The sequence below is a fragment of the Oncorhynchus nerka genome, linkage group LG27, assembly GCF_034236695.1.
Source record: "Oncorhynchus nerka isolate Pitt River linkage group LG27, Oner_Uvic_2.0, whole genome shotgun sequence".
Taxonomy (NCBI): domain Eukaryota; kingdom Metazoa; phylum Chordata; class Actinopteri; order Salmoniformes; family Salmonidae; genus Oncorhynchus; species Oncorhynchus nerka.
The window spans coordinates 53,994,055-54,066,143 of record NC_088422.1 but is presented as its reverse complement, the minus strand read 5'-3'; the positions used below and the strand labels follow the sequence as shown (position 1 = coordinate 54,066,143).

The following is a 72,089-nucleotide window of genomic DNA, read 5'->3' as shown; positions in this document are numbered from 1 at the left end:
CGAGTCAATGTGCGGTTTAGTCGAGGTAATTTGCTAAGAGACATTGCATAGATCATAAACAGTGAGTAGCAGCAGTGTAAAAGCAAAGGGGGGTCAATGTAAATAGTCAGTCTGGACTTTTGATTAATTTTTCAGCATTCTTATGGCTTGCAGGTAGAAGCTGTTAATACTTTAGGTGATTAGATGTAATTTCATGCAACCTGGAATCAGGGGTACACGTAACATATTACATGTAAATCCAACACAATCCAATTAGTATGATATGTTATGTTTCGTATGGTATGTATTCATGTGTGGATGTCCATCATCCATTTTCTATATGTTACAAATTCCAATTTGCTGTGGCTAATCCTTGGTGTCCACCTCACCAACAAACTACCATGGTCTAAACACACCAAGACAGCCGTGAAGAAGGCACGACAATGCCTATTCCCCCTCAGGAGACCGAAAAGATTTGGCATGGGTCCTCGGATCCTCAAAAATGTCTACAGCTGCACAATCGAGAGCATCCTGATTGGTTGCATCACCGCCTGGTATGGTAACTGTGCTGCCTCCGACCAGAAAGGCATTACAAAGGGTATTGTGTACGGCCTAGTACATCACTGGGGCAAAGCTTCCTGCCATCCAGGACCACTATACCAGGCGGTGTCAGAAGAAGGCCCAAAAAATTCACAAAGACTCCGGCCACCCTAGCCATAGACTGTTCTCTCTGCTACCTCATGGCAAGCAGTACCGGAGCGCCAAGTCTAGGTCCAAAAGGCTCGTTAACAGCTTCTACCCAGGGATATAAAACTCCTGAACAGCTAATCAAATGGCTACCCGGACTATTTGCATTGTACCCTCCACCTCCATTTTTACGCTGATGCTACCCTTTGTTTATTATCCATGCATAAACACTCTACCTACATGTACAGTGAGGGAAAAAAGTATTTGATCCCCTGCTGATTTTGTACGTTTGCCCACTGACAAAGAAATGATCAGTCTATAATTTTAATGGTAGGTTTATTTGAACAGTGAGACAGAATAACAACAAAATAATCCAGAAAAACGCATGTCAAAAATGTTATAAATTGATTTGCATTTTAGGATATGAATAGAAAAGCTGTGTACTGTACAGCAGCAGCTACATAGGCTAGAATAGAGTATATAAATATGAAGTAGGTAAAACAGTGTGCAAACATTATTAAAGTGACCCAGTGTTCAATGACTATGTACATAGGGCAGCAGTTTCTATGGTGCAGAGTAAAGCATCGGATGGTAGCCGGCTAGTAAAAGTGACTAAAGTTTATCACAGGTTAGTTGTTGGTGGAGGCTGGCTCGTAGTGACTATTTAACATTCTGATGGCCTGGAGATAGAAGCTGGTTTTCAGTCTGTTGGTCCCAGCTGTGATGCACCTCTACTGTCTCAACCTTCTAGTTGGTAACGGGGTGGACAGTCTGTGTATCGGGTGGCTGACTTCCTTGATGATTTTCTTGGCCTTCCTGTGACAGTGGGACAGTAGATGTCCTGGAAGGTAGGCAGTGTGCCCTCGGTGATGCGTTGGGCTGACCGCACCATCCTCTGGAGAACCCTGCGGTTGCAGACAGTGCAATTGCAAAATACAGCCGTACCGGATGCTCTCAATGGTGCATCTGTACAGGTTCGTGAGAGTCTTAGGGGCCAAATCAAAATCCTTCAGCCTCCTGGGGTTGAAGAGGCGCTGTTGCACCTTCTTTGCCACACTGTTTGTGTGAATGGACCATTTCAGTGATGTGCATGCTGAGGAACTTGAACCTTTTCACACTCTCGATATGAATGGGGGACTGCTCACTCTGCTGTCTGCTGAAGTCCATGATCAGCTCCTTCGTTTTGTTGACATTGAGGGAGAAGTTATTTTTCTGGCACCACTTCGCCAGGGCTCTGAACTTCTCTCTCTCTGTAGGCTTTCTCATCATTGTTGGTAATCAGGCCTACCACTGTTGTGTAGTCAGCTAATGTGATCATTGAGTTGGAGAAGTTCATGACAGAAGTAAATGCTACGGGGCAATAGTCATTTAGTTTAGTAACTTTCACTTTTTTGGGTACAGGAACAATGGTGGACATCTTGAAGCAAGGGCACACACTTAGTGTGTTGTGAAATCTGTTGAATGTAATTGTAATGTTTTTTAAATTGTATAACTGCCTTAATTTTGCCGGACCCCAGGAATAGTAGCTGCTCCCTTGACAGCAGCAAATGGGGTTCAATAATACATCCAAATACAAGTGGAGACAAAAGGCTGGGATAAGGGTTGATTGATTATGTCCACAAATACTCCAGCCAGCTGGTCTGCACATGAGCTGAGGATGCGGCGTTAGATGCCATCTGGAGCGGCAGCCTTGCTTGGGTTAATGCTTAAATGTGTTACTCACATCAGCCACAGCGAATGAGAACTCACAGTCCTCATGAGTGGTGGTGATCTGCATCGGCGGCTCTGTTTTCCTCGAAGGGGCAAAGAAAGTGTTTAGCTTGTCTGGGAGCGAGGCATTTGTCTGGAGTCCCGGCCACATTTGTCTTTACAATAAGGGCATAGCCGGTCTGTTTTCACACGTCCATGTTCCCAGTCACCTTGCCGTGGTTAAATACAGTGATTGGCACTTTCTGTTTCGTGCAAATGCTGCTATCGATCCACAGTTTTTGGTTTGGATAAGTTCTAATCATCACAGTGGGAACAACATCCTCTATGCACTTCCTGATGAACTCAGTCACCGAGTCAGTGTATATTTCGATACTATTCTCAGAGGCAACCCAGAACAGTTCCCAGTCCGCGTGATCAAAACAAGCTTGAAGAATAGATTCCGATTGGTCAGACCAATGTTGAACAATCCTTACCACGGGTACTTCCTGTATAAGTTTCTGCCTATAGGAGGGGAGGTGCACAATGGAGGCATGATCTGATTTGCTGAAGGGAGGACAGGGGAGGTCCTTGTATCCATCCCGGAAAGCGCAGTAGCAATGGTCAAGAGTGCTCGATGCGCGAGTAGCACAGATGTGTTTATAGAACTTCAGTAGCGTTTTCCTCAGATTTCCTTTATTTTTGTCCCCAGTTACAATAAGTGCAGCCTTAGCAGTGGAGGCTAGTAACTTGACAAATTGAAGAGGATGGGAAAACCACTGTATAGGTGCGGAATGCATGGAGACCAAAGTGTGTTTCAAAAATCATCAAAGACTAATTATTTTAATCACAGCAGTGATCGAATGAGGGTATGTGGCATGAGTTGAGGTGTTCGTTCAGAGGCTTGACCAGCGCAGGACAGGGTTTTACTGGGAAGACAAAAAACAATAACACAAGACACTACACAGTTAGACAAAAGAGCTAAGAATGAGTTAGTCCAAGCAACGAGTAAAATCTTTGATGTGTAATACTGTGATTGTGTATGTGATTGACTCTACATACAGTAAATACAAATAGCAGACACATTCCATTACAGTTGCGCCATCGTAGGTTTGGACAACTAGTTCCTCTGAAGTTAAACTCAGACATGTAAAAATTCATAAAGTAAAACACAGACTGCGCATCTCGCCCACTTGACATATGAAAGTAGCCCAAGAAACGTTCCTGACTGACAACTACAAGCAGAGTGGTGGCACCATAGGTCCCAGATCGGTGGGGCAATTTTTACCCGTAGGGGCCTGGAGTTTTTCCTTATATGTTAATTTAGCTAGGAAAACTCTGGACCCTATAAGGTATGACAGGGATTAATCAGTTGTAAAAAGGTTTTATATGGGCTAAGATGGGACCAGTTTTTCCTAATCAAGTAACATGGTTTTAAAAAACTTCAGAAAAAATCTCCTGGCCCTGGGGGGATGAAAACCCTGTCAAACTGCAGCTACATTATATTTGTTCATGTAAATTATCTTTAGACTAGATTAGGGGGGGGGGGGATTTCCTCTGATAGAGACAATATAACTCACAGGGCTGAGCTTGCTTTATGAATGTTTGCATCATGCAGGCCTATGCAACTTATACAAAAATATTATGTCAATTGATTAAATTGAGGTCATAATTTTGGATTAGAAATGTATAAGCAGCCTAGCCAGCCCAATTTGAATATAATCTAAATGTAATCACATTCACATTTTCTCCTGACACACAAATGGACTATAAATACATAACGTTACCAATTAGTTTACCCTGACCAGATGGCGAGGTGGAATAGCCCGCACTGGGTTATGCAGGCGAATCGGGGACACCATGCGCAAGGCTGGTGCCATGTAAGCCGGCCCAAGGAGATGCACTGGAGACCAGCTGCGTAGAGCCGGCTTCATGGCACTTGGCTCAATGCTCACTCTAGCCCGGCCGATACGCGGAGCTGGAATGTACCACACCAGGCTATGCACCCGCACTGGGGACACCGTGCGCTTCACAGCATAACACGGTGCCTGTCCGGTCTCTCTAGCCCCCCGGTAAGCACAGGAAGTTGGCGCAGGTCTCCTACCTGGCTTAGCCACACTTCCTGTGTGCCTCCCCCCAAGAAATATTTGGGGCTGACTCTCGGGCTTCCTACCGCGCCGCCGTGCTTGCTTCTCCAACTCCATTCTTCTATACCCCTCTTCGCACTGCTCCAGCGAATCCCAGGCGGGCTCCGGTACTCCTCCTGGGTCGACCGCCCACCTGTCTATTTCCTCCCAAGTAGTATAGTCCAGACATTGCTGCCTCTCCTGCTGTTGCCCGTTGCCATGCCGCTTGGTCCTGTTGTGGTGGGTGATTCTGTAACGGTTTTCTTTAGGTGAAGTAGAGGCAGACCAAAACGCAGCGTTGTGGTTATTCATGTTTTTTAATAAAGACACTAGACATGAATAAACTAACAAAAACAATAAACGTGGAAAACCAAAAACAGCCCTATCTGGTGCAAAACACATAGACAGGAACAATTACCCACAAACACACAGTGAAACCCAGGCTACCTAAATATGGTTCCCAATCAGAGACAATGACTAACACCTGCCTCTAAAGTCACTAACACCTGATTGAGAACCATATCAGGCCAGACATAGAAATAGACAAACAAGACATCCAACATAGAATGCCCACTCAGATCACACCCTGACCAACCAAAACATAGAAACATACAAAGCAAACTATGGTCAGGGTGTGACAGCTATTAACAAGGCAGGTCCTACAGGTCATAGTTTTTTCGCACCTGGACTACTGTTCAGTCGTGTGGTCAGGATTTAGGAAAAGAGAAATTGGATCAGAACAGGGCAGCATGGCTGGCCATTGGATGTACACAGAGAGCTAACATTAATAATACACATGTCAATCTCTCCTGGCTCAAAGTGGAGGAGATATTGACTTCATTCCTACTTGTATTTGTGAGAGGTATTGACATGTTGAACGCACCGAGCCGACACCCAGGCATACCCCACAAGACATGCCACCAGAGGTCTCTTCACAGTCCCCAAGTCCAGAACAAACTATGGGAAGTGCACAGTACTACATAGAGCCATGACTACAAGGAACTCTGTTCCACATCAGGTAAGATGCAAGCAGTAAAATTTGATTTAAAAAACAGATAAAAATACACCTTACGGAACAGCGGGGACTGTGAAGCAACACAAACATAAGCACAGACACATACATAAAGACACACAAGTACACATTCATTTTGTGTTGTAGATATTTGGTGGCAGAGTACGGCCCTGAGGGTACACACTTAATGTGTAGTGAAATCTGTTGTGAATGTATTGTAATGTCTGGATATTTTTTAAAAATGCCTTCCTAACAATCTTAAATAAACATGCCCCATTCAAGAAAATTAGAACCAGGAACAGATATAGCCCTTGGTTCTCCCCAGACCTGACTGCCCTTAACCAACACAAAAACATCCTATGGCGTTCTGCATTAGCATCGAACAGCCCCCCGTGATATGCAGCTGTTCAGGGAAGCTAGAAACCGTTATACACAGGCAGTTAGAAAAGCCAAGGCTAGCTTTTTCAAGCAGAAATTTGCTTCCTGCAACACTAACTCTAAAAAAGTTCTGGGACACTGTAAAGTCCATGGAGAATAAGAACACCTCCTCCCAGCTGCCCACTGCACTGAAGATAGGAAACACTGTCACCACTGATAAATCCACCATAATTGAGAATTTCAATAAGCATTTTCTACGGCTGGCCATGCTTTCCACCTGGCAACTCCTACCCGGTCAACAGCACTGCACCCCCAACAGCAACTCGCCCAAGCCTTCCCCATTTCTCCTTCTCCCAAATCCATTCAGCTGAAGTTCTGAAAGAGCTGAAAAATCTGGACCCTACAAATCAGCCGGGCTAGACAATCTGGACCCTTTCTTTCTAAAATTATCTGCCGAAATTTTGCCACCCCTATTACTAGCCTGTTCAACCTCTCTTTCTTGTCATCTGAGATTCCCAAAGACTGGAAAGCAGCTGCGGTCATCCCCTCTTCAAAGGGGGACACTCTTGACCCAAACTGCTACAGACCTATCTATCCTACCATGCCTTTCTAAGGTCTTGAAAGCCAAGTCAACAAACAGATTACCGACCATTTGAAATCTCACCATACCTTCTCTGCTATGCAATCTGGTTTCAGAGCTGGTCATGGGTGCACCTCAGCCACGCTCAAGGTCCTAAACGATATCTTAACCGCCATCGATAAGAAACATTACTGTGCAGCCGTATTCATTGATCTGGCCAAGGCTTTCGACTCTGTCAACCACCACATCCTTATCGGCAGACTCGACAGCCTTGGTTTCTCAAATGATTGCCTCGCCTGGTTCACCAACTACTTCTCTGATAGAGTTCAGTGTGTCAAATCGGAGGGTCTGCTGTCGGACCTCTGGCAGTCTCTATGGGGGTGCCACAGGGTTCAATTCTTGGACCGACTCTCTTCTCTGTATACATCAATGATGTTGCTCTTGCTGCTGGTGAGTCTCTGATCCACCTCTCGCATGACGACACCATTCTGTATACTTCCGGCCCTTCTTTGGACACTGTGTTAACAACCCTCCAGGCAAGCTTCAATGCCATACAACTCTCCTTCCGTGGCCTCCAATTGCTCTTAAATACAAGTAAAACTAAATGCATGCTCTTCAACCGATCGCTACCTGCACCTACCCGCCTGTCCAACATCACTACTCTGGACGGCTCTGACTTAGAATACGTGGACAACTACAAATACTTAGGTGTCTGGTTAGACTGTAAACTCTCCTTGTTATCAAACATCTCCAATCCAAAGTCAAATCTAGAATTGGCTTCTATTTATAACAAAGCATCCTTCACTCATGCTGCCAAACATACCCTTGTAAAATTGACCATCCTACCAATCCTCGACTTTGGCGATGTCATTTACAAAATAGCCTCCAATACCCTACTCAACAAATTGGATGCAGTCTATCACAGTGCTATCCGTTTTGTCACCCAAAGCCCCATATACTACCCACCATTGCGACCTGCACGCTCTCGTTGGCTGGCCCTGTCGTCGCCAAACCCACTGGCTCCATGTCATCTACAAGACCCTGCTAGGTAAAGTCCCCCTTATCTCAGCTCGCTGGTCACCATAGCATCTCCCAAGCACACGCTCCAGCAGGTATATCTCTCTAGTCACCCCCAAAACCAATTCTTTCTTTGGCGCCTCTCCTTCCAGTTCTCTGCTGCCAATGACTGGAGCGAACTACAAAAATCTCTTAAATTGGAAACACTTATCTCCCTCACTAGCTTTAAACACCAACTGTCAGAGCATCTTACAGATTACTGCACCTGTACATAGCCCACCTATAATTTAGCCCAAACAACTACCTCTTTCTAACTGTATTTAATTTATTTATTTATTTTGCTCCTTTGCACCCCATTATTTTTATTTCTACTTTGCACATTCTTCCATTGCAATACTACCATTCCAGTGTTTTACTTGCTATATTGTATTTACTTTGCCACCATGGCCTTTTTTGCCTTTACCTCCCTTCTCACCTAATTCGCTCACATTGTATATAGACTTGTTTTTTTTTACTGTATTATTGACTGTATGTTTGTTTTACTCCATGTGTAACTCTGTGTCGTTGTATGTGTCGAACTGCTTTGCTTTATCTTGGCCAGGTCGCAATTGTAAATGAGAACTTGTTCTCAACTTGCTTACCTGGTTAAATAAAGGTGAAATAAAAAAAATAAATAAAAAATGTTTTAAAAAATGTATAACTGCCTTAATTTTGCTGGACCCCAGGATGGGGATCCGTCATAAATATAAATATGCACAAGGCACGCCTTAAAATATGTTACTGAGCCAGCGATTCTTTCTCCTATCTTGCATTTCAAAGATGGATCATAAAAAGTAAATAGAAAACGCATGTTTCTTTTGTATTCTATTTTTCCAGATCTGTGTTAAATTCTACTACATGAAATTCACATTTCCACAACCTTCAAAGTGTTTCCTTTCAAATGGTATCAACAATATGCATATCCTTTCTTCATGTCTTGAGCTACAGGCAGTTGGATTTGGGTATGCCATTTTAGGCGGAAATTGAACAAAAGGGTCCATTCCTTAAGTGTGTTGCAGGAAAGTAGAGGTCCAAGTCAAAAGTTGAGGAGAGTCATAGGATCTTGATCAAATCTGTAAGGAAGACAAAAAAAGTGAAGAAAAAAAGTGTAGAGTGGTCCACTGTTGGCCATTGCTCCTGTCTGTTAACCATATAGTACATTTGTGGATTTGGATGTGTGCTTGGGGTCATTATCCTGCTGGAAGAGTACGACCCTGCCTCAAACAGGAAGCAGCGCAGGTCCTAATCCAGGCACTTGTCATCTCCCGTCTGGATTACTGCAACTCGCTGTTGGCTGGGCTCCCTGCCTGTGCCATTAAACCCCTACAACTCATCCAGAACGCCGCAGCCCGTCTGGTGTTCAACCTTCCCAAGTTCTCTCACGTCACCCCGCTCCTCCGCTCTCTCCACTGGCTTCCAGTTGAAGCTCGCATCCGCTACAAGACCATGGTGCTTGCCTACGGAGCTGTGAGGGGAACGGCACCTCAGTACCTCCAGGCTCTGATCAGGCCCTACACCCAAACAAGGGCACTGCGTTCATCCACCTCTGGCCTGCTCGCCTCCCTACCACTGAGGAAGTACAGTTCCCGCGCAGCCCAGTCAAAACTGTTCGCTGCTCTGGCCCCCCAATGGTGGAACAAACTCCCTCACGACGCCAGGACAGCGGAGTCAATCACCACCTTCCGGAGACACCTGAAACCCCACCTCTTTCAGGAATACCTAGGATAGGATAAAGTAATCCTTCTCACCCCCCTTAAAGATTTAGATGCACTATTGTAAGGTGGCTGTTCCACTGGATGTCTTAAGGTGAACGCACCAATTTGTAAGTCGCTCTGGATAAGAGCGTCTGCTAAATGACTCAAGTGTCAGGCTCCTGACAGAGGCAACCAGGTTTTTGGCTAAAATGTCCTGGTACTTGGTAGAGTTCATGAAGCATTTGACCTTAACCTCTAGTGACTCCCCATCCCGCATGAGGGAGCGTAGTCATCGACTGACACTAATTAGCATAACGCAACGGACATAAATATTCCTAGAAAATATTCCTATTCATGAAAATCACAAATGAAATATACTGAGACACAGTTTAGCCTTTTGTTAATCCCCCTGTCATCTCAGATTTTCAAAATATGCTTTACAGCCAAAGCTAGACAAGCATTTGTGTAAGTTTATCGATAGCCTAGCATAGCATTTTGTCCAGCTAGCAGCAGGTAACTTGGTCACGGAAATCAGAAAAGCAATCAAATTAAATCGTTTACCTTTGATGAGCTTCTGATGTTTTCACTCACGAGACTCCCAGTTAAATAGCCAATGTTCCTTTTTTCCCAAAATATTATTTTTGTAGGCGAAATAGCTCCGTTTGTTCTTCACGTTTGGCTGAGAAATCGCCCGGAAATTGCAGTCACGAAAACACCCCGAAAAATATTCCAAATTAGCTCCATAATATCGACAGAAACATGGCAAACGTTGTTTATAATCTATCCTCAAGGTGTTTTTCAAATATCTATACGATAATATATCCACCTAATATATCCACCGGGACAATTAGTTTTTCAGTAGGACCGATTGGAATAATGGCTACCCTGTGATTCTCGTGTAAAATACTCTGGGAGCATCAGGTGACCACTTGCGCAATGTAGCCTCTTACGGGTCTTCTTCAACATAAATGCGTAAAACTACGTCACAATGCTGTAGACACCTTGGGGAATACGGAGAAAAAGTAATCTGGTTGATAGCCCATTCACTGTTCAATAGGGACGCATTGGAACGCAGCGCTTTCAAAACATGAGGCACTTCCGGATTGGATTTTTCTCAGGCTTTCGCCTGCAACTTCAGTTCTGTTATACTCACAGACAATATTTTTCCATTTTGGAAACTTTAGAGTGTTTTCTATCCTAAAGCTGTCAATTATATGCATAGTCTATCATCTTGTCCTGACAAAATATCCCGTTTAGTACGGGAACGTTATTTTTCCAAAAATGAAAATACTGCCCCCTAGTCACAATTAACAAGGGCCCTAGGACCAGTGGAAGCAAAACAACCCCATAACATAGATCCACCACCATATTTTACAGTATGTGTGTGGTTCTTTTCTGCATATGCATCTTTCTTTTGGAGTCCAAACCCACCACTTGTGTGAATGGCCTACAATATACTGTAGCTCAGTATTTGAACATAGATAACTGAACTATATTGTAACTGTTTATACAGTCATTTTTGCTCATCTTTATCAAGACTGTCAATAATTTCGAACACAGTGTATATTGTAGTGATTGGCAGGGCAGGGAAGCGAATCCTGGGTCGCTGGCATGAAAGGAAAACATCCTACAAATCGCACCAACAGGGTTAACACACTTGAAGGAAATTGTATTGTGGCTAATATAGTGAGGATCACTACACTGCCGCCTCTGAACAGGAAGGCAAACAGTGGGGCAGGGAAGCAAACCTGTGTTGGTGGAGTGAAAGGCAAACACCCTATGCAATAGGGTTAACCACTTGGTGGGAATTGTAACGTGGCTCAAATAGCAAGGATCGCTACAAAATAATACAGAGTCAGACTGAGACCATTGTGCCTTAAAGCAAATATTTTTTGTTGATGCTCTAAGGATAGTGAACACAAAAGAGAACCAATCAGACACAAGGTCATAGGTTAATCTAATCATCATTCTGTTCTTTCTTGTATCTGTAGGTATAATAGAGGATTCCTCTTTTCAAGTGACAGATCTCTATGTCTGTTCCTGGCCGGATAGTGGTGGTGCATGTTCCCAGGCGGTCGTCAGGTCCACTGTCATCATCCTACACCTAATAATTATCATCAACCACATCATCCTTGTCATCCTCATCAAAAAAAGACTCTAAACCTTGCGTGCACCAGTTTTCCAGCAGAGGTTGGTATTTAGCCATTTTTAATAACTTGACGGGAAAGTGTGCATATTTCAACACACTTCTCAAACCATGCGTACGCACAACTTCGAGAGGTTGATCAATTGTAATGCAAGTAAATGTTGTTATTTTGGGGGAAATTGAGGTGTTTGATGCATGGGAATTAGCATATAATAGTGGTAGGCTAAAACATTCAAACGTAGTCTTAATGATAAAACAGATACATTTTCCGTTGGTAAGAAGATCGCATTGTAGCACGTTGCCTAATATATAATTATTTTCCTTTCATTATATAAGCCTAAATCATAATAATTTTGCAGGACATATCTCACCTTTTCTGACATGACTGCGTTATTCCTGCCAAACAACAAATATTAGGCTACCATTTATCCATCGCTCATTCAATAGTCAACCATGTTCAAAAGTAAATAGACCGGTACCCTATGACTGTATAGGCTACTTTTTAATCTCAGAGCCTATACCAATGCAGGAGATAGTAACACAATCATGAATAGATAAACAAAATATTAAACCACAATTCATGTTGCATAGAAGTGTGGGCTGTAGGCATTTACTCTTAAATTGTTCAATAGACAATACATCTTGCAGAATGTGCGGCCAGTGATTGGCAATCACTATATTTTTTTGTTTAATAAAGTCACATCAAAATATTAAAACATTCTGCCCATTACCTCTACAGAAAAGTGATAAAATGTGCCTTTGGGATTTAGAAACTGTCATGGCTCTGTTCCAACATCTACAAATCATACATCAAATGAGGATGTTGTTGTTTTTTACCAGAAAAGCTCTTCACGAGCGACATAAATATAGTATGGCTCTGATTTCTCAATGAAAACATGTCTATATATTACGTTTGATGGTTTGATCAATACCAACAATTCTTTGCACAAGCAAATTCTAGAATCTCCAACTAAGCCAGAATTGTGTGGATGATAAATGAGGCCCGTGGTACTTCGGCATGTTGGTTTATTCATGCTTCCACTTCTATGGAAAATAATTGATTTATTGTTTTTAATCCTTAAAGATTTTTTTATGTTCATTCATTCCCCTTGAGGTAAGGCTATGGTTGGGTCAGGGCGTCACTGTTCAGGTTGGAGGCACTGATGCCACACATCCTGATGTGGTCGTCATTAAGGGCACAGTGAGCGAGAGCCAGAGAAAGAGCAGACCAAGGGACAGAGAGAGAGAGACCATGGAACACTGCCTGGGAGAAAGGGGGAGAAGAGAAGGGGGATATATACACTGAACTAAAACATAAATGCAACATGCAACAATTTCAACAATTTTACTGAGTTATAGTTCATATAAGGAAATCAGTCAATTGAAATAAATGAATTAGGCCTTATCCTATGCATTTTACATGACTGTGCAGGGATGCAGCAATGGGTGGGCCTGGGAAGGCATAGGCCCACCCACATGGCAGCCAGGCCCACCCAATGGGAAACCAGGCCCAGCCAAACCGATTTATCCCCCCCCCAAAAAAATATTTTTGCTTTATTACAGACAGAAATCGTACTCTCAGACAATCACGCAGGTGAAGAAGACAGATGTGGATGCCCTAGGCTGGTGTGGTGGCACGTTGTCTGCGGTTGTGAGGCCGGTTGGATGTACGACATTGGAGACAACTTGTGGTAGAGAAATTAACATTCAATTCTCTGGCAACAGCTCTGGTGAACATTCCTGCAGTCTGCATGCCAATTGCACGCTCCCTCAACTTGAGACATCTGTGACATTGTGTTGTGTGACAAAACAGCACATTTTAGAGTTGCCTTTAATTGTCCCCAGGTGCACATTTGTATTGATCATGCTGTTTTAAAATCAGTTTCTTGATATGCCACACTTGTCAGGTGGATGGATTATCTTGGCTAAGGTGAAATACTCACTAACATGAATGTAAAAAAGAAATTAACAAAATTTGAGAGAAATAAGCCTATTTTATGAAAGGAACATTTCTGGGCTTATTTTTTATTTCGGCTGTCATCAAGGCAAAGGGTGGCTACATTGAAGAATCTAAAATCTAAAATATATTTTTATTTGTTGAACACTTTTTTGGTTACTACATGATTCCATATGGGTTTCATAGTTTTGATGTCTTCACTATTATTCTACAATCCAAAAAATAAGAAAAACCCTTGAATAAGTAGGTGTCAACTTTTGACTGGTACTGTGTGTGTGTATATGTGTATGTACAGTTGAAGTTGGACGTTTACATACACCTTAGCAAAGTAGATATAAACTCAGTTTATCACAATTCCTGACATTTAATCCTAGAAAAATTCCATGACTTAGGTCAGTTAGGATCAACTTTATTTTAAGAATGTGAAATGTCAGAATAGTAGGAGAGTGATTTATTTCAGCTTTTATTTCTTTCATCACATTCCCAGTGGGTCAGAAGGTTACATACACTCAATTAGTGTTTGGTAGAATTGCCTTTAAATTGTTTAACTTGGGTCAAACGTTATGGGTAACCTTCCACAAGCTTCCCACAATAAGTTGGGTGAATTTTGGCCCATTCCTCCTGACAGAGCTGGTGTAACTGAGTCAGGTTTGTAGGCCTCCTTGCTCCTTTCTCGCTCACACTTTTTCAGTTCTGCCCACACATTTTCTATAAGATTGAGGTCAGGGCTTTGTGATGGCCACTCCAATACATTGACTTTGTTGTCCTTAAGCCATTTTGCCACAACTTTGGAAGTATGCTTGGGGTCATTGTCCAATTGGAAGACCCATTTGCAACCAAGCTTTAACTTCCTGAGTGATGTAATGAGATGTTGCTTCAATATATCCACATCATTTTCCTACCTCATAATGCCATCTATTTTGTGAAGTGCACCAGTCTCTCCTGCAGCAAAGCACCCCCACAACATGATGCTGCCACCTCTGTGCTTTACTGTTGGGATGGTGTTCTTGGGCTTGCAAGCCTCCCCCTTTTTCCTCCAAACATAACGATGGTCATTATGGCCAAACAGTTCTATTTTTGTTTTTGTGTGTGGTGATCAATACAATAGGTGGCAGATTTGTACAATTTTCTTCCTCTGTGTATCTATTTGTGTCACACGTTACAATGAAATAATTAAAGTAATTTAATTTTTTGAACCAAAACACATTAACATTACTACTATGTTGCCCTAATGTTACTACTGCGTTATAATACAGAAGGCCATTAAATAACATTAACGCAAATAACACATTAACGTTACTTCTATGCTGTCCTACCTTTGTCAGAGAGCCTACTGTGGGTGCTCACCACCTGGCATCAGACTTCAATTCAACACTCTACCTGCTGGACACAGTTGAGATGGCAGAATGGGCCAACCAGGTCTGGATGATTGGAGGCAGCTCTCTGTACAAGGTGAGAAATATTACAACTAGCCTTTAACATTGATCTAGAAAATGGTTTACTCTTCACAAGGAGACCGACACTCCTTAGACACAGGTATAGGGTCAGCTTACTGTGCAAGATCAGAAATATAACAGGTAGCCCTCACACACTGATCTAGGATTAACTATGGACAAAGTGAGCAACACTAAATGGGGACATTGTCCTTTGGCACAGCTTACTTTCCCCCAATCCTAACCCTCCATGTCCTTGTATATTTGTAATGGATAGGTGTTAGCAATAAGATATAAATTCCATTTAGCTTATCAGGGAGCTTCAAGGAGGTATTGTCATATTGCCTTTCTTTTCAAACTACAAAAAGTGCAGAGAGTAGAAGTTGAAAATGAATTGGGTTACAGTCTCTCGCTGAGATTTTTTTTATATTGTTCACGCAGTGAGACACAGACAGTCAGTCAATCAATCATATAGAAAGATGCGAACTTGTGTAAATGAGTATGGTCATAAAGAAAGACACCGGTAAAGAAATGGGTTTTGACTGGGTGAAGCTGTTTACTAGAGCAGGAACTTTTTTGACAGGGTTCAGATTGGACCTCAGTAACTTGTGACGCAAGACATCATTAATGGCCTTGGTGCATTCTCCAATGTCTCGACTGCATTCTCTGCTGTCCAAAACACTTAATCGCTTTTCAATTGAGCTATTTATTTAGCAGAAAAGTTTCAACTTCAAAACACACACGCATACCCTCATACTTTTTATTTCTCCCTTGGATGTTCAGTTGGTTGTCATGGAGACGTCATCGCTCAAGGATGTTTTAACAATAGAGCACACACACTCAAACTCTTCACTTCTCCACACATTGTTTAAAAGGTTAAGTTTTGAAACTAAAGACATCAATTACTTTCCCTTTATTAACCTCATAACCTTGTTATGAACACACACACACAAAACTGTCTGTGTCGATCTACAATAGAGCATTTTAGTGGAAAATAAAGAGTTTGTATTTATCAAGTGTCTCAGAGCAGGAGTGCTCCCCCTGTCAATAATCTACACTTGTACTCTTAGACAATTGACAAATACTGGTCCAGGTTTTCTAATCCCAAATGTATACTTTCAGTATATATTAGGTGTGCTGAGAGCGAAGCTATTGTTTTTGATAGAATTTGAATTTTTTCTATTATTCTTTCGCACTTGTCGTAATATCTAAAATGTTTGAGTGGTAAAAAAATATACATACTTTGGCAATATTTTGTATTTATTTTGTATTTTATTAAACCTTTATTTAACTAGGCAAGACAGTTAAGAACAAATTCTTATTTACAACGACGACCTACCCCGGACAAACCCTAACCCAGACGATGCTGGGCCAGTTGTGCGCCACCCTTTGTGACTCCCAATCACAGCTGGTTGTGATACAGCCTGGAGTCGAACCAGGGTCTGTAGTGACGCCTCTAGCACTAAGATGAATATTGAAGTATAGCAACACTGCTACTCAGAAACCCCAAAACATTATATTGGCCCATAGGTGACGCTGTAATAAGAATTCAAAGTCTAAGGCTCAGCCCCTCTGTTCTGTTTGGATACAACTACAAAACTTGGTATATAACTCTTTATGATCATAAAGAAACAATTTGCCTCAAGGACCCATAAAGTCCGCCATCTTGGATTTGTCATAAAATCATCATGAACTGGCTTGAATTGGCTTGAAACTCGGAATGTGTCTGTCTTTACTACGTTTAAAAAAAGCTAAGCGATAAATCAAAAGATAAGAGAAAATGGCAACTAGGTGGCGCTGTAGACGATCGTGGACAAATGAAACGATGCGAGTCTGTCAAGGCTCACGTAGAATTATGTGATTATGAGTACCAGTCGTTCCTGGTTTTGGATCTTCATCATTGATTATTTGGACGAATCTGGATTTGGCGAAGGCAATTTCCAAACCCGTGTGAGGATAGACAAATGGTTTTTAGTAGATTCCACAGCCACAATGTCAAAATTGGCTATATCATAAAAATGCATGAAAACAAAAATGGCCTTTTTGGCCATGATAAACATTGGTGAAATTAGCGGACGGGAGGAGTTGGGCCTAGAGTTTCCGTTCGCTGGCTTCCTTTGCACAGCGGTTATCACAATTGTTAATGGCATCGCCCCCAGAAGTAAAACAGGAAATTACAAACTTTCGTGAGAAAATGTTATGTCTGGGCAACTGAGATTAATAACCATTCAAAGTCAAAGGCTGTACACGAGGGAGGATGTATAATGCTTCCAGTTGTGTAAATGTAACGGATGTGAAACGGCTAGCTTAGTTAGCGGTGCGCGCTAAATAGCGTTTCAATCAGTGACGTCACTTGCTCTGAGTAGCAGTTCCCCTTGCTCAGCAAGGGCGGCGGCTTTTGTGGAGCGATGGGTAACGATGCTTCGTGGGTGACTGTTGTTGATGTGTGCAGAGGGTCCCTGGTTCGCGCCTGGGTATGGGCGAGGGGACGGTCTAAAGTTGTACTGTTACATAAAGTCACGAAGTATAAATACTTCGTTACCCAAAAAAACGACTTATGTACAGTATCTGCACTTTACTTTACTATTTATATTTCTGTCAACTTTTACCTCACTATATTTAAAAGTCCACTTTTACTCCAATATGTTTCCCTTGACCTTGGTTACTCGCTACAAAATCAAACCAATCTGAAGCTGGAAAAAAAATGTATCATGTTGAAAAAAAGATGCAAGCAACATCGAGTCGGCACACTCATGGGTGAAACTTGTTTTGCTAGGCAGCAGGTGACGGCATGCAGAGTTGATCCAATCCTCATCAGTTTGGGCAAATCCAAGGGTCTTAGAGTGTAAACCCCATCCACCAGGAGCCTGTCACTTGCTAAACTGTAATCCACTCAGCAGCACTTTGCCCAAGCGTGTCCAAAATCACACAATCATGTCCGGCATCGCTCTACCACCATCTCCTGATGAGGATGATCATGTTTTATTTTCTTGGAATGATGGATTCATCCTACCGGATGAAATGTCTTATGTTTACCAAAAGTTCAGGAAATACTAGCGTTCAAGACCTCGCCATCGAACCTAAAGAAACACATTGAGGTAAGTCTACTGTTAGCTTGCTAGCTGATGCTTGCTAATCCTATACCTAAATAGTTCACTGGCTAAAATGTGTCCAGATTCAGAAGGTTTGTCAACTAATGCAATCTAACTAAACTGGCACAAGCTAACTAGGTAGCTTGTTAACAAGCTAGCTAACTGGTAGTTTTCGAATCTGGGTACATTTTAGTCAGCTAACATTAGTCTAGCCAAATACCTTTTCTCCAAACACCTGGTCAAGCTAGCTAGCTAACTAATGTTAGCATTCAAGTTTTAGCTAACACCCAGTTAGCTAGCCATTTTATTCCTTGTGTTAGTTGATAAAGTTGTTCTTCCCTGGCTAATTACTGTAGACTTAAGTTATTGACGTATCCTACTAGCTAGATCAATAAACAGTTTTCTTTCCCTCATTGTAATATTAAATGGTCACAAACTCTCACTTAACTAAAATGTATAGCTTTAAAATTAGGATCCTAAACCTTAAGTATTTGGTGATGGTAGTTATCTAGTTCAGAGAGAGCATCATTTAGAGAGAGCATGTACACCATCTTAAGAAGTATGTAGAACTGACAGCAAACCTACTGAAGAGAGAACATGCCCTTAAGACTCCCTCCACCATCAAGCAGAGCACATTGCTGAAGAAAGTGTTTCAAAAATCGATAAAGCTGTGATGAAGTATGTGGTCCAAGGGCTCCAACCATTCGTTGTTGTAGAACATGAACCGTTCAGAGAGTTTGTTCAGAATCTGCAGCCTAACTCAAAGATCTTATCAAGGCCCACACTGCGCTCCAGGATTTTTATTTAATTGTTTTTATTTCACCTTTATTTAACCAGGTAGGCTAGTTGAGAACAAGTTCTCATTTACAACTGCGAGCTGGCCAAGATAAAGCATAGCAGTGTGAACAGACAACAACACAGAGTTACACATGGAGTAAACAATAAACAAGTCAATAACACTGTAGAAAAAAAGAGTCTATATACATTGTGTGCAAAAGGCATGAGGAGGTAGGCGAATAATTACAATTTTGCAGATTAACACTGGAGTGATAAATTATCAGATGGTCATGTGCAGGTAGAGATACTGGTGTGCAAAAGAGCAGAAAAGTAAATAAATATAAACAGTATGGGGATGAGGTAGGTAAATTGGGTGGGCTATTTACCGATGGACCATGTACAGCTGCAGCGATCGGTTAGCTGCTCAGATAGCAGGTGTTTAAAGTTGGTGAGGGAGATAAAAGTCTCCAACTTCAGCGGTTTTTGCAATTCGTTTCAGTCACAGGCAGCAGAGAACTGGAAGGAAAGGCGGCCAAATGAGGTGTTGGCTTTAGGGATGATCAGTGAGATACACCTGCTGGAGCGCGTGCTACGGGTGGGTGTTGCCATCGTGACCAGTGAACTGAGATAAGGCGGAGCTTTACCTAGCATGGACTTGTAGATGACCTGGAGCCAGTGGGTCTGGCGACGAATATGTAGCGAGGGCCAGCCGACTAGAGCATACAGGTCGCAGTGGTGGGTGGCAGAGGGTGCTTTAGTAACAAAACGGATGGCACTGTGATAAACTGCGTCCAGTTTGCTGAGTAGAGTATTGGAAGCTATTTTGTAGATGACATCGCTGAAGTCGAGGATCGGTAGGATAGTCAGTTTTACTAGGGTAAGTTTGGCGACGTGAGTGAAGGAGGCTTTGTTGTGGAATAGAAAGCTGACTCTAGATTTTACATTGGAGATGTTTGACATGAATCTGGAAGGAGAGTTTATAGTCTAGCCAGACACCTAGGTACTTATAGATGTCCACATATTCTAGGTCGGAACCATCCAGGGTGGTGATGCTAGTCGGGCGTGCGGGTGCAGGCAGCGAACGGTTGAAAAGAATGCATTTGGTTTTACTAGCGTTTAAGAGCAGTTGGAGGCCATGGAAGGAGTGTTGTATGGCATTGAAGCTTGTTTGGAGGTAAGATAGCACAGTGTCCAAGGAAGGGACAGAATTATAAAGAATGGTGTCGTCTGCGTAGAGGTGTATCAAGGAATCACCCGCAGCAAGAGCAACATCATTGATATATACAGAGAAAAGAGTCGGCCCAAGAATTGAACCCTGTGGCACCCCCATAGAGACTGCCAGAGGACCGGACAACATGCCCTCCGATTTGACACACTGAACTCTGTCTGCAAAGTAGTTGGTGAACCATGCAAGGCAGTCATTAGAAAAACCGAGGCTACTGAGTCTGCCGATAAGAATATGGTGATTGAGTCGAAAGCCTTGGCCAGGTTGTTGAAGACGACCAATGGTGGTTATGATATCGTTTAGTACCTTGAGCGCGGCTGAGGTGCACCCGTGACCGGCTCGGAAACCAGATTGCACAGCGGAGAAGGTATGGTGGGATTCGAGATGGTCAGTGATCTGTTTGTTGACTTGGCTTTCGAAGACCTTTGAAAGGCAGGGCAGGATGGATATAGGTCTGTAACAGTTTGGGTCCAGGGTGTCTCCCCCTTTTGAAGAGGGGGATGACTGCGGCAGTTTTCAATACTTGGGGATCTCAGACGATATGAAAGAGAGGTTGAACAGGCTGGTAATAGGGGTTGCGACAATGGCGGTGGATAGTTTCAGAAATAGAGGGTCCAGATTGTCAAGCCCAGCTGATTTGTACGGGTCCAGGTTTTGCAGCTCTTTCAGAACATCTGCTATCTGTATTTGGATAAAAGAGAAGCTGGGGAGGCTTGGGTGAGCAGCTGCGGGGGGGGGGGGGGGGGGAGCTGTTGGCCGAGGTTGGAGTAGCCATGAGGAAGGCATGGCCAGCCGTTGAGAAATGCTTGTTGAAGTTTTCGATTATCATGGATTTATCGGTGGTGACCGTGTTACCTATCCTCAGTGCAGTTGGCAGCTGGGAGCAGGTGCTCTTGTTCTCCATGGACTTTACAGTGTCCCAGAACTTTTTGGAGTTAGAGCTACAGGATGCAAATTTGTGCTTGAAAAAGCTGGCTTTTGCTTTCCTGACTGACTGCGTGTATTGGTTCCTGACTTCCCTGAACAGTGGCATATCGCAGGGATTATTCGATACTATTGCAGTCTGCCACAGGATGTTTTTGTGCTGGTCGAGGGCAGTCAGGTCTGGAGTGAACCAAGGGCTATATCTGTTCTTAGTTCTGCATTTTTTGAACGGAGCATGCTTATCTAAGATGGGGAGGAAGTTACTTTTAAAGAATGACCAGGCATCCTCAACTGACGGGATGAGGTCAATATCCTTCCAGGATAACCGGGCCAGGTCGATTAGAAAGGCCTGCTCACAGAAGTGTTTTAGGGAGCGTTTGACAGTGATGAGGGGTGGTCGTTTGACTGCGGCCCCGGAGCGGATACAGGCAATGAGGCAGTGATCGCTGAGATCCTGGTTGAAGACAGCGGAGGTGTATTTGGAGGGCCAGTTGGTCAGGATAACGTCTATTTTGTTGCCCTTGTTTACAGATTTAGGGTTATAACTGGTGGGTTCTTTGACGATTTGTGTGAGATTGTGTGCATCTAGCTTAGATTGTAGGACTGCCAGGGTGTTAAGCATATCCCAGTTTAGGTCACCTAACAGAACAAACTCTGAAGCTAGATGGGGGGCGATCAATTCACAAATGGTGTCCAGGGCACAGCTGGGAGCTGAGGGGGGGTCGGTAGCAGGCGGCAACAGTGAGAGACTTATTTCTGGAGAGTAATTTTTAAAATTAGTAGTTCGAACTGTTTGGGTATGGACCTGGAAAGTATGACATTACTTTGCAGGCTATCTCTGCAGTAGACTGCAACTCCTCCCCCTTTGGCAGTTCTATCTTGACGGAAAATGTTAAAGTTCTTAACTGACTTGCCTAGTTAAATGAAGGTAAACTAAAAAAATTAAAAATAAAAGGAACAGAGGAGGAGTAGAATAAGGGTACGGCTAAAGGCTAATAACTGGCCGTCTAATGTGTTCGGAACAGAGTTAAAGGAGCATGTTTCTGGGCACGGAAGAATAGATTCCTAGGCATTGAGCGACGATGAGAGCGGTATTGTCTCTAAAGACACCATTTAAACCATGTGTGGGAGGTGGAACAAAAGGGTTAGCTGTGGCATATTGAGCAGGGCTGGAGGCTCTACAGTGAAATAAGACAATCACTAACCAAAACAGAAATGGACAAGGCATATTCACATTAGGGAGAGGCATGCATAGCCACGTGATCATGGAGTCTAGTGAGTAGCTAGGTGGGCTGGAGACATGGCGATTCAGACAGCTAGCGGGCCGGGGCTAGCAGGCGAGCAGAAGGGCCTTAGGGGGATGTCGCGACCGACAAGTCAGTTGTAGCCCCCTCGGGCGGTTATGTCGATAGACCAGTCGTGATGGATCGCCAGGGCTCAGTGTAGTATAAGGGTCCAGGTCAATTGCCAAAATAAGTACTGTAGCCCAAGAATATTGGCTGATAAACCTCTTCAGCTAACAGTCCGATATGCTATAGACAGCTAGCAGGCCGTGGCTAGCAGGCTAGCAGATGGGCATTCAGGGGACGTCGCGACGGAGGAGCCTGTTGAAAACCCCCTACGTCGATAGACCAGTCGTGATGGATCGGCGGGGCTCCGTATCAGCAGTAAAAGGGGGACAGGCCAATTGGCAAAATGGTTATTGTAGCCCAAGGAGGGGCCGATAGCATAGGCTAGCACCAGGCTAATTGGTGCTTGCTTCGGGACAGAGACGTTAGCCAGGAGTAGCCACTCGGATAGCAGCTAGCTAGCTGCGATGATCCAGGTGAAAAGGTTCAGAGCTCTGAGTTGAATCGTGCTGGAATGCTCTGGGTTGAATCGCGCTGTGCAGAGTCCGGTATGCTCTGGGTTGAATCGTGCAGTGCAGACTGGAAGGAGTTGTCTGAGATAAAGGTTAGCGGATGACCGCTAGCAGTGGCCAGCTGACTACTAGCTAGTTAGCTTCTGTTCGGGGTTCCGGTTCTAAAGTAAAGAAAATAGCAGATCCATACCACATTGGGTGAGGCGGGTTGCAGGAGAGTATGTTGGAGTTCAGGTTAAAACATATTTTAAAAATATATATTAAATATATGCGAGAAAAAAATATATATGTATATGTATGTATGTATATATATATATGTATGTATGTATACATATATATATATATATATACATATATGTATGTATACATATATATACATATATATATATATATACACACATATATATATACACACATATATGTACAGTGCCTTGCGAAAGTATTCGGCCCCCTTGAACTTTGCGACCTTTTGCCACATTTCAGGCTTCAAACATAAAGATATAAAACTGTATTTTTTTGTGAAGAATCAACAACAAGTGGGACACAATCATGAAGTGATTATATATAAATGTATATATATATATATAAATGTATATGTATATATATATATATAAATGTATATATATATATATAAATGTATATATATATATACATTTATATATATATACATTTATTTATATATATATATATATATATATTTATATATATATATACACATTTATATACATATATATAAATGTATATATATACATTTATATATATACATTTATATACATATATATTTATATACATTTATATATATATACATTTATATATATATATATACATATACATTTATATATATATATATATATTTATATATTATATATATATATATACATTATATATACATTTATATATATATACATTTATATATATATATATATACACATTTATAAATATATATACACATTTATATATAAATATAAATGTATATATATATACATTTATATATATATACATTTATATATATACATTTATATATATATATATATACATTTATATATATATACACATGCATATATATATATATATATATATGTATGTGTGTGTGTGTGTGTGTGTGTGTGTATATATATAAATATATATGTATGTGGGGCAAAAAAGTACTTAGTCAGCCACCAATTGTGCAAGTTCTCCCACTTAAAAAGATGAGAGTCCTGTAATTTTCATCATAGTTACACTTCAACTATGACAGACAAAATGAGAAAAAAAATCTTGCTTGTTTGTAGGTGACCAAATACTTATTTTCCACCATAATTTGCAAATTCATTCATTAAAAATCCTACAATGTGACTTTTTTTTCTCATTTTGTCTGTCATAGTTGAAGTGTACCAAAAAACAACATTTGAGAGTCCGCGGACCCTGGTGCTAGAGGGGGTACGCAGCTGCAGGTTGAATGTTTGAAGGGGTACGGGACTATAAAAAGTTTGGTTATTTTGATTCTTTGACATAGGGCTAGCTATAAAGGGTCCTATTGTTGTCTTCCTGTCTACGCAGGCTGAATGCTGTGCTGACGCTTAAACAGTGTTTGCTGTTTTAGAGTTGTTCAAAAGGCTGGCTTCATTACCTTAGCCTTGAGTGTCAGGATCTGACGCTGTCTGTCTGCCGAGTCATCACACAGATCTATGAAGACTTAAACAGACAGTTCAATACCTGGGATACTCAAACAAGGGATATGACATACTGCCACACACGTGTGCACCCACGCACACAAACAGACGCGCACACTCTCTCACACTCACAAACACTATTGTTTAATACAACAAAGACAGAAAATGGGCATGTGCCTTTCTACCTGCGCATAACATCTACCTCAGACACATGGTCTGCACCGTCAGAATGGGAATAATAGAATGAGTTATCATTGGCTGTCTGTCTCCTGTGTTATTTAATTTGCAGAGACCGTCATGCCCTATTAACTCGTCTCTGGCTCTCTACCAACATTCTCCTCTTCTCCAGTCACCACACTCTTTGCTCTACATCCCTGTGTCACACTCTCTCTTCCCCTTCCCTCCCTGTCTCTCTTACTTTAAAATGTAAATCTTTCTCTCTCTAGCTAGCCATTACAACTGTCACATCTGGTTTTATGTTCTCTCTCTCTGCTATAGTTGTCCTGTTCTCTCTCTCTCTTACTCAAAGGGCCTTTCAATCACAGGCCACAACATTTCAGCAGATAGCCTAGTGGTTAGAGCATTGGGCCAGTAACCAAAAGGTTGCTGGATCAAATCACCGAGCTGACAAGGTAAACATCTGCCCTGAGCAAGGTGGTTAACCCACTGTTCCCTGTGCACTGAAGATGTGGATGTCAATTATGTCAGCCCCCTGCTCTGATTCAGAGCGGTTGGGTTAAATGCAGAAGGCATTTCAGTTGTACAATTGACTAGGTATCGCTCTTATTGGTCCTAACATTATATCGCTATCCTTTCCTCCCTCCTTCCCTCTTTCATTCCTCAGTGGGCATCTTTTAGTGAATTATCAACTGTTTGACCAGGATATAAAAAACAGAAGAGAATCACAGGTGATTTGAGGAGTTCATGACCACATAACTCAAGGTAAGTCATTCAGTTGAAATAACTTATGTATATGCTGTGAATACATGTGTTTAAAGATCAAACAAAAAAATGTAGACGAGTGAATAACTGAAAAGTGTTATGAGGGTGAGTTCTGTGACAGAAAAAATAAGTTTCACACATTTAATTAAAACTAGTAATGAGCATGTAAGTCTTATGTGTGATAGTGAAAATAATAGATTGTTGTTTACATAAGAATAACATTTTCTCTATGTCATAAAGCTTTTTAAAACTCACTCATACAGCATCATTGTATAATTTGTTGCTTATAAATTCTGCCAATGTCTGTTGTTGGCGAGCTGAATTGTGTAAAGCATTTCCTGGAAAATCTGTGTGAGATATATGGGCATCCCTCTTAAGTATTACTTTAATCAAAATTACTAATGCACAAATCAAATGTAATCATAGGAAAGTATAGTGGAGAGTAGTAGACTCTTCAACATCTCCCAACCACGTTCTATGATTGCTTTCTAATAAGGTTTCTGGTCATTATGGGAAATATTGTTTACAATAACCACCTTTCTATATAATAAAAAAATAAATTCAGTGCAAACACATACACACCCAGCTTAGCAAATACACACACAAATCCCCCCTTGAAGTTGCTATCAGTCTTTTGGAGGGGAGATTGAACTGTAGAGTAGAAAAACAATTAACTTCACATGGTCTAGTAGATATCTGTTTATGAGGCATATTAAAGAACCAATGTATTCCATATTTAAATGCTCAACTAAGAAACATACACAGTAACCCTAACTTGTACCTTATTGTAAAAACAACAACACATAAATAACATTACTCAGATTATTGTACAGGATAATCTCAGCCGTGCAGCATCTAGGGATGAAATGTACCTTCCCTAGTGTTCAGTTGAGTCTCATTCAGAGAGTGCTTTTCTACCATCACCATCAAATTTCAATATTTCTATTATTTCTATACATACAGTAAGAACCAGCCACCTGGTTATTTATTTGACTGTGACTGTTACCCTACTGTATTGGTGTGTGTGTGTGTGTGTGTGTGTGTGTGTGTGTGTGTGTGTGTGTGTGTGTGTGTGTGTGTGTGTGTGTGTGTGTGTGTGTAGAGAGCAAAGCAGGTGTGAGGTGTTTGTTTTATCCCACTGAGCCAGCTAAGCTTCCTCAAAGACCTTCTTTTGATAAACAATCTCAAATGACTGTAAGCTACGTTGTGTTCTGTTGTCCATCTGTAGTTCTGGTGTTTTGTGTGTGTGTACATGCTGAATAAGATGAGGTCAGCCTGCCCTACACTCTGAAAATTGCATATCACATAAATTAAACATTATGCTAGTTGTGATGGGTGTGACCTGACCACTCACTCACTCACTCACTCAGCCACACACTTTCTATCTCCAAGACTGAATCTTAAGGTATCCTGGTATCAAACGAACTAGCATGGAAAACATTCTACAATTTCATTTAAATGAATTAGAATGTACTTTTAAGACAGTACATTTCTCAGAAACGTAATGACGGCATTTTGATTGAGCTAATAATTTTCACATCTTGACATATTTCCCATCTGATTTCATTTTAATTTTGTGACAAGAACCTTCTTTCAACAACATGGATCAGGGTTGGGGTTAAATGGGTTTTCATTTTGGAAATTAATTCAAATGTTCAGTTCATGAATAGGCCTAATCCCTAATGGATGACTTCTAATTCATGAATTGAATGTTTGAATTCATTTTGAAAATGTAAGCGCATTTAACCCCAACCTTGGTTCTGTGACTTATGACTTAGCAATGTGCATATTGCCAAAGTGTACTTTGGAAATGGAATTCATTAATAATATAACTAATATATAATAATAACTCACTCTCAAACCAAAACAGTTGGAAATTGTTATTTTTTTCCCCGTGCCACAGAGAACTGTTTGGGTCCCAAATGGCCCTATAGGACCTGGTCAAACGTTGTGCACTATATAGGGAATAGGATGCTATTTGTGACTCAAACTGTCTCATCAGGTATTCTCTCTGTACTCAGGCAGTTTGAAGGGCAGGGCCGGGCTCTCAAAGCAAAGTGCTGACTGAGGTTTAAATGCCACCCCACAGAGACGGCCCTCATCACAAGTCCTGCTGCCTCGGAGGTTGTATCCAAAATGGCACCCAATTCCCTATATAGTCCACTACTTTTGACCCTGGGCTATAGGGAATAGGGTGCATTTGGGACAGGCCCTGACTGTGGAGAGCACACACCTCCTGTCTGCAAACACATGCAGCCACACTCTCTGGCCCTGAACACACTCATGTTGTACTGATGTAGAATGTATTTGGCACAACAGTTGTGATACAACAGAGTATTTTTCCACAACAATAATTACACAAGTGTTGAGAAGAAACTGCACAATGGTTGTCTTAAAGTTGTTATGTTGCAAACATATACAACAGATGTTGTATCACAAAATATCATTGCATCAAATGTTGTTGTGTTGTGCGTCGTTGTACAACCTGAGTGTGTAAGGGTTGGGTAGGTTACTTTGTAAATGTAATCTGTTAGTTACTAGTTACCTGTTCAAAATGGGAATCAGTACATTTTGGATTACCCATACTCAGTAACGAGTCGGATTACTTTGTTACTTTCTGATTACTTTCCCCTTAAGAGGCATTAGAAGAAGACTAAAAGCATCCATTAAATGCATTTAGTGTATCATCAGTGGTCTCTGACTTGTGGTCAGACTCGCTCAGATGGAACAAACTTAAACTTGCACATTTTTTAATGCTGAATTGAATGTCATTGAGGAAACAAAGGTGTCATAGTGTATTTTGGGCAAAAATCCTTTCTGAATTTAAAAGTAATCCTAGAACGAATCTTCTAGAATTTTAAAAGGATCTGTAATCTCACATGCAATATTTTGTGCCACGCTCTCTCTCTCTCTGTGCACTCCAAAGTCAACCTCAACTTTTCTGATTTTACTTGTCACAAGCACCGAATACATCAAGTAGTAAAGTGACTATCTGTAGATAATAAACAGCGAGTAGCAACAGCGTAAAAAAAAAGCAGGTGGGGGGGTCAATGCAAATAGTCCAGGTAGCAATTCTTATGGCTTGTGGGTAGAAGCTGTTAAGGAGCCTTTTGGACATAGACTTGGCGCTCCTGTACCGCCTTCCGTGCGGTAGCAAAGAGAACAGTCTATCACTAGGGTGGCTGGAATCTTTAACAATCTTTAGGGCCTTCCTCTGACACCGCCTGGTATATAGGTCCTGGATGGCAGGAAGCTTGGCCTTGCAGTTGGATGCCGAGCAGTTGCCATTCCAGGCGGTGATGCAACCAGTCAAGATGCTCTCGATGGTGCAGCTGTAGAACCTTTTGAGGATCTGAGGACCCAAGCCAAATCTTTTCAGTCTCCTGAGGGGGAATAGGCGTTGTAGTGTCATCTTCACGACTGTCTTGATGTGTTTGGACCATGATAGTTTGTTGGTGATGTAGACACCAAGGAACTTGAAGCTCTCGACCTGCTTCACTACAGCCCCGTCGATGTGAATGGGGGCATGCTCAGCCCTCCTTTTCCTGTAGTCCACGTTCATCTCCTTTGTCTTGATCACGTTTAGGGAGAGGTCATTGTCCTGGCACCACACTGCCAGGTCTCTGACCTCCTCCCTATAGGCCTTTTTATTTTGTTGTTTGATAGTCATTGACATTAAATTTTGTTTTAACATTGCTTTATCCATAGATTAACATCAGCCTGCAAACATTGCTAACATTGCAAACATTGCTAAAGTCTATTGCATAGACTTTAGAGAGGTTATCATATAATCAATCTGGTCAGCGGCTTGAGGGGAACAATTTAATACCACACATTTTTGGGGTTGACTATAAATCACCTGACATTGCATGAAATAAAAGGACAATCCTTTTGGTCATTAAACACAAGTCCTTGGTCCTTAGAGTTGACATTTTTCTATCACAAACTTAATTCACTGTACTCTCTCCATAGCCGTGGGAAGTAGGGGTGCTGCAACATCCCCTTAAAAATCAGAGTGAAAAAAATATATGTATATATTTTTTTAATGTTTACAATAGTACTGTGGCTCTGCCTCTCAGTCTGATACTGGGTTACACTTTATTTGGATAGTCTGAAATGCTGGTCTACAGATCAAACTGTCTGTTGCTAAAGTATGTGGTCAGGATTAGCTTTAGAATCAGGTTAATGTTACGGTTAGGATTAGTGTTAAGTTTAGGGCTAGTGGATGGTTAGTTAAACTGCTGTTGACATTTTTGAACAACTATTGATTATCTACAAACCATCTACTTGGAACTATCCAAGTACAGTGATACTGGTTACTGCAGCAGACTATTGAAGCAGACCCTTACCCCTCCAATACAAAAGGCAGCTGAATGGATTGGACTCTGGTTATTTGAAAGCGGCATAGCTTTCAGAATGCCTCATGTTATCCACCTTCCTACGCATATCTTACCTTTTGAAATGACCAAACGCACACAGCGATGATGAATACGCACACAAACAATATTTTTTCTCTGTCTTTCTCTCTCTCTATATAAAAGTCCAATGGATGGCAGCAGCAAAAACACAAGGCCAAGCAGGCAATGGAATTTAGTGCTGCATACCGTCATACAGTCACTCTAGGAGCGGAGGGTCAGAGAGGACTAAGTTTTCTTCCTTTACAGTACATGTCTTGAAGAAAGAGATGTCCCTTTGTATGTACTGAAGCTGTCTTGGGCGAGAGAGGTGTGTGTGTGTGTGTGAGTGAGAGAGTTGTGTAACATACTGCGTCTGTATATTGAGTGTATGCTTGACGTCCTCGTACCAAGGACAAGGTTAGGCACAAAACACATAAACAGAGCTCCTCAACAAGGACAAGGATTAGTACAGAACCACAGAAGTAAATGCATCACTTGATTACTAAGTGGGTGTTTTATTACATAACCTCTGATTTTAAGAACTATTAAAATATCATCACACCTTGAAATTAAGCATGGCTGTGTCCCAAATGACACCCTATTCCTATCACGACTCAGGATATGGCTCAGATGCAGACACAGGAGGCGGATAGTTCTGTACTCAGAATATGTATTATAAACAAAGGGGCAGGCAAAGGGCAGGTTGAGGGCAGGCAGAGGTTTGTAATCCAAGGCAGTCAACCAGGGACAGAGTGGCAGGCTCAGGGTCAGGACAGGCAGAGAAGTTGGAACAGGGAAGACTAGAAAACAACTAGGGGAAAAAAACTAGGGAACTGGAGAAATGGGAAACATGCTGGTAAGAGTTGACAAAACAAGACGAACTGGCAACAGACAAAAATGCAGGTATAAATACACAGGGGATAATGGGTAAAAATAATAGGGGACACCTGATGGGGGGTGGAGACAAGCACAAGACAGCTGAAACAGATCAGGGTGTCACAGCTCCCTATACAGGGTAGCATTTGGGATATAGCCCATCTCTCTGGTCCTCCTTAGTCCTCACTTTCTCTGAGAATAAAGTGAAGATATCCTAGGTGTTAGGAGCAGGAAATACTGTGTGGTCCAAGATGGTTCCATAATCTATGACTTCATAATATTACCATAATCTATCCTCAAACCTTTAGAAAATCTAAAAAAGCCATCACATCAAAATATTCAAGCAGCGGAAACAAAAACTCAGACCCCCTCAGTTATAGGTACACTCAATATGGCCACCGGTCTACCCAACACAGCACACTGACTTGAATGGGGAATCCTTATATAATCTACTCTAGTAATACTCTAGTAATTATATTTCTATGAACACATCTGTCTATATATGTTCCCACAGGGCCATGACAAAGTTGGATCTAGAATCTCACAGATGACCCTATAAACCACAGTAACACTACCTGCATTAGCATGACCTTTCACCTTTTATTCTGCTGTAATGCTGTAGTAACACTAAGACACATTTTCTGTCCATCTGACATTCCACAGGGCATTGACAGACTTGCCTCTACACTAACGATGACTCTATAAGACACAGTACCAGTACCTGCATTAGAGAGCATGGAGGACGCGACGGAGGTGCGTACGGATGGGAACTCTCTACTCAAGGCCGTGTTCCTGAGTCGACTGCGTCTGACACGCCTGCTGCTGGAGGGAGGGGCTTACATCAACGAGAGCAACGAGCGTGGTGAGACGCCCCTCATGGTGTCGTGCCGGACACGCCACACGGACGCACAGAGCGTGCCCAAACACAAGATGGTTCGGTAAGTAAGTCACTAGTCCATGACACCTCGTATGGGTTGGGTTAGTGTTAGGAGTAGGAGGTAAACACCACAGAGCAGGGGTGGCCCAATTGTATCCCCAATGGGCCAGTGTGTGTGCAGACTTTCACTCCAGCCGAAACAATTACACACCTGGCTTAAATAATACATTGAAGACCAAATCCTGCACCAACACCTGCTCTTCATGAATAATATTGCGCACCCCTGCCCTACCATAGAGTTGCCAAGTAAAAATACACTTTACCACCTCTTCAGGAGTTCACTGATCCACAGAGTATTGATCAACATGACATCCATGTCCCCCCACAGGTACTTGCTGGAGAGTGGTGCTGACCCAAACATCCAGGATAAGGCCGGTAAGACTGCTCTGATGCATGCGTGTCTGGAGCAGGCCGGAGTGGATGTCCTCTCTCTGCTGCTGGGGAGTGGAGCCGACCCCAGTCTGAACGACCACTCTGGCTCCTCCACTTTGGTCTATGCTGTCAATGCAGGGGACAAGGAGGCCCTGAGAGTTCTACTGGATGCCTGCAAGGCCAAGGGCAAGGAGGTGGGGATGTGGGTTTGATTCCCACTTGGGTAGGTTTGCAAAAAAGTTTTCCAGAACTTCTGGTTGGAGGATTCCAGATTTTGTGCTTATGAACTTATGATTGCTGGAGTATTCCAACCAGGATTTCTGGAAAACCTGGGAAATTTGAGAAATTTTTGCAACCCTACTCTGGGACCAAATGTTTGCATGCTCTACTATAAGTCACCTTCGGATTAAAGCGTCTGCTAAATGGCATGTAATTAAATTTGATTATGTTTTATATTATTTATATTATATTACATTATAGGTCATCATCATCACCACTGACAAGTTACCTTCGGGATGCCAGATGACCAAGCAGTATTTGAACGTGCCTCCACCGCCCGACCTGGAAGAGCGCATGCACTGCACCCCTGGCTCGGCCACCTGCTGCATGTCCCCCTCAGACATACAGCTCCGCACCCCTCCACAGGGTTCCCCCGCCATCACCTCCCCCCACCCAGGGAGCCCCCTCTTGGGCCTCAGAGAGCACCAGCACCACCAAGGTGGTGGAAGGGGAACCACCATCTCTGGTTCTACTGGTTCTGATTCTTCTCAGCCAGGCTCCCCAACCAGGGACCCTAACCTGTTACGAGGCCCCAGACCTGGGGTGGTGAAGCTGCTCCATGTCCAGCGGCTCCACTCTGAGCCTTGGCTGAAGATCCCTCCATCCCTGCTGCTGCAGCAGAGCAAGGCCTCTAGGTAGGTAGCCAAGAGAAGCAGGGGTTCAAATCCCATGTCTGTCAGGAAAAAAAAAGGTTCAGAGTAGGCGGCAACCAGATGGTTGCTGGCATCAGTGAGGACACTGATGCCAGCTACCCTCTGGTTGCCGCCCACTCTGAACCTTTTTTTTTCCTGACAGACATGGGATTTGAACCCCTGATAATGCGCCCTTGAAGGCACTTAACCCCTAAACTGCTAACATGGCACTGCACTAGTAACTGCCAATTGCTCCAGCCAAATGTGTATTTTTTTGTATATGTGTGGATTGTTTCAGCCTGACCGAGGAGCTGCTGGACATCACCCCAGAGGAGGAGCTCTCCTTCTGGGTCAACAGCTTGGCCGTCTCTGGGTCTGGAAGGGCTGGGCCCGGGGTACATCCAACCCTCGCCCGTCACCAGAGCATCGACGCCAAAGACTCCACTGGGCTGCTAAGGGCCTTGGAGCAGGTAATAATAATAATAACTTATCATGTGTCTATATCATAATACATTTTTACATATATTTTTTGTATCTCAGGTGGCTGGAAGTGAGGGAGGTGGAGGACAAAGGAGAGGCCTGAGTAGGAAGATGTCTTATGACAGCGCTGCAGCTTTTTCCCACCCCAACCTCTTGCACCGGGGGGACGGAGGAGGCTGCCCCAACTGTCCCTGTGGTGTTCATGAACCAGTCCTCCCAGTGGACAAATCCTCCCTAGACTGCTGCCTCCCTAACCTGGCCGTGTCCAGCCTAAAGAATGTAGTTCGCCGCCGCAACATCGGCATGGACCACTATAGCTCTGACTCCCAGTTGCCCCAGTTCGGCCACAGCAGCCACCCAGAGTGTAATGAATCCCACAGAGGCATAGGGGGTGGTGTAGGGGGAACTGAGAAGCGTAAGCTGGTCACCAGTCGGTCATCCACCCTGTCAGGCTCCAGGGAGTCCCTGGAGAGCACTGCCCAGAGAAGGGGACCCGCAAACCTGGAGAGAAGAGGCTCGGGGGCCCTGCTCCTGGATCATATCTCCCACACCCGGCCGGGATACCTGCCTCCTCTTAACCCCCACGCACCCATACCCGACATCGGGGTCAGCCCCACCTCAACCTGCCCCAGCCTGAGTGGGAGCACCAAAGCACTGAATCTGAATGGGGGTGTTGTAGCAGGTCCGGGGTCAAAGCCTCTCGTCCCCTGTGCACCTTCCTTCCACAGGGATCTGAAGTTTAAGACATTGCTGAGAAGACACTCCATGCAGACTGAGCAGATTAAACAGCTTGTCAACTTCGAGGAGCTCTTCATCCACTAAGACGAACGATGCTAGCCCGGTCCCCAGGTTTGTTCGTGCCGTCTTGCTAACCCCAGGCCTATAGTCATTGTCACGCCTTGGCAAAACTGCACAAACAGTTTTGGGACCAGACTAGAACGCTGCATTTACTTTGTGTGTCTGACTACTGTGTGCTCCGCTTCCTATATCAAGCTCTGTTGCTGCTGTGTGACCATAACATTGTTAACAAAGAACTTGTGCCTTCTTACCAGAAGTTTATTATTGCTCATCCCAGCTTTTTCAATGTGCTTAATTACACTTCCTTTGACAACCAGACTTGCAATTCCATCAAGCCCAGGAAGGAATAGAGGAATTACGATCGGCGCATCAGAACCATCGGTAACACAACAGCTCTTCTTTGATCAATTGATACATTTATATCCGTTTGAAATCTGAGTGCAGAAATCTCATGGTACTCCTCCTCAGGATATCTAACAACAGACAAGAGATGCTTTTAACACATGGAATGAAGGAATCTGAGGCCTTGAATCCTATAAGGACAAAATAATTTACTCTTCAAAGGGAAGCGGGACTGAGTCAATCTCTGACTAAATCAATGACCGACTGAAAGCAATGGATTGGCAACACAGCACAAATACATCCGGGACTCAGGCTAACTCCTCTGACTGTGGAAGATCTAAGTCACTAAGGAAAATATTCATATGTGTCAATGAGAAAAACAAACACCAAAAAAATGTAAGTAAGACCATCAGGATTCTTGAACATAAAGTGATTAGTAAGAATGTCAGAGCATTATATTTGCTGAGTGTCTATTCAACACGGCTGTTTTGTACACCATTTGACGAGGTAGTTGTTGTATTGCCTTTCACTTGTTCTGCTAATAAACTGCTTTACGGCCCTCTCCTCTTTTCTCTATATACCAAGTCACTGGGCTCCATCAGTGGTGTAGTGGTGCCTGGAAAAGTGGGTATACTCTAATTATGCCCAAAATGTCCCAAACAGCCCGACCGGCAAAGGAAAGGTGCCCTGTGTAAAAATAATCTGAGAAACAGTAGAATACATCCTGAACCCTTAAAAATGATCAATCCCATATTGGTCTTTCAGTCAGTCCAACCCAAGCTGTACTGTGCAAGTAGGTCTACTATTGAAACAGATAGAATTCACATTATTTTGTTCATTTTTTTTGCTTTCAAAGTCACACTTTCTTAATAGAAAAATAACCAAATTTGATGATGTAAGTACATAACAATGCTTAAACCACATCAGGAGACCACTGGTAAGGGTCGTAGTTAACCTTAATTCAAGTGTGCAGGCACCTAGCACTGTTGCTTGGTCTGTAGCACATGAGATGGAGTTTGCAAAACAAATGGCCATTGGATTGATGCAAATAATCATGACATCATTCTGCCAGGTTATGGCTACTTTGTAGCTACATAACATAGTTAACTGAGAAGGTTTTTGGGAAAGCCTTTCCATATACCAGAATACGGTTAGGCCTCTTAATGTAGCATCGCCTTATTTTCCTGTCCCTTCATTGTTTGAAACCTGGACAATATCTCAGCTTGGATGTCAGCCCACCAGCTCAACCTCGACAAGATGGAGTGCTCTTTCTCCCGGGGAAGGCCTCCTTGGTTTCCACCTCCCAGAGTGCTAAGAACCTTGGCATGACCCTGGACAACACCCTGCCGTTGTGGATAAGTTGGAAGGGATTTGAAGGCACAAGTGGGGAGCCCAGCCAACCGAGTGTTGCATAGACAACATCCATAGAGTACGACCTTTCATCACACAGGAAGTGGTGCAGGTACTAATCCAATTCATCATATCCCATCTGGACTACTGCAGCAGAGGTTGGCTGGGCTCCCCACTTGTGCCTTCAAAACCCTTCCAACTTATCCACAACGTTGCAGCTCATCTGGTGTGCAACCTTCCCTTGTTTTCCAATGTCACCCCGCTCCTCTGTAAACTCCATTGGCTTCCAGTCAAAGCTCGCATCAACTACAAGACCATGGTGCTTGTCTATGGAAAAAATGTGAGATGGTAATGGACAGGCACACTAGCATGGTAGTCTAACCTACACGATAATCACTGGCTGTTTTGCAGATGACAGTCAATGTATTCATTTTAGGTTTGTTTCAATAGGCATAAATGCAAATACACAGAATAAACAATCCTTTGATTCGTTGCACCACAACTTGGGTTAAGGGTTGAACCTGCAAATGTGTTCAGGCTAACTTACATGGGTTGTCTGTATCTGCAGCACAGAGGTCACCGCGGCCGCCAGGAAGTCATTGGGGTCAAGGGGTGTGGCCTTGCCTCCGTGACCTGGTAGGATGTCAGTGTTGATCCACAGAGGACCACGCAGCTCAGACAGAACATTGTGTTGTAACATCATGGATTAGGTTGAATACCAAGGATGATACAAAGAGGAACCTTGAGTGTGTCAAATCGGAGGTCCTGTTGTCTGGACCTCTGGCAGTCTCTATGGGGGTGCCACAGGGTTCAATTCTTGGGCCGACTCTCTTCTCTGTATACATCAATGATGTTGCTCTTGCTGCTAGTGATTCTCTGATCAACCTCTACGCAGACATCACCATTCTGTATCCTTCTGGCCCTTCTTTGGACACTGTGTTAATTTTTAACAAACCTCCAGATGATCTTCAATGACATACAACACTCCTTCCATGGCCTTCAACTGCTCTTAAATGCTAGTAAAACTAAATGCATGTTCTTCAACCGATTGCTGCCCGCACCCGACTAGCAACACTACTCTGGACGGTTCTGACGTATAATATTTGGACAACTACAAATACCTAGGTGTCTGGTTAGACTCTAAACTCTCCTTCCAGACTCACATTAAGCATCTCCAATCCAAAATTAAATCCAGAATCGGCTTCCTATTTCACAACAAACCCTCCTTCACTCATGCTGCTAAACATACCCTTGTAAAACTGACGATGGCGATGTCATTTACAAAATAGCCTCCAACACTCTACTCAGCAAATTGGATGCAGTCTATCACAGTGCCATCCGTTTTTGTCACCAAAGCCCCATATACTACCCACCACTGCGACCTGTATGCTCTCGTTGGCTGGCCCTCGCTTCAAATTCGTTGCCAAACCCACTGGCTCCAGGTCATCTATAAGTCTTTGCTAGGTAAAGCCCCGCCTTATCTCAGCTCTCTGGTCACCATAGCAACACCCACCCATAGCACGCGCTCCAGCAGGTATATTTCACTGGTCCTCCCCAAAGCCAACTCCTCGTTTGGCTGCCGCTCCTTCAAGTTCTCTGTTGCCAATGACTGGAACGAATTGCAAAATTCACTGAAGCTGGAGACATATCTCCCTCAATCATTTTTAAGCATCAGCTGTCAGAGCAGCTTACCGATCACTGAACCTGTACACAGCCCATCTGTAAATAGCCAACCCAACTACCTCATCCCCATATTGTTATTTTTTGCTCTTTTGCACCCCAGTATCTCTAATTGCACATCATCTTCTGCACATCTATCACTCCAGTGTTAATGCTAAATTGTAATTTTTTGCCTCTATGGACAATCTATTGCCTTAACTCCCTAATCTTACTACATTTGCACACACTGTATATTGCTTTTTCTATTGTGTTATTGACTGTACGTTTGTTTATCCCATGTGTAACTGTTGTTTTTGTCACACTGCTCTGCTTTATCTTGGCCAGGTCACAGTTGTAAATTTGAACTTTTTCTCAACTGGCCTACCTGGTTAAATAAAGCTGAAATAAAAAATAATAAAATATTTTTGTGAATTAATCAAGAAACAGATTAAGCCTAGTCCTGAATCTCCATTGACATCGATTTTTTTTGTCCAGGTCGAGGTTTAGCCGAGTCTGTATCTGGGCCTTACTGTCTAACATTTAGTTAAAACCTACAGGTTGTACAATAATCTAGCATACTTACCAGCAATACAAAAAATGTTGGTACTCACCGTACTTCTATAGTACAAAGTACTGTACTTCTATAGTACAACAATACAGTGGCTTGCGAAAGTATTCACCCCCTTGGCATTTTTCCTATTTTGTTGCCTTACAACCTGGAATTAAAATGGATTTTTTTGGGGGTTGTATCATTTGATTTACTCAACATGCCTACCACTTTGAAGATGCAAAATATTTTTTATTGTGAAACAAACAAGAAATAATAAGAAAAAAAACTTGAGTGTGCATAACTACCTTTTGCAGCAATTACAGCTGCAAGTCTCTTGGGGTATGTCTCTATAAGCTTGGCACATCTAGTCACTGGGATTTTTGCCCATTCTTCAAGGCAAAACTGCTCTAGCTTCTTCAGGTTGGATGGTTTCCGCTGTTGTACAGCAATCTTTAAGTCATACCACAGATTCTCAATTGGATTGAGGTCTGGGCTTTGACTAGGCCATTCCAAGATATTTAAATGGTTCCCCTTAAACCACTTGAGTGTTTTTTTAGCAGTATGCTTAGGGTCATTGTCCTGCTGGAAGGTGAACCTCTGTCCCAGTCTCAAAACTCTGGAGGACTGAAACAGGTTCCTCCTCAAGAATTTCACTCTATTTAGCGCCATCCATCATTCCTTCAATTCTGACCAGTTTCCCAGTCCCTGCCTATGAAAAACATCCCCACAGCATGATGCTGCTACCACCATGCTTCACTGTGGGGATGGTGTTCTCAGATTGATGAGAAATGTTGGGTTTGTGCCAGACAGAGGTGCCAGACAGAGGCCTTGATGGCCAAAAAGATACATTTTAGTCTTATCTGATCAGAGTACCTTCTTCCATATGCAGCTCCTTCAGGGTTATCTTTGGTCTTTTCGTTGCCTCTCTGATTTAACCTGTTGCGACGAGCCATCCCGGATCCGGGATCGTGAATACAGCCTCAAGCTCATTACCATAAGGCAACGTTAACTATTCATGAAAATCGCAAATGAAATGAAATCAATATGCTAGCTCTCAAGCTTAGATTTTTGTTAACAACACTGTCTTCTCAGATTTTCAAAATATGCTTCTCAACCATTGCAAAACAAGCATTTGTGTAACACTATTGATAGCCTAGCATAGTATTATGCCTGACATTCAGCAAGCAACATTTTCACAAAAAACAGAAAAACATTCAAATAAAATAATTTACCTTTGAAGAACTTTGAAGAACTTCAGATGTTTTCAATGAGGAGACTCTCAGTTAGATTGCAAATGTTCAGTTTTTACAAAAATATTATTTGTGTTGACAAATCGCTCCGTTTTCTCCATCACATTTGGGTAAGAAAAAAAACGAAAATTAAGTCATTAAAACGCAAACTTTTTTCCAAATTAACTCCATAATATCGACAGAAACATGGCAAACCGATGTTTAGAATCAATCCTAAAGGTGTTTTTCACATATCTATCGACAATAAATCCATCGTGGCACTTGACTTTCTCTTCTGAAGAAATGGAACGCACATGGACCTAGAGATTAAGCAATAATTTCGACACAGGACACCAGGCATGTAGTAAATGTAGTCTCTTATGGTCAATCTTCCAATGATATGCCTACAAATACGTCACAATGCTGCAGACATCTTGGACGAACGGCAGAGAGCTCAAGTTCATTCATGGCACATTCACAGCCATATAAGGAGACGATGGGAAACAGAGCCTCAAAAATTCTGCTCATTTCCTGTTTGAGGATTCATCTTGGTTTCGCCTGTAGCATGAGTTCTGTGGCACTCACAGATAATATCTTTGCAGTTTTGAAAACGTCAGAGTGTTTTCTTTCCAAAGCTGCCAATAATATGCATAGTCGAGCATCTTTTCGTGACAAAATATTGCGCTTAAAACGGGCACGTTTTTTTATCCAATAATGACATAGCGCCCCCATAGTTGAAGAGGTTAACTCCCTCCTTGCCCGGTCCGTGAGTTTTGGTGTGCGGCCCTCTCTTGGCAGGTTAGTTGTGGTGCCATATTTCCATTCTGAAATAATGGATTTAATGGTGCTCCATGGGATGTTCAAAGTTTAGTATATTTTTTTATAACCCAACCCTGATCTGTACTTCTCCACAACTTTGTCCCTGACCTGTTTGGAGAGCTCCTTGGTGTTCATAGTGCTGCTTGCTGTCACGCCTTGGTCTTAGTATTTTGTGTTTTCTTTATTTATTTGGTCAGGCCAGGGTGTGACATGGGTTATTGTGGTGTGTTTTTGTCTCAGGGGTTTTGTGGGGTGTCTACGTAGTCTATGGCTGCCTGAGGCGGTTCTCAATCAGAGTCAGGTGATTATCGTTGTCTCTGATTGGGAACCATATTTAGGCAGCCATATTCTGTGAGTGTTTCGTGGGTGATTGTTCCTGTCTTTGTGTTTGCACCAGATAGGGCTGTTTCGGTTTTCATTATTTCATTTCGTTATTTTTGTAGTTTCTGTATGTATAGGTTTTCCTTCATTAAATATATCATGAATCATCATCACGCTGCATTTTGGTCCGATCCTTGTTCTACCTCTTCGTCAGAGGAGGAGATAGAAGAGAGCCGTTACAGAATCACCCACCACACCCGGACCAAGTGGCGTGGTAACAGGCAACAGCGGCAGCAGGAGCAGCGCGACAAGAATTTCTGGACTTGGGAGGAAATCCTCGACGGGAGAGGACCCTGGGCTAAACCAGGGGAGTGTAGCCGCACCAAGGTGCAGCGAGAGAGGGACTGGACATGGGAGGACGAACTGGACGGTGAAGGACCTTGGGCTCAGCCTGGAGAATATCGCCGCCCCAAGGAAGAACTGGAGGGGGCGAAAGCGGAGAGGCGTTGGTATGAGGAGGCAGCATGGCGACGCGATGGAAGCCTGAGAGTCAGCCCCAAAAATGTATTTGGGGGGGCTCACAGGGAGTATGGCTATGCCAGGTAGGAGACCTGCGCAAACTCCCTGTGCTTACCGGGGGGCTAGAGAGACCGGGCAGGCACCGTGTTATGCTATGGAGCGCACAGTGTTTCCAGTGCGGGTGCATAGCCCGGTGCGGTTCATACCAGCTCTTCGTATTGGCCGGGCTAGAGTGGGCATCGAGCCAGGTAAGGTTGGGAAGGCTTGGTGCTCAAGAGCTCCAGTGCGCCTGCACGGTTCGGTCTATCCAGAGCCACCTCTACACACCAGTCCTCCGGTGGCAGCTCCCGTGTTCTCTATCCAGTTCCACCAGTGCCAGCACCACGCATCAGGCCTACAGTGCGCCTCGTCTCTCCAGCGCTGCCGGAGTCTCCCGCCTGTTCAGCGCTGTCGGAGCCTTTCTCCTCTCCTGCGCTGCCGGAGTCTCCTGCCTGTTCAGCGCAGCCTGGGCTGCCAGTCTGCATGGAGCAGCCTGAGCTGCCAGTCTGCATGGAGCAGCCTGAGCTGCCAGTCTGCATGGAGCAGCCAGAGCTGCCAGTCTGCATGGAGCAGCCAGAGCTGTCAGTCTGCATGGAGCAGCCAGAGCTGCCAGGTTGCATGGAGCTGCCAGTCTGCATAGAGCTGCCAGTCTGCATAGAGCAGCCAGAGCTGCCAGTCTGCATGGAGCTGCCAGTCTGCATAGTGCAGCCAGAGATGCCAGTCTGCATGGAGCTGCCAGTCTGCATAGAGCAGCCTGAGCTGCCAGTCTGCATGGAGCAGCCTGAGCTGCCAGTCTGCATGGAGCAGCCAGAGCTGCCAGTCTGCATGGAGCAGCCAGAGCTGTCAGTCTGCATGGAGCAGCCAGAGCTGCCAGGTTGCATGGAGCTGCCAGTCTGCATAGAGCAGCCAGAGCTGCCAGTCTGCATGGAGCTGCCAGTCTGCATAGTGCAGCCAGAGCTGCCAGTCTGCATGGAGCTGCCAGTCTGCATAGAGCAGCCAGAGCTGTCAGTCTGCATGGAGCAGCCAGAGATGCCAGTCTGCATGGAGCAGCCAGAGCTGCCAGTCTGCATGGAGCAGCCAGAGCAGCTAGAGCCGCCAGTCAGCCAGACTCTTCCAGATCTGCCAGTCAACCAGACTCTTCCAGATCTGCCAGTCAACCAGACTCTTCCAGATCTGCCAGTCAACCAGACTCTTCCAGATCTGCCAGTCAACCAGACTCTTCCAGATCCGCCAGCCAGCCAGGATCTGCCAGAGCCAACTACCTGCCTGAGCTTCCTCTCAGTGCTGAGCTTCCCCTCAGTGCTGAGCTTCCCCTCAGTGCTGGGCTTCCCCTCAGTGCCGGGCTTCCCCTCAGTGCCGAGCTGCCCCTCAGTGCCGAGCTGCCCCTCAGTGCCGAGCTGCCCCTCAGTCCCGAGCTGCCCCTCAGTCACGAGCTGCCCCTCAGTCCAGTGGGGTTCTGGGTGAGGACTATTAGGCCATGGGCGGCGGCGAGGGTGGATTATCCCAGGACGCGGGGGGGAGGAACTATGACATTTATGGAGTGGGGTCCACGTCCCGAGCCGGAGCCGCCACCATGGACAGACGCCCACCCGGACCCTCCCTATGGTTTTGAGGTGCGTCCGGGAGTCCGCACCTTAGGGGGGGGGGGGGGGGGGGGGGGGTTCTGTCACGCCTTGGTCTTAGTATTTTGTGTTTTCTTTATTTATTTGGTCAGGCCAGGGTGTGACATGGGTTATTGTGGTGTGTTTTTGTCTTAGCGGTTTTGTGGGGTGTCTACGTAGTCTATGGCTGCCTGAGGCGGTTCTCAATCAGAGTCAGGTGATTATCGTTGTCTCTGATTGGGAACCATATTTAGGCAGCCATATTCTGTGAGTGTTTCGTGGGTGATTGTTCCTGTCTTTGTGTTTGCACCAGCTTTTTTCGGTTTTCATTATTTCATTTCGTTATTTTTGTAGTTTCTGTATGTATAGGTTTTCCTTCATTAAATATATCATGAATCATCATCACGCAGACTTATGAAGGTAATTGGTTGCACCAGATCTTATTTAGGGGCTTCGTAGCAAAGGTGGTGAATACATACGCACGCACCACTTTTTCGTTTTTTACTTTTTAGAATGTTTTGAAACAAGTCTTTTTTTTTTCATTTCACTTCAGCGATTTGGACTATTTTGTGTGTGTCCATTACATGAAATCCAAATAAAAATCCATTTAAATTACTGGTTGTAATGCAACAAAAATAGGAAAAACGCTGAGGGGGGTGAATACTTTTGCAAGGCACTGTATATAAACAACACAAGAAGCAGGGGAAGCCTGGGGTCATGGACGACTCACTGATTACCAGTTTATGTCATTGAGTTCATTTGTCCAGGGGTAGTTATGTGTTTTATATCCCATTTGAAAGCTCCTCTGGAATATCGGTACCATAACCTAATCATTTCACGCCTCTGCCTTATTCGACTGGACATTCCATGTATAGCAAGGCTTTGAGTAAGTTCTCATTTACCTGCATAGACCTGGCACATGTCATTGGTGTTAACTGTTTTGAGGTGTGACATTTCAACCTTAGAATTATGTCAATGGTAACCAATTTTCAATACTGACAAACGTTGTCTAAAAGTGTAAAGTTGTGTTTATGTTGGTATTTTATTAGGATCCCCATTAGCTGCTGCAAAACCAGCAGCTACTCTTTCTGGGGTCCATACAAAACATTACATAATACAGAACATTAATAAACAAGAACAGAACTACATTCATTTTTAAAAATGCACACTTAGCCTACATATACATATTGCATTCCATGCAATAATGGCTCTATATAATACTGTACGCTTTCTTGAATTTGCTCTGGATTTGGGGACTATCGTGGAAAATGACAATTAATCATGATATCCTGTGTTTTACCTTTGAAAGAATTGTCTCTTGTTATATGCTAGTGTTTTTCTAACCTGATACAATCTTGTCTTTGTGGAACTTAGTCATAAGACTGGGCGTATAGCTATGGTCCGCTTGGGTGAGGCCGCAGCATGTGACATCCCGTGGGTTTACTGCCTACAGAAAGTCACGTACGGAAACTTGCAGAAAGGAGCACATGTTTTGCTGTTGTGAATGCAGTTAGACGGTTGATTCCTCGTGCTATCAACCTTGTGCTATCTTGAGTCTGCACACACAACTAAATACCTTTTACACACTATCTGCTGAATGTCACGTATTCAAAAAGGATGTGCTTCTCTATAAAAACTTTGAACCGGCACTGTTCGTTGAGCTTTTCAAGTACGCACTGTTGAGTTGATAGTTGATTCTCCATTTTTGCAAATCTTATAATAAAGTGTCTTATAATAAAGTGTCTCTCTTCCCTTTGATTAGATATTCCAAAACAAATTGGTGACAACGGTGGGATGCCAACTCCTCTTCCTGATTGTTCCCGGGAGACTGAGGGTAAACTGCTCGCAGTGGCTCCGTTAAACGTGAGTCAGGTTACCACACACGGACTAAAACCGAGCAGAGAAGGACACGCCTCGGACCTGCTGAGAGTGTCAGTGAGTGGATACAGTATGTCATTCCGGACAGATAAGATAAATTCAGTGTGAGACTGATTTTCTTTTAAACATTATAGAAAACCCTGTTCTAAGAACAGGTTGAGCACATTGTCTTTGTTGTAGCAAAGTCACCCCTAGTTAGAAACTTTATTACTAACTAGGGGTTATTTCTAAAAAGAGGAATTTGTAGGAGTAATTCTAGGGCAACCATACTGTTGAAGCAGGGTGGCCCTGTAGGAGCAGGGGACATCTCCGATTGGGATCTTTTTGTTGAAGCAGAAGTATCCTGGTTAGAGACAGTGGTTGTGTTTCTCAGGTGATGCGGAGAAGCAGACATTGAATGATATGACACGGTTACGAGTTATGTGATTCCAGGGCACAATCCTGAGATAAAAAAAATATTCCTGCAAAAATACAAAATAAATGTATTAATCGGTGTACTGGTAATACAGTTGGTTATGATTGGGAAACCAGCTATACCTACATTTTGAATGTTTAAATTATGTATTCAATATAGACAAGAAAAATACAATAATTTGTGTGTTATTTGCACACTGTGTTTGTCTATTGTGGTGACTTAGAGGAAGATCATACCACATATTACATTTGTTTGCAAAAATCCAGGTAATTCCAAAGGATTCAAACTTTTTCTTGCAACTGTATAAGTATGGTTGGTTCCTGTATGTGGTTGACTAACACCATATAAAGGCTTCTTACCTTGAAACTGAGATATTGTATCACTCCTTCTAGTTCCCTGAGCAAAGTTCTGGGCGTACTGCCAAATGACTTATGAGTGATCGTGTGGTTTACTCCTTTGGGCAGTCATTTCACAAGAACATCTCCATCACAACTATATAATCTATTATGTTATTATAGTTATGTTCTAATCCTCTGTCTGTGTCCTAGCTGGCTTTATACTGTCTGTGCCCTAGCCATAGAGATGTGTTGAAATTCTCTATCTGTACCCTAAAGCTGACTGTGTTGGGGGCATGCCAGGGCCCCAATGTAATCGCGGCCTGCCCGTGTACCAGGAGTGCTGCTGTCAGTAGAGAACGTGTGCTCCAGCTCAGACGAAAGGTAGGGGACCCTCCTTTGTTTGGTTACAAATCCCTGATCCTGGAGAGATACAGGGTGTGCAGGGTTTTATTCCAGTGCAGCACTGAAACATCTGATTCAGCTAATCTAGGTCTTGATGATTCGCTGAATTAAGTGTGTGTGTGTGTGTGACCTGAAATGTTTGCAATTTCTGAAAATTAACACTCTAGTGTTAGAATCTAGTGATATTATGTCTGGTGTTGCAAACAATGTAAAGTATGTTTAGATAGTAACCTCGAGCCAAACATGTTGATGTTGAATCCGATGGTATCCTGCTATTGACAAACTTGTTTATGCAAGACAACGTGACCACAACCGTAATTAATGAGGCAGTCTAGACAATGCACAGGTAGGGTAGACAGAGCAAGTGTTTGGCGGTTGTAACCCTGTCTCACACTTTTATGTTCATTCATTCATATATGAAAATACACCCTGTGCGTTTATGCAAATGAGGCATGTATAATTTTCTTTATTTTAACACAAAATATATATTTTAAATACCTGCTACAATAAGAAAATGTATATAAGTGCATTCTAAGACAAATTTAATTCATTATATAATTCCCAACCAAAATCCATGAACTGAAAATATATGTGCTATATTTCAGTCAACATCTGATGGATTATATTATTTTTTTTAAATTGGCGAGTATGTTCATCCATTGTCCAACTGCATTTATTAGAATTGTTTTTACAACCTTGTAACAATTTCGATGATCATTGCTAATTGTTTTCTTACCACGCATTTGACTCAGAAATACAATACACGAACTATGGAAAACTGTGAGGCTCGATCGTTCTTCAAGATGTTCCAACATTCATAGATGAACAGCAGGGTTAAATAATAATCAGGAGTAAATGTCAGTTGTCTTTTCATAGCAGACCATTCAGAGGTCAAGAAAGCAGGTGCAGGAGGGAGAGGGGGAGAGAGAGAGCGGGAAAGAGGGAGAGGGAGAGAGAGGGTCAAAACAGCAGGTCTAGGTCAACACAGGCAGAACAGTAGAGACTGGATCAACAGCACGACAAGGAGAAATGGGGACAGCCAGGAGTCGTCAGGCCAGGTAGTCTTGACAACAGCCTCGCCATGCTGACACTCAACACGGGGTTGCCCAGGGGTGTGTGCTTAGACCCCTCGTGTACTTCCTAATGATCCACGACTGTGTGGCCACGCATGACTCCAACATCAAGGTTCGTAGGCCTGATCACCAACGGCGATGAGACAGTCTACAGGGAGGAAGTCAGAGAAGTATCAGTGTGGTACCAGGACAACAACCTCTCCCTTCACGTCAGCAAGAACAAGGAGCTGATTGTGACTACAGAAACGAGGGGGGGTCAAGAGCTTCAAGTCCCTTGGTGTCCACATCATTGAAGACTTAACATGGTCTTCTCACACCAGAACAGTCGTGAAGGCACAGCAATGCCTATTCTCCCTCAACAGGCTGAAACGATGTTGCATGGCCCCTCAGATACTCAGGCACTTTTACAGCTGTACTATTTAAAGCATCCTGACTGGTTGTATCACCATCTGGTATAGCAACTGCAAGGCCCATGACCGGAGAAGGCCCTACAGACGGTGGTGCAGACGGCTCAGCTCATCACTGGGGGTGAGCTCCCAGCCATCCAAGACGTGCATACATGTCTGAGAAATGCCCGAAAAATTGACAAAGACTCCAGCCACCCCAGACTTGGACTGTCCTCCATGCTCCTGTCCGGCAGGTGCTACCGGTGCATCAAGGCTCAGACAAATATACTTCTAAACAGCTTCTATCCCCTGGCCATATGACTGTTAAATGGCTAACAACTACTGCTCTCCCTCTCCCACAGACTATCCACACTGACTCTATGCCCATCCATAGGTCTCTACCCACTCAGTCAACCTACTCTGCTGCTAAAATGATTATTGATGAGATGTATTACTCCATTATGCTGATGTCCATTGTTTACAATTTGTAGATTTGTTATTATCACTACATTGTTGGAAAGAGCTCTCAATTAAAGAATTTCATTATACTGACACACTATACCTGTTGTGCCCTGTGCACGTGGTGAATAAACATTGAAACAAGTCCAACCGTGCGTACACAGGCAACTGCAGTTCCAACCTTGTCCAGTAGAGTGCAGTAGAGGACAAGTATCATCATGGGGCATCACCAGAATTATCAGACTACAGATATTCTGCTCTCCTTGGTCCAAGAGGCTGAGACAGAAGCCCATCTCTGGGTCAGCACCCCAAAGAGAGAGAGGGAGTTGACGAGGGGGGTGGAATAGAGGGCCCTATAAGTGAATGATCTGCTCATCGTGGATGCGTCCCAAGTGGCATCCTATTCCATACTAAGTGCACTAAATTTGACCAAGGCTCTTAGGAAATAGGATGCCATTTGGGAGGCATACAGTGACCAAACCAGGCAATTTTTTCCTGCTGTGCAGACTGCAATAGCATCTAACTGTTCTTGAACAGCTCTGCTGCTCTTTCTTTAAGCCTGCTTTTACATGAATGTATCAGCCTCTGTGTAACCTTAGTCACTTTCTATTGAAATTCTAAAGCAGTAACAATTTGATATATTATAAAACAATCACAGAATGTATGAAGTTTAACTGAACCTCTTTAAGCTTTAAATATTTCCTGAGCTAATATATTTTAATGTGCCTCACCACCAATGTCATGTTATGATAATCGAATGTGGAATTGTTTACTGTTATGTTGCTCTGTGTAGAATTGTAAAACAAAATATATATCAAATGTATGTTGCAATGTTGATGACACTGATTACTCAATGTATTTATTTACAGTATATTACACCTATGTCTGCCTCTGCATTTTTTGTGTGCATTGGAGAGCTATGAAACACTTAGAACTACAAATCACACAATCCAATATGACAAAACACGAAATAATGAACGGATTCCAGGGTGAGTAGTAGATTTGTGCCAGCAGAGAAGGATAGGCCAGCGAGTGATTTATGCTTCAGTAAGGTTGGCTTCTTAGCGTTCATAGCAATGGTTATCAACTGTACTGCAGAAATGGAACGTAAATCACAGTAAATGTTGTGGTGGCAGCTGCAGAGATGTATTTGGGTATACGAGATTTGACTTCAAAAGAGTTACAGGGTGTGTTGAGGGGTGGTGTCCTGTCCTCCCAGGCCGTTGGCATGGTGCAGAATCAGATAGGGTCAATGTAGTGGAATGGGGTAGTGTGTTTTTAGTTAGTGTAGGTGGTGGTGTCTGGGCTATATTTCACTTTCTTTGAGTAACATTACTAATGAAGAGAATTTCATGTAGTTAGGCTGTGACTGGCCTCACACTCCAGTACAGTAGGTGGCGGTGTATGCACCTGCAAGTTGGATGTGCTCCACTAACCAAATTCCAAAAAAGAAGTAGACAAAACACTGAAGTACACTTTAGAATAAATCAGCATTAGGACTGCTGTTCTTCACATACACAATTGGTGTTTTAAATAGCCAAAGTTTAACACGCATTTAGTTTGTGCACAAGTGATTGCTCTAATTTTGATTGGAAGATTTGTATTGTGTGTTGTCTGGAATTTGAAACCTAAAAACACCAGAGATATCCACATTTAGTCTACCATTCACATGCTAACGATAGAATATGCTAAAACCAAAGACAGTACAGTATGAAGATAGGCAGAAACTGCTTCTCCAAAATAAATCCTTGATCACACTTGTAGGCAATATCATGGTGGTATTGGCTAGTTAAGCTCATGCGCAGAAACACGTCATCGGGTCTCAAGGTCGTCTCACCCCGAACTGTGCATGTGCAGGCCATCACATCAACGGCAACTCCTTCAATTTAAAGTTGTTTTTGACTCAAAAAAATATGTGTAATTTTGTCACTTTCACAAGGTTGGTGTAATAACATGTCCAACTATATTGAACAAAAATATACACGCAACACGTTAAGTGTTGGTCCCATGTTTCATGAGCAGAAATAAAAATCCTAGAAATTGTCAATACTCACAAAAAACATATTTCTCTCAAATTGTGTGCACAACTGTGTTTATATCCCTGTTAGTGAGCATTTCTCCTTTTCCAAGATAATCCATCCACCTGACAGGTGTGGCATCTCAATAAGCCGACTAAACATCGTGATCATTATACAGGTGCACCTTGTGCTGGAGATATTAAAAGGCCACTCTTAAATGTGCAGTTTTGCCACACAACACAATGCCACAGATTTTGAGGGAGCGCACAACTGGCATGCTGACTGCAGGAATGTCCACCAGAGTTGTTGCCAGAGAATTGAATGTTCATTTCTCTACCATAAGCCACCTTTAATGTTGTTTTAGAGAATTTGGCAGTATGTCCAACTGGCCTCACAACTGCAGACCATCTGAAACCACGCCAGCCCTGGACCTCCACATCCGGCTTCTTTACCTACAAATCAAATCAAATTTATTTATATAGCCCTTCGTACATCAGCTGATATCTCAAAGTGCTGTATAGAAACCCAGCCTAAAACCCCAAACAGCAAGCAATGCAGGTGTAAAAGCACGGTGGCTAGGAAAAACTCCCTAGAAAGGCCAAAACCTAGGAAGAAACCTAGAGAGGAACCAGGCTATGTGGGGTGGCCAGTCCTCTTCTGGCTGTGCCGGGTAGAGATTATAACAGAACATGGCCAAGATGTTCAAATGTTCATAAATGACCAGCATGGTCGAATATTAATAAGGCAGAACAGTTGAAACTGGAGCAGCAGCACAGTCAGGTGGACTGGGGACAGCAAGGAGTCATCATGTCAGGTAGTCCTGGGACATGGTCCTAGGGCTCAGGCCAGTTGAAACTGGAGCAGCAGCATGGCCAGTTGGACTGAGGACAGCAAGGAGTCATCATGTCAGGTAGTCCTGGGGCATGGTCCTAGGGCTCATGTCCTCCGAGAGAGAGAAAGAAAGAGAGAAGGAGAGTATTAGAGAGCGCACACTTAGATTCACACAGGACACCGAATAGGACAGGAGAAGTACTCCAGATATAACAAACTGACCCTAGCCCCCCGACACATAAACTACTGCAGCATAAATACTGGAGGCTGAGACAGGAGGGGTCAGGAGACACTGTGGCCCCATCCGAGGACACCCCCGGACAGGGCCAAACAGGAAGGATATAACCCCACCCACTTTGCCAAAGCACAGCCCCCACACCACTAGAGGGATATCTTCAACCACCAACTTACCATCCTGAGACAAGGCTGAGTATAGCCCACAAAGATCTCCGCCACGGCACAACCCAAGGGGGGGGGGTACTTATTACATATTCTCAAATCTAGATTGTGCCTTTAGATTTAGCTAAAATGAACAACTATCAAAGATTTTTACACGTCTCTCATTGACTTCTCATACCCAGTCCCCGGCCTGGTCTGCTTGATCTATTTCGCAAGCATTCCCAGAAGCCTTGCAATGTTGAGCCTCTGGGTTTAGAAACTGTGCTAAAACCGTGGTGCTCTCTGACTATGATTGCACATGCCAACCAGAATGTCCAGCATGACAATTACACATTGTCATATTTGATGTGATATGTTAGTTAAACTAACTAAATGCTGAATTATTATGATAATTACAAAGATACTGAACATACTGTACCTCTCTGATAGCTACAATATATATTATAAATAGTTATACAGTATTTCTTGTCCATCTCTTACTTCCTGTCCAATAGAACCAATGAGCGAAACCAGCCCTATATCACTTGTGTAATTTAGTTTAAAACAGAGATGAATTCAGATATTTATCTGGTTGTGAAGATGCATTGGCCAAATGTATGTCAGTGCATTAGTTAAAGAGACTGTCAGCGATTGGGTGCAGAGCGAAAGTGGAGTCAGGCGCAGGACTCAGGTATAGAGTAATCAAACTGAGTTTACTCAAAGAATAAAGCAAAATTCCAAATAGGACCATACAACACAACACAACTCTAACACAAACACAACCACTAACGACATGAACAATCACGGACAGAACAGAAATGTAGGTCAGATGGTTAAATAGGGAATGTAATGAGGGAATGTAAAACAGGTGTGTGTGTAATCACACAAAACAAAACGAAACAGAAAAATGGATCGGTAGTGACTAGAAAGCCGGTGACGTCGACCGCCGAACACCACCCGAATAAGGAGAAGGGCCGACTTCGGCGGAAGTCGTGACAGGGACAGTGCAGTCAAAAACTAGATTTTCCATTTAAAAAAATACATATTTCCACACCATGAGGTTGAAATAACACTGTGTAATTGTGAAAATGATTATGCCCTTTTAGTGTAAGTGTATTTTTTTTACCCCTGGATTTTCAGCCTGTTCAGGTGGGTTGGAGTTTTTGGCCCACAGCATGGCATTACAATCTGATCTGATTATTCTGACCAATGACCAGTCATCTTTTATTTACGTATGTATCCTTCTACTTTAAAGAGGTAAGCGTGGTACGCTCTACAGTCTAGACCAGTGGTTCCCAAACTTTCTATAGTCCCGTACCCCTTCAAACATTCAACCTCCAGCTGCGTACCACCTCTAACACCAGGGTCAGTGCACTGTCAAATGTTCTTTCTTGCCATCATTGTAAGCCGATACATACATTTATTAAACATAAGAATGAGTGTGAGTTTTGTCACAGCCCGGCTCGTGGGAAGTGACAAAGAGCTCTTATAGGACCAGGGAACAAATAATAAGATTATAATAATCAATAATTTTGCTCTTTATTTAACCATCTTACATATAAAACCTTATTTGTTAATTGAAATTTGTGAATAACTCACCACAGGTTAATGACAAGGGTGTGCTCGAAAATATGCACTTAACTCTGCAATGTTGGGTTGTACTGGAGAGAGTCTCAGTCTTAAATAATTTTCTACACACAGTCTGTGCCTGTATTTAGTTTTCATGCTAGTGAGGGCCGAGAATCCACTCTGACATAGGTACGTGGTTGCAAAGCGCATCAGTGTCTTAACAGCGTGATTTGCCAAGGCAGGATACTCTGAGCGCAGCCCAATCCAGAAATCTGGCGGTGGCTTCTGATTAAATTCAGAGAGAGGCTCTCTTGTTCAGATATTGGTAAGTAGACTGGAGGCAGGGCATGAAAGGGAAATACTTGCACGCGCGTTTACCACTCCACTATGTCTCCCTGTCATGGCTTTTGCACCTTCAGTACATCTTGACCACCAAAGTCCATTTGATGTCAAAAAGCTGTCCAGTACCTTAAAAATATAATCTCCTGTTGTCCTGGTTTCCAGTGGTTTGCAGAAGAGGATGTCTTCCTTAATTGACACCCCATAAACGTAACGGACATATACCAGGAGCTGTGCCAGGCCCATCAGACTCACAACTGTCAGTGTCCATGCTAGCTGGGCTAACAACAAATGTTGAATTACTGATGCTAGCATTGGATGTGATCGTGGAAGCAGAACAACTTGTGTCGTCGACAGGTGCAGATGTAGTACTGCTAGTAGAGCTGGCATGTCTCTCTATGGATGAGGGCCTTACTTTTTTTAACCATTTATCAATTTTCAAGCAAACGGAATCAGCAGAAGCTATGTTTGGATACATACAGACAGTTAGTGGAATTCCCACGAGATAGTAACGGTTAATGTGATTGGATATTAATTATTTGACTAGGCTACCTGTATTTGTATTTCATTTAATATTTGGCAGTGAAACAAGGCTACTCAGGTGAGAATTTTTTTTGTTGAAAATGTGAATCACATTTTTATTTGGCGTACTCCCGACGACATTGTGCGTACCCCTGGGGGTTTGGGAATACATGATCTAGACCACATATGTCAGAGTCAAGGCCCGCGGGCCACATCCGGCCCGCAAGAAGGTTTTTTACGGCCCCTGGGATGATCTTGATTTATTATTAGAACCGGCCCGCAGCAAGCCGGCAGCCCGCAGATCTTTTACACGCACCAATACTACATTTCCCACAATGCCCACCGAGCAGTAGGCTGCTTCATTTCAATATTTATTGGCACAGCAGTCGTCAGCATCACAGTAAAATTAACTTTCAGATACCCATCAAAAATGGCAAAACGGAAGGTGGATACTGAGAACCGGGGGTTTCAAACAAGGTGGGAGTCGGAGTATATGTTCACGAAGGTAGCTGGAAAACCTGTGTGTCTTCTGTGTGGAGAAAGTGTGGCGGTACTGAAAGAGTATAATCTGAGACGACATTATGAAACGAAACACGCGGACAAAAACAAGAATATGGACATGGAACAAAGGCTACAAAAGGCAGAGGAATTAAAACGAGGCCTCAAATCTCGACAGGCTCTGTTCAAAAAAGCCAAATCACAAGGCCAGGCTGCTGTCAAGGCCAGTTTTATTTTGGCAGAAGAGATCGCTAAATCAGCCCGGCCATTTACGGAGGGGGATTTCATCAAAAACTGCATGATTAAAAAGGCAACTCTTTTTAAATGTGAGTCTGAGCAGAAACACCATTGCCGAGAGAGTAGACCAGTTGTCCATCAATCTAAAAGAGCAGCTTGTGAAAAAGGGAAAAGATTTTATTGCATATTCCTTGGCTGTGGATGAGAGCACCGACATTTCTGACATTGCCCAGTTGTCAATTTTCATCCGCGGAGTGGACTCCAACCTAAGCGTGACAGAGGAGTTTTTGGCTTTACGTCCTATGCATGGCACAACTACGGGGCATGATTTGTATGAAGAGGTGTCAAGATGTGTAAATGAGATGGAGCTGCTTGGGAAAAACTCGTGGGTTTGACAACCGACGGAGCACCTGCGATGTGTGGACACAGGAGCGGACTGGTGGCGAAGATACGGGAAAAGATGCAAGAGGAAAACGCGACAGGTGAGCTGACAGCTTATCATTGTATCATACACCAGGAAGCGTTGTGCGGTAAAGCCTTGAAAATGGAGCATGTAATGAGCATCATCACGCGCACAGTTAACTTTATCAAAGGTTTGAATCACCGCCAGTTCAAGGCATTTCTGACGGAGTTAGAAACGGAGCATGGTGATTTGCCTTATCACACAGAGGTGCGATGGCTAAGCCAGGGAAAGGTGCTTCAAAGATGTTTCGAGCTTCGTGAGGAGATTTGTCTGTTCTTGGACAGCAAAGGGAAAGACACAACACAACTGAAATGTTTCTGTGTGAAATGGCTTTTCTGTGTGACATTACGAGTCATCTGAATGCAATAAACTTGCAGCTTTGTCATCTCTGATATGTACAGTACAGTGAAGGCATTTAAAACCAAACTGACTCTGTGGGAGACGCAGATGCGGAAAGAAAATTTGAGCCACTTTCCCAGCTGCCAGACCATGAAAGAGAAGCTCTCTACCAGTGCGTTCCGAGCACACAGTTGGCTGATAAAATAGGTATGCTTGCCGCTGACTTTGAATTTGCTGACTTTGAAGCACAAAAAAGCAGGTTGGAACTGCTCGGTAACCCATTTGCTGTTGACGTGGAAAGCTCACCACCAAACCTCCAAATGGAGTTGATTGACCTCCAATGCAATGATGCACTGAGGGCAAAATATGCGGCAGTGGGTGCTGCGGAGTTCGCCCGTTTCCTCCCGGCACAATGCCCCAGCTGCGCATCCAGGCTGCTCAAACGTTGTCTATGTTTGGCAGCACATACCTGTGTGAACAACTGTTTTCTTTGATGAACCTGAACAAAACATCACACAGAAGTCGACTTACTGCTGAACACCTCCACTCAATTCTGAGGATTTCTTCAGCTCAGAGGAACATTGATGAACTTGTGGAAAAGATGGGACACCACCAAGTATCACCCTCAACCTCAAACAAGTGAACATTACTGTGCAATCACATATTTAGAGTTTTTACTCAGTTCAAGTTTAAAAGTTAAAATTTAATATTTGTTTTCACTGCATGTTACTTCTCCTTAAACAAAGTGTTGTTTTTGATTAATAGATTTTGCACTTTATTTTTTTGTATTTCAATCCAATTATATTTTAAAAATATTTCAGTTGAGTGGATGATAGAAAATTGCTATTATTGTTTTTTCTTTGAAGTAAATTTAGCCCACTTTTGCTAAAATAGAAAATATAGTCTACTGATGGTGCCTTGAATACCGGTTTCTTTCATTTAATGTTCATGTTATGGGGATATTTATATAAAGGAAATTTGTCTTTTGTGTCTGTTGAAAATTAAAGATTACTGACAGAGCCATAAGAAAATATTGCTTTATTTATCTGATCATATTGTAATATATTTGTTAGGTTTTCAGTAGGTTCAATTAGGTTCACTAGACTATATGCGTCATTTAAAAAATTTTCAATGAACATTCGAACAGTCCGGCCCTCGTCTTGTAGCTGATTTTTTTATTTGGCCCTCCGTCCATTTGACTTTGACACCCCTGATCTAGACGATCCTATCCACCAATCAGGGATTTGTATATAAATATATTAGGGTTGTCAAACGATTAAAATACATTTGAGTTAATGACATTAGATTAAAAATCAAATTGCTCATATTTGCCCACAAAGAGAGATTTTTCAAATTAAAAAGCAGTGCATTGAGTTAGACATACTATGAATTGATTGTAAGGGTCAGAATGCTTATTAGCATGTTCACCATAAACAACACAAAAGTCTCCTTAACATACAGCTATTAATGCTCGCAATGTTTAAGTAGGCTTACTCCCTCCTATCAATGTTCTTAAAGTTTAATACTTGAGCACAGCACACACATTCTCCCTCCCTCCCTCACACACACACACACACACACAGGAATATTTAGAGGTGGAAACTCTGTGGGAATTAACGGAAATAAATTACTACGAATACCATTTAAACGTAGATGTTTTTTGCATTGGATAAACAGGTATTTACCATATCATATGGACACAGAAACATAAACCTTTTACCTTATCATAAGTAGACATAATTGCAAATTATTAAATAGTTCCAATTGAATTTTGTTTGTTACGAAATTGTTACGAATTGAACTTTAATTAAATGAGTTGACTCTTCACATGGGATGATTTCACTGAACAACAAAATAAAGGGAATATTGAATGATCCATCGCATCTCCCAAAAACGTTTTCAACATCTGTAAAATGATAGTCTAGAAACTAAAGCTTTGGTTGTCTTCCTCTCAGGCTTCCATGTCTTCTTCTCCCTGGACCTCCTCAATGTCCACCTCTTGAACATCAGACTGAGAACATCAAACTCTGAGGCCTCATCTTCAATGTCACTTTCCAACCATGTTGAGGGTGGCTCGTTGTCAGGCTCAAAAAGCCTCAAATTTGCCCAATTGGCCAATTTTTCAACCCTTGTATTGGTCAGCCTGTTGCGTACTTTGGTGTGTGTGTTCCCAAACAAGGACGAGTTGTGCTCTGAGGTGGCTGATGTTGGTGGGATTTGGATGATTTGGACTCCGGAACCACTTGCCATGCGATAGTAGAGAGAACAGTCTATGACTGGGGTGGATGGGGTCTTTGACAATTTTCAGGGCTTTCCTCTGACACCGCCTGGTGTAGAGGTCTTGGATGGCAGGCAGCTTTGCCCCAGTGATGTACGTACATGCTACCCTCTGAAGTGCCTTGCTGTCGGAGGCCGAGCAATTGCCGTACCAGGCAGTGATGCAACCGGTCAGGATGCTCTCGATGTTGCAGCTGTATAACCTTTTGAGGATCTCAGGAACAATGCCAAATCTGTTTAGTTTCCTGAGGGGGAATAGGCTTTGTCGTGCCCTCTTCACGACTGTCTTGGTGTGTTTGGACCATTCTAGTTTGTTGTTGATGTGGACACCAAGGAATTTGAAGCTCTCAACCTGCTCCACTACAGCTCCGTCGATGAGGATGGGGACGTGCTCGGTGCTCCTTTTCCTGTAGTCCACAATCATCTCCTTAGTCTTGGTTACGTTGAGGGATAGGTTGTTATTCTGGCACCACCTGACCAGGTTTCGGACCTCCTCCCTATAGGCTGTCTCGTCATTGTCGGTGATCAGGCCTACCACTGTTGTGTCGTCAGCAAACTTAATGATGGTGTCGGAGTCGTGCCTAGCCATGCAGTCGTGGGTGAACCGGGAGTACAGGAGGGGACTGAGCACGCACCCCTGGGGAGCTCCAGTGTTGAGGATCAGCGTGGCAGATGTTATGCTAACTACCCTCACCACCTGGGGGCAGCCCGTCAGGGAGTCCAGGATCCAGTTGCAGAGGGAGGTGTTTAGTCCCAGGTTCCTTAGCTTATTGATGAGCTTTGAGGGTACTATGGTGTTGAACGCTGAGCTGTAGTCAATGAATAGCATTTTCACATAGTTGTTCCTTTTGTCCAGGAGGGAAAGGGCAGTGTGGAGTGCAATAAAGATTGCATCATCTGTGGATCTGTTTAGGCGGTATGCAAATTGGAGTGGGTCTAGGGTTTCTGGGATAATGGTGTTGATGTGAGCCATTACCAGCCTTTGAAAGCACTTCATGGCTACGGACGTGAGTTCTACAGGTCGGTAGTCATTTAGGTTGCCTTCGTGTTCTTAGTCCACAGGGACTATGGTGGTCTGCTTGAAGCATGTTGGTATTACAGACTCAATCAGGGACATGTTGAAAATGTCAGTGAAGACACCTGCCAGTTGGTCAGCACATGCCCGGAGCACACGTCCTGGTAATCCGTCTGGCCCCGCAGTCTTGTGAATGTTGACCTGTCTAAAGGTCTTACTAGCGTCGGCTACGGAGAACAGGATCACACAGTCATCCGGAACAGCTGATGCTCTCATGCATGCCTCAGTGTTGCTTGCCTCAAAATGAGCATAGAAGTGATTTAGGTTGTCTGGTAGGCTCGTGTCACTGGGCAGCTCGCGGCTGTGCTTCCCTTTGTAGTCTGTAATAGTTTGCAAGCCCTGCCACATCCGACGAGCATCGGAGCCAGTGTAGTATGATTCAATCTTAGCCCTGTATTGACGTTTGATGGTTCGTCGCAGGGCATAGCGGGATTTCTTGTAAGCTTCCGGGTTAGAGTCCCACACCATGAAAGCGGAAGCTCTGTGAGAATGTTGGACGCAAATGTCCCACCTGACCAACATCCAGTGAAAGTGCAGGGCGCCAAATTCAAACAGAAATCTCATAATTAAAATTCCTCAAACATACATGTATTATACACCATTTTAAAGATAAACTTGTTGTTAATCCAACCACAGTGTCTGATTTCAAAAAGGCTTTACGACAAAAGCATACCATGCGATTATGTTAGGTCTGCACCTAGACGCAAAAAACACAGCCATTTTTCCAGCCAAAGAGAGGAGTCATAAAAAGCAGAAATAGAGATCAAATGAATCACTAACCTTTGATGATCTTCATCAGATGGCACTCATAGGACTTTGTTACACAATATATGTATGTTTTGTTTGATAAAGTTCATATTTATATCCAAAAATCTTTTTTTACATTGGCGAGTTATGTTTTGCCTCCAAGCCAAAACATCTGGTGAAAGTGCAGAGAGCTACGTCAATTTACAGAAATACTCATCATAAATGTTAATGAAAATACAACTGTTATGCATGGAATTAAAGATATACTTCTCCTTAACTTCTTATGGTATAGGGGACACTTGGGTCACACTTGGCCAAAAGCCAGGGAAAATGCAGCGCAGCAAATTCAAATAAAATTATATAAAAATCTAACTTTAATTAAATCACACATGTAAGATACTAAATTAAAGCTACACTCGTTGTGAATCCAGCCAATATGTCAGATTTGAAAAAGGCTTTTCGGCGAAAGCATAAGAAGCTATTATCTGATGATAGCACAACAGTAAACAAAGAGAGTAGCATATTTCAACCCTGCAGGGTTGAAAACGCAGAAATAAAATATAAAACATGCCTTACCTTTGACAAGCTTCTTTTGTTGGCACTCCAATATGTCCCATAAACATTGAAATTGGTACTTTTGCTCGATTAATTCCGTCCATATATATCCAAAATGTCAATTTATTTGGCGCGTTTGATCCAGAAAAAAACTGCTTCCAAATTGTGCAACGTCACTACAAAATATTTTAAAAGTTGCCTGTAAACTTTGCCAAAACATTTCAAACTACCATTTGAAATACAACTTTAGGTACTTTTAAACGTTAATAATCGATCAAATTGAAGACTGGTCTATCTGTTTTCAATAGAGGACGAGAGGAAACTAACGCTACTTTTCAAGTCTTGCGCAACTCTCAACAGTGCTATCCATTTTCTCGATGGCCGTACTTCTTCATTGCACAAAGGAATAACGTTAACCAAATTCCAAAGACTGGTGACATCCAGTGGAAGCGGGAGGAACTGAAAACAAGTGCCTAAGAAATATTGTTTCCCAATGAGAACACACTGAACAGACAGAGACCTAAAAAAAAATATTCTGAACGGTTAGTCCTCAGGGTTTTGCCTGCTACGTAAGTTCTGTTATACTCACAGACATGATTCAAACCGTTTTAGAAACTTCAGAGTGTTTTCTATCCAAATCTACTAATAATATGCATATCTTATATTCTTGGCATGAGTAGCAGGAAGTTGAAATTGGGCATGCTATTCATCCAAAAGTGAAAATGCTGTCCCCTATACCTTAAGAAGTTAATGCAAACGCTGTGTCAGATTTTATAAAAGCTTTACGGAAAAAGCACACCATGGAATAATCTGAGTACAGCGCTCAGAGACCAAAACAAGCAATACAGATACCCGCCATGTTATGGGGTCAACAAAAGTCCGAAATAGCATTATAAATATTCACTTACCTTTGATGATCTTCATCAGAATGCACTCCCAGGAATCTCAGTTCCACAATAAATGTTTGATTTGTTCGATAAAGTTCATCTTTATGTCAAAATACTTCCTTTTTGTTCGCGCATTTAGGACAGTAATCCAAATGCGCAGGCACTAGGTCCAGACAAAGTCAAAAAGGTTCCATTACAATTCGTAGAAACATTTCAAATTATGTATATAATCAATCTTTAGGATGTTTTTATCATGAATCTTCAATAAATGTTTCATCCGGAGAATTCCTTTGTCTTTAGAAATGAAAGGGAACGGAGGCGCGCCAGACTGAGCACATGGCCTTCTGGCAGACCCATGACTCAATCAGCTCTCATTCTCTCCCACTTCACAGTAGAAGCCTGAAACAAGGTTCTAAAGACTGTTGACATCTAGTGGAAGCCTCAGGAAGTACAATATGACCCCCATAGACACTGTATATTGGATAGGCGAAGACTTGAAAACCTACAAACCTCAGATTTCCCACTTCCTGCTTGGAATTTCTTCTCGGGTTTTTGCCTGCCATATGAGTTCTATTATACTCACAGACATCATTCAAACTGTTTTAGAAACGTCAGAGTGTGTTCTATCCAAATCAACTAATAATATGCATATCTTTGCATCTGGGCCTGAGTAGCTCAATTTACTCTTGTCACGCTTTTCATCCGGACGTGAAAATACTGCCCCCTACCCCAAGGAAGTTAAACACACTTTTCTGTAGGCTACTATTTACTAGTTAACAAAAAATGATGTCTGACATATAAAATATATTCACCCCACCCAGTATTGTCATCAAAACCAGAAAGCATGTAGTTCTTGGCTCAAGCAGTGTAGTAGTGTGGGCTCAATAGCATCTCATTAGTGTGCAAGATCTTGAGAATCAGCTGTACATGTGATGGAAGAGTGCACTGCACATGTGATGGAAGAATGCACTGTGCATGCAGAGGGTTGCAATTCCATTGAATTGGGGATAGTTTAACCAAAATAACCATTGCCTAATGTGTATCCCACAAAAAAGTTTCACTGTTATAAGCTAACTTTTTTGATGAATTTAAGCTAAATTCTCGGACTTAACTTCCCATGGAATATCTCAGAAAATTTACCGGAAAGTTTGGACCCTTTGCAACCCTAGCTTCAACGAAGAAGCAGGACCTTGGTCAGCTCAAGACGCTAGAGAGGCCAAGGTGAGTCAGCACCATGGACAGCTCTACAGGCACTAACTGGGGCTGGTGATTCAACGCCAATATTACCCACTCCAGGTGCTGCAACCAATTGGCACCAGGAATTGGTCCCACCTGTTCCACCAGTCACTCGGACACTTGGGCAGACATGCAGAGGGTACGCCTAGACCTTAGAAGAACCGGGGTGAGTATGATAAGCACCTCGATCCGACGACAAAGAAGACACTAGGAAATGTTTGGCTCACCTGTGTCTCTCTCTTCCTTTTCTTTGCTGGAATTCACCCAATTTATTGTGGGAAGCTTGTGAAAGGTTACCCGAAACGTTTGACCCAAATTAAACCATTTAAAGGCAATGCTACCAAATACTAATCGAGTGTATGTAAACTTCTGACCCACTGGGAATGCGATGAAAGAAATAAAAGCTGAAATAAATCACTCTCTACTATTATTCTGACATTTCACATTCTTAAAATAAAGTGGTGATCCTAATTGACCTAAGACAGGGAATTGTTACTTGGATTAAATGTCAGGAATTGTGAAAAACTAAGTTTAAATGTATTTGGCTAAGGTGTATGTAAACTTCCGACTTCAACTGTACGTCCACACCCCCTTAATCTATTGCCTTTTGTTAAGTGTTTTTGTTTAAAATGTTATTTTGAAGATGTATAATCTTCTGATATATACATAATTTATTGTAAATATTGATAGTGATACAGTCATGTTTGGCCTCATACAGCTAAAGTATTTCCATTAAATACTCACAGGTTGTAACAGTAGAGAGTGGTAGTTTTGTATGGCTAAAGCTTTATACTGTACAAGGAATGATGGCGAAACCACATAATAAGGAAGATAAATGTATTTACGATCAACTGGTGATTGTTAGGTTGCCCGTAAAGCCATAGGCCTATGCTACTTTCCATCCATTTGTCATGGTGTCGACCTATCAACTGAAGTTTCCTTGCAGCCTTCAGTTTTAGTCGATGATACCATACTGACCTCCACTGGCTGTGTATGGTCCATGATCCAGATTGACTTTGCATGAGTTAAAGGTCCAATGCACTGATCAGAGATACATATAATTCCACATAATTTTAAAAATTATAACAATATAAAAGGGCATTTCATTTTGTGCATAGGTTGTGTGTGTGGCAAATGGCTTATATTTCTGATGTTGATGCTCTGTCTAAACTGTATAAACTGAAATAGCTAGTTGGAGGAACAAGTCTAGTCTACATTTTATGAGTGAAATGCAAATTAGAGTAACGGTAAAAAGTAGCAATTAGAAGTCCTAGGGGCCAGGGGGGTGTCGGATATCACCAGTTTCGATCCCAGTTTTGAGAAAGCACCAGTCGTACCCAACTCACCAGTCTAGTTCGACCTCCCAGGTGGGTTTCTGTCAGACGACTACAGGGAGAGAGAGAAGTTGGTGATAAGGTAACTGGCAGAAAGAAAACAGGTGGATTAATCAACGGCAGGTAAGTGAAATTGAAACCATTTCATAATAAAACATCAACTGAAATTGTCACATTTAGGAATAGATCCAGATGTGTCAATAAATGTGCTACTGCGGATGTGTGTAATATGATACATCTGATGGAAATAGCCTACTTTTAGTGATGTTAAACTGCAACCTGGTACAATCAGACTCAGAAACAACCATCAATCCGTAAAAGTCCAATTGTTTCATTTTGATAGACAGGTTGGGCCAATTTCTGTTACTGATCAGGAGATGGGATGGATGGAAATGGAGTGTGGATCAGGATGGAAATGGAGTGTGTGTTTATCCCGAATGTTACTGAACTTAGCCTACCTCCTCTTGTCCAAAGTGGCCATATGGTGGACTGCATACCAGAATTTATTTTGAATTATTTTAACAATCAGACGAAAATACATGGATTTTGTTTTTAGTGTACTCAAGAGTTGATAACATTATTTCTTTCTTATCTGGTTAATAAAAAAATATGATCAAAGACCAAAACACCTAACCTTAGTGACCGTGAGAGAAGACATCCAAACATGTTCAAGCTGAACAGCAAGACCATTTAAGTCTGACCCAGTGACTGCATGTGAAAGAGGTATTATATTTCCACCACTCTTGTTGTTTTGTTAAAATTATTATTCCTGCAAAATTACTGTTGTCTCTTGCCAAAATGTTGTAGAGATGTTATGGTCATTTGGTAAAGGAAGATAATGTCAGATTTTTTTTTACAGAACACTAAACTTACAGATCTTTCCCACATCAGGCACAGTTTGTAAAAAATAAAGTGATTTTTTTATACAGTAGATGAGGTTTGGGAGGAAATTTTAATTTAATTTTTATTGATTTAACCACCAGGATAGTCCACTCACTAACAATTGTCAATGCTGAACGACAACCTGATACAATCAGGCTCATAGTTCCAGTCGGTAGTAGATCGGTTCTGTGCTTACCTAGATTACCCCATTGGCTCACAGCAAAAATGTGACCCTTTTTAAACTCAATTTCCTTATTGTCTGCTTGTTTTAGTCAATTACAAAACTACATTTAAGAAAAGTACAACATGTTTAAAGATTCCTTTTAAACATTGCCTGCTCCAGACCATTCTCACTACTCACTAAAAACATGTAATATTGTAGGGCTTCCCTCATGCCACTTTTCATGCCCCTTTTCACGTGGCTGCTAACTATTGAACGACCGGAACATTAAGCTAACCAAGACCAACACAAACAAATAGACTATACAGCTACAAGTGGTGAATGGAGTTACACATGGACTATAGTAAACAAGTTAAATGTCTTACCTGTGATGAAATGTTTTCTACACACAAAGCCTATTTGGACACAGGGTCCCTACATTTCCCACTCTCCCACGTTGAATAGCTTGAAGCCACATGTCTCTTCTCGCGGGCTCTATTTCCCTACGTGGAAGCATTGCGATCCATAGGTCAGGAGTTTTGACCTGGTTACATGTACATTGAACAACAACTTTTCGGCATGTTTTGTTCTGTGTAACAAAAAATCGACAAAGAAATTGGCTCTTTTACAATGGGGATGAATGGGAAAGAATGTTTGTTTCCCCCAATTTGTGGGAGTGGTCGAGGGAATTCCTTATTTACTTGCACATCGACTGGGAGTATATGGATCAGAAACAACAATAAATCATGAGCATGAGGTTTGGGTGAATTAGAGGTTATTTGTGTGATCTGTGTGTTAACAGCTTATCTGGTAGGCCTATTGTTCTCTTGCCATGGTCTCAACGTTCAACACCCAGGAATCTCAAGCAAAACTAACTGCACCAGCAAGACTTCTTCATTGCTCATTCTGCAGTATACGGGCCAAGGATAAAAATTAACAAAGGCTCAAAAAAAACGTAAATATGTCCTTTTAGAAACTGCAAAGCTCTCAGTATAGTGACGCTGGTCTTTAGATGTTTTACATATTAAATTGTATAATTCCTAACTTTATCCACAACATTATATTCAATTTTGTTGTACTCAAGCGATACAATTCCGTGTGCGAGCAGGCACGTGCTTGCTCTTATCACAACAATGGGAACGAGAATGCAAAATGGTCCAACAAAATTGAATTGTTCATTTCTCTACCAAAAGCTGCCTCCAACGTCATTTTAGAGAATATGGCAGTACGTCTAACTGGCCTCACAACCGCAGGCCACGTGTAACGACGCCAGCCCAGGACTTCCACATCCGGCTTCTTCTTGGGATCGTCTGAGACCAGCCACCCGGACAGCTGATGAAACTGAGGAGTATTTCTGTCTTCATTAAAGCCCTTTTGTGGGGGAAAACTAATTCTGATTGGCTGGGCCTGGGCCTGGGCCCCAAGTGGGTGGGCCTATGCCATCCGAGGCCCACCCATGGCTGCACCCCTGCCCAGTCATGTGAAATCCATAGATTAGGGCCTAATGAATTTATTTAAACTGACTGATTTGCTTATAGGAATTCATAAATTGTTGCATGTTGCATTTATATTTTTGTTCAGTACATTTGAGCTAGAAAATTACATTTAAGGTAAAATATATATTTCTGGAATTTTCATCATATTTATTTCCACGCTTTGAAAATTGGTCCCAAAGACCAGGGTTCGCACCATGGGCGACAGGACATTTTCCTCTACTGCCCCTCACCTTTGGAATGCCAGGGTTCTATTCTCGGGCCGACTCATTATGTTTAAGTAATCTGTCAGTCGATGACACAGTCGATGACATGGCACGCAACCATTGATGATGCATACAACGTCTGAGCAGGGCAACGCATATTGGGAACGCAACCAATATTAGCATAGGAGTTTCAGCAGAGAGGAAGAGGCAAAGCGAAAGGTTTTACTCTGCCCAAAATCTGTCCACAAAAATAAGCACACGAAGTAAGGAATTTTTGTATGGAGGTCAACAAGAGAGTGTCGAATTTGGTCAACAAACATTGAATAGGTATTACCTACGTGAGGCTTATTTGATTGAATAGAAGTTTTGTAATCTTAGGTGCTTAAGAATGCGATGATATAAGTGGACTCGTGGCATTTTGGAAACTTAGAAAAAAATTAATTATATCAGAGTTGTCACTGAGATAGATAACTCATCATGGAGTCATCATGACCTCTCCTGTCTCAGCCTCCAGTATTTATGCTGCAGTAGTTTATGTGTCGGGGGGCTAGGGTCAGTTTGTTATATCTGGAGTACTTCTCCTGTCCTATTCGGTGTCCTGTGTGAATCTAAGTGTGCGTTCTCTATTTTTCTCTCTCTCGGAGGACCTGAGCCCTAGGACCATGCCCCAGGACTACCTGACATGATGACTCCTTGCTGTCCCCAGTCCACCTGGCCATGCTGCTGCTCCAGTTTCAACTGTTCTGCCTTATTATATTCGACCATGCTGGTCATTTATGAACATTTGAACATCTTGGCCATGTTCTGTTATAATCTCCACCCGGCACAGCCAGAAGAGGTCTGGCCACCCCACATATGCTCTCTCTAATTCTCTCTTTCTCTCTCTCGGAGGACCTGAGCCCTAGGACCGTGCCCCAGGACTACCTGACATGATGACTCCTTGCTGTCCCCAGTCCACCTGACTGTGCTGCTGCTCCAGTTTCAACTGTTCTGCCTTATTATTATTCGACCATGCTGGTAATTTATGAACATTTGAACATCTTGGCCATGTTCTGTTATAATCTCCACCCGGCACAGCCAGAAGAGGACTGGCCACCCCACATAGCCTGGTTCCTCTCTAGGTTTCTTCCTAGGTTTTGGCCTTTCTAGGGAGTTTTTCCTAGCCACCGTGCTTCTACACCTGCATTGCTTGCTGTTTGGGGTTTTAGGCTGGGTTTCTGTACAGCACTTTGAGATATCAGCTGATGTACCGAGGGCTATATAAATAAATAAATTTGAACATTTGAATAACCCGTTTTAGCATGGACATAGCCATTGAGGGCTTCCACCATTTAAAAGTAATCAACTGCGTGGGGATTACTATGACTTGGGAGCAAATCAGCCATTTAAGAAGAAAATGGGCTATTTTAAAATGGAGAGCCTCAATGACGCTGCCCATTCTTTGACAGTTGCTATATAATAGCACAGACAAAGATGAGTCCTCTATCTATCTCTATGGCCTGTTATTAACACGTGTATCTGTCCTTTCATTGGCTAGTGTGGTCAAACCTGATCTCGCCTCCTCCCACCTGCCTTCCATCTTTGAGGACATGTATTTCCATTGTGAAAGCAGTCGCTGGAATATCTTGTCAATATAATAGACAATCTTTTGTTTCAGCCGACATCGGCAGAGTGGATAATCAAAGAAATGTATAGTCTCCTCAGTGCAACAGGTGAGTTTGCCATCAATATTTTTGAGTGTTTTTGGTAATAGGCCTATTCAAATAAATGTTGACATATTTATATCAAATTGCTTTCTTCTTTGGATTTTAAATCGTGGAATGTTTATGCTGGTATACATATATTAAGTGAGTCTTAGATAAGCACTTTCATTTTATAACAAAGCCGGAAAATACCATTGCAGAAAATATTTTTGTTTAATTTGATCTTGCACTGATAACATTCTGTGTAAAATATTACAACTTAAGTTCTAAACCTTTCCTCCACAATTTGTTTAGTGAGCTTACTACACCCTATTTGGGAACATGTGAAATGGAGGAGAATTTGATGAAAGTTTACATACCTACGTTGTTTTGCTCTCGGACGCCCACAGGCCTCACAGCACTCATCTGAAGGTCCCCTGGTACCCGTTGAAAAAATGTATGGAAGTGTTTACAGTTGAAGTCGGAAGTTTACATACACTTATGTTGGAGTCATTAAAACTTGCTTTTCAACCACTCCACAAATTTCTTGTTAACAAACTATAGTTTTGTCAAGTCGGTTAGGACATCTACTTTGTGCATGGCACAAGTAATATTTCCAACAATTGTTTATAGACAGATTATTTCACTTACAATTCATGGTATCACAATTCCAGAGAGTCAGAAGTTTACATACACTAAGTTGACTGTGCCTTTAAACAGCTTGGAAAATTCCAGAAAATTATGTCATGGCTTTAGAAGCTTCTCATAGGCTAATTGACATAATTTGAGTCAATTTGAGGTGTACCTATGGATGTATTTCAAGGCCTACTGTCAAACTCAGTGCCTCTTGCCTTGACATCATGGGGAAAATAAATCAGCCAAGACCTGGTTCATCCTTGGAAGCAATTTCCAACTGCCTGAAGGTACCACGTTCATCTGTACAAACAATAGTACACAAGTATAAACACCATGGGACCATGCAGCCATCATACCGCTCAGGAAGGAGACGCGTTCTGTCTCCGAGAGATGAATGTACTTTGGTGCGAAAAGTGCAAATCAATCCCAGAACAACAGCAAAGGACCTTGTGAAGATGCTGGAGGAAACAGGTACAAAAGTATCTGTATCCACAGTAAAATGAGTCCTATATTGACATAACCTGAAAGGTCACTCAGCAAGGAAGAAGCCACTGCTCCAAAACCGCGATAAAAAAGCCAGACTATGGTTTATAACTGCACTGGGGACAAATATTGTACTTTTTGTAGAAATGTTCTCTAGTCTGATGAAACAAAAATAGAATTGTTTGGCCATAATGACCATTGTTACGTTTGGAGGAAAAGGGGGGGGACGCTTGCAAGCCGAAGAACACCATCCCAAACATGAAGCATGGGTGTGGCAGCATCATGTTGTGGGGGTGCTTTGCTGCAGGAGGGATAGATGGCATCATGAGCAAGGGAAATTATGTGGATATATTGAAGCAACATCTCAAGACATCAGTCAGGAAGTTAAAGCTTGGTCGCAAATGGGTCTTCCAAATGGATGATGACCGCAAGCATACTTCCAAAGTTGTGGCAAAATGGCTTAAGGACAACAAAGTCAAAGTATTGGAGTGGCCATCACAAAGCCCTGACCTCAAACCTGCAGAAAATTTGTGAAGAACTGAAAAAGCTTGTAAGGAGGCCTTACAAACCTGACTCAGTTACACCATCCTTGTCAGGAGGAATGGGTCGTAATTCACCCAACTTATTGTGGGAAGCTTGTGGAAGGCTACCCAAAACGTTTGACCTAAGTTAAACAATTTAAAGGCAAAATACTAATTGAGTGTATGTAAACTTCTGATCCACTGCGAATGTGATGGGTGGGTATGATATTTTTGCCTCTAACTTTCTCACTCATAATTATTCATGATTCATTCAGGAGTATCTGTAATCATGGTAGCATCCACATTTAATGTATTAGTATTCAGAAACATATTTTATTCTTATTTACAATTAAAGTGACTCAAATGACACTACATTATTTACCCTTCATTTCTGTTGGACACAAAATAATCTGAAACACCACCAAAAACAAACAGCAAATGGATCCAACAAATGTGTAGAGTCACAAGCTTGATGTAGTCATTGCTTGCTATGAATATGAGACCAAATACTTAACTTTTTACTACTTTAATACACATAAGTGAATTTTCCCCAATACTTTTGGTCCCCTAAAATTGGGGGACTATGTAAAAAAGTGCTGTAATTTCTAAACGGTTCACCCAATATGGATTAATTAAAGGTGACAGTCTGCACTTTAACCTCAGTCATAAAATTCAAAGTGCTGGAGTACAGACCCAAAACAACAAAAAATGTGTCACTGTCACAGTACATTCATACATACATTCACTGTATATGTCAAAGAAGGAAACACAAAGACAACATGTGGAGAATTGTATAGCTGGCTGCTGAACTCTCTGGCATTCTTCCTCTCTCTCCTTAGGGATGGATAGACATTTACAGAATGACTACCTGGAGGAAAATAGGGGAGAGTCATGCTTTTTCAAATTCAGACAAGAGGAGTTTTTAGTATTTTAAAATCTAGTTCAGGGGAGGATCATGAAATTTGTAATTGATGAAATGTCAACGTTTCTCAGTGTTTTAGAATTAGTTGCTTATTAGGCTATATATATCAATGTGTGATTGATATATAGATGTTTGATATTCAAAGTGTGATTGATATACAGTGGGGCAAAAAAGTATTTAGTCAGCCACCAAATGTGCAAGTACTCCCACTTAAAAAGATGAGAGAGGACTGTAATTTTCATCATAGGTACACTTCAACTATGACAGACAAAATTGGAGAGAAAAAAATCCATAAAATCACATTGTAGGATTTTTAATGAATTTATTTGCAAATTATGGTGGAAAATAAGTATTTGGTCAATAACAAAAGTTCAAGGTCAAACGTTTTTTGTAAGTCTTCACAAGGTTTTCACACACTGTTGCTGGTATTTTCGCCCATTCCTCCATGCAGGTCTCCTCTAGAGCAGTGATGTTTTGGGGCTGTTGCTGGGCAAATTCTTATTTACAACGCTAGCCCAATTGTGCGCTGCCCTATGGGATTCCCAATCATGACTGGTTGTGATACAGCCTGGATTTGAACCAGGGTGTCTGTAGTGACACCTCAAGCACTGAGATGTAGTGCCTTAGATCACCACGCCACTCGGGAGCCCAAAGATAGCTGCTGGGATGGTGTGAATGAAACTAGGCTGCACTACACACTACAGTGAACATTCCAACCCTGAGCCCCGGAATGCTCTGCTATTGCTGATCAAAAAGTGTTTAGTGCACTGCTTAACCAATGGCTGGGCTGGTTAGGGCTCTGCTCTTGCGGATCAAAAACCTGTGTTGGGCTATGGTGGCAGTTCAGGAGTAGAGTTAAAGGTTTCTTCCCCCAACATGTTTTTATGAGGCCTGTTGCACACAGACTTAGCCTATAGCCTATGATCTGTTCAGTTTGAGAAGGAGAGTTGAAGATGAGAAGGAGGACCAGAAGTCAACTTTGATAGCTTAATACCACTATAATTTATATTATTAAAAAAATAAGTTCTTGCCCATGATGTATTTATCAGTTATTACCCTCACAATAAGCCAGATTCAAGTAACTTACATTGTGATGCTGAAACTTAAAGCAGCAGCACCATCTATCGGAAATGGACAGCTCATGGTTCTGAAAGTAGGTAAATTCGTGTAGGCATAATTCATTTAAACCGTCTTCCTTTTAATTAGACTTTACTAACAACAATACGGTGTTGTGTTGGAGCCTATTCAAGAAATCAGGGGTAGGCCGTGTTTGACAGACAAAATTAGGCTATAGGCGGCTATATCCATAGCTTTGTCGGTCAATTTCTCCACCCACCATTCACTATTTAAATAGCCTACCTCATGTCAGTGAAGGGATGTTAAGTTAAAACCAAGACTCGAATTGAGGGGGTTTCTTTTTTATGAAAGAAAATGGCAAAAAGCACAGGCAAACCCCTTGTTAGTTTAAGATTAGGAAGAAAATAAAACTGATCTGATTATATAAAGTTATCTATAACAGTGCTTTGGTCCTTAATGCTTTATGCTAGAAACAAGCTCTGAAACAACGTTGAACATTCAATTCTCTGGCAACAGCTCCGGTGGACATTCCTGCTGTCAGCATGCCAATTGCACGCTCCCTCAAAGCTTGAGACATCTTTGGCATTGTGCTGTGACAAAACTGCACATTTTAGACTGGCCTTTTATTGTCATCTGCACAAGGTGCACCTATGTAATGATCATGACGTTTAATCAGCTTCTTGATATCCCACACCTGTGATGTGGATGCATTATCTTGGCAAAGGAAAAATGCTCACTGACAGGGATGTTAACAAAATTGTGCACAAATAAACTTTGTGTGTATGGAACATTTCTGGGATCTTTTATTTCAGCTCATGAAACATGGGACCAATACTTCACATGTTGCGTTTAAATTTTTGTTCAGTGTATATTTTGCTTAAGGGAAGGCCATCCATTTTCATTTCAGAGAGGTCCGATTTTGTCCATGTAACCCTTATTATAAATAGTGTTCACTCCTTCATCCTTGAAGGAATAATATACTAAATAGATGTTTTTATTTTTTTATTTGACCATTTCAAAACATAATACAACCACACATGCCCATGTTGCTCAACATTTTTCATGTGGTCATCAAAGTCCATGGATGACATGTATTTTGTGACAGGTGCATGATAATGGTCCATTCTAAATCAAAACAAATTTCACACATATATTATTTAGTATATGTAAAGACAAGATTAAATCAAGAACAGTCTGTTGGCTGACAATATTAGCCTATCACTTGTGAATGATATATTATCACTGGTGAATGATGTATGTTTTGATAAGGTTTGTATCACAACTAAAGTAGCCAAATAACTTCTTAAAATTAAGCACATTAATCCGCTTCACAACAGGTGTAGAGCCTAACTGGCATACATACG

The 72,089-nt window shown here is 42.5% G+C and overlaps 1 protein-coding gene and 1 long non-coding RNA gene across 2 annotated transcripts; both read left to right on the top strand.

Moving 5' to 3' along the window:
- Positions 1-17,533: 17,533 nt before the first annotated feature.
- Positions 17,534-34,879, top strand: LOC115112021 (ankyrin repeat domain-containing protein 34B-like). Its single transcript, XM_029638661.2, has 7 exons — positions 17,534-17,832; positions 25,110-25,207; positions 31,144-31,418; positions 31,746-31,983; positions 32,270-32,703; positions 32,999-33,170; positions 33,241-34,879. Exons 3-7 carry the CDS (start codon positions 31,216-31,218, stop codon positions 34,000-34,002), a joined length of 1,809 nt encoding a protein of 602 aa, XP_029494521.1. The 5' UTR covers positions 17,534-17,832; positions 25,110-25,207; positions 31,144-31,215; the 3' UTR covers positions 34,003-34,879.
- An 8,795-nt stretch (positions 34,880-43,674) lies between these two features.
- Positions 43,675-48,252, top strand: LOC135565335 (uncharacterized). The gene is made up of 4 exons (XR_010461544.1): positions 43,675-44,076; positions 44,170-44,342; positions 45,315-45,419; positions 47,523-48,252. It is a non-coding gene; the product is annotated as an uncharacterized LOC135565335 (long non-coding RNA).
- The last annotated feature ends 23,837 nt before the right edge of the window (positions 48,253-72,089 follow it).

Excerpts from the sequence above, each read along its gene's own strand:
- LOC115112021 (XM_029638661.2), top strand. The coding sequence starts at position 31,216 with ATGGAGGACGCGACGGAGGTGCGTACGGATGGGAACTCTCTACTCAAG. Across the intron at positions 31,984-32,269 it reads GCAAGGCCAAGGGCAAGGAG|GTCATCATCATCACCACTGA; the intron begins GTGGGGATGTGG and ends ATTACATTATAG. Across the intron at positions 32,704-32,998 it reads CAGCAGAGCAAGGCCTCTAG|CCTGACCGAGGAGCTGCTGG; the intron begins GTAGGTAGCCAA and ends GGATTGTTTCAG.